We start from the raw sequence: 72,089 nt of genomic DNA on the forward strand, positions 1-72,089 counted from the left end.
TAATTTAGATTTTTCGCTCGTGTTTTTGCAAACGACTGTAGAGGGGGCAGTGATCGGAGCGGCGCCGAAAACTAATACTTTTAAAAATTAATTAAAAATTGTTAAGTTATTAAAACTATCAATATCTATATATTTTTGAAAACGTAATTTTAGGTTCTATCTGATTTAAAAAAATTAAAGCTTTTCATTAGTAGTCAAAAGATTGATTCTATCCCTTTAATGAATAAGGAAGGTGTTTTGTTTGGATGTAACTTTTTGGTATTGTATTAACTGTTTTTAAAAAAATCCACAGAACTGCAATTTGGGTCCTCAATATGTGGTTAAAATATCAAAGTTATCCACATAATAGTTTAATTTTTTTTAAAATTAAGTTGCTAAGGGTGGTTTTCATTTGCTTAAAATTAACCAGACCTTTTTACGAAAAACTCGATATTTCCAATAAAAATAACATGGTATTTTTTTCCAAAACATCTTTTTTGTCCAGTACCTTATAGACTTAAATATACGTTTGTTAGTTTTGAAAAGGGATTTAAATGAAAGGTAAAACATTTTACTAGAAGCTACGTGATTTTCATTGACTATAATTAAGTCTAAGTATGTTTAAGTTAAAATTTTTATAACTATTCCAGTCTGCGTAATTTAAGCATTGTAAAGAGTCAGTGTATGATGACAGCAGGTATAAAGCTTTTTTTTTTTTGAATTTTCGTGGTGGTTGAAAAACAAGGGTAACTTACATTGTGCGAGCTAACAAGTTAAATTGGAAAAGGACCCGCACCCTAATATTTTAAGTTACCCACGGCCTTTGGGACAGTAAAAATAAGCGTGATTTAAAATGATTACCGACTACTGGTAATTAAGCTAGATTACCGCTGCTGGTAATTAAGCTAGATTACCAATGACTGGTAATTAAGCTAGATTACCGAATCTTGGTAATTAAGCTGGATGACCGACTGCTGGTAATTAAGATGGATGACAGACTGCTGGAAAATAATCTAGATTACCGGTAGCTGGTAATTAGGCTAGATTACCTGTGGCTGGTAATTAGGCTAGATTATCGGTGGCTGGTAATTAAGCTAGATTACCGGTGGCTGGTAATGAGGCTAGATTACAGGTGGCTGGTAATTAATCTAAATTTCTGGTGGCTAGTAATTCAGCTAGATTACCGCTGCTGGTAATTACCTAGATTACCGCTGGTTGGTAATTAAGCTACACTAACTCTGGCTAGTGATTAAACTAGATTACCGGTTCCTGGAAATTATGCTAGACTACCGATTTCAGGTAATTAAGTAAGATTACCAGTGGCTTTTAATTAAGATAGATTCCCGATGACTGGTAATAAAGCTAGATTAACGGTGGCTGGTAATTGAGCTAGATTACCGGCGCCTGGCAATTGAGCTAGATAAGAGGTGGCTGGTAATTAAGCTTTATTACTCTCCCACGGTTTCTGAACAATTTTAATTAATATTAAGACTGAAGTTACAGATATTAATAAAAACTGTCTGTGTAGTCAAAGACGGAAAAGTGTGAAAGATAAGTGTAGAAAATTAATTGCCTGATGTGCCAGATATTCAAATGTTTACTTTTGAAGACACGATCATAAAACCTCAATTATTTTAAAAAATTCTTGTTTACGTTTTTTCACCAAATTTTCTTAGTCCTAAGTATTTTTCAACATTATTATTTATTACACTTAAGTAATTTGCTCTTAATAGTAGTTCTTGAAAAAATGGCATCTTCAAGTATTATTAAGGGTTACTGGTATGATACTTGGTTTTATTTTTTGACAAACATTTGCTCTTAGGTGGTTCAAATACTTCGATTTTTTTATACATATATTTTAAAATTGGAAATATTGCGAAGCGTAAAATTACAAAGGCCGTTTGAACCGGACGTAGTTATTAGTGTCGAAAAGGTGTTTAGATAGATAGTGATCTTTTGGGAGCTATACATCACGTTAATTTTGATACTTCTAAAATTTTAAAATTAACGAACACGATTTGTTAAGCTATCAACGATTTTCTGTCCTTTTTATCCTCCTTATAGGGCCTAATGCGCAAAATTAGTTGTAAGTTCTTGATAGAAAATAAAATGCATACGCGTACAATTTTTAAAATGACGCACATGTTTCGTGATAAAATAAAAGTAAATTTGGTAAAAAAACTAAGACAAGAATTTTTTTAATAATTAATGTTTTAGGATCGTGTCTTCAAAAGTAAAAATTTGAATACCTGTTACTTCAGGCAATTAATTTTCTACGTTGATCTTTCACTCTTTCCCGGCTTTGACTACAAAGACAGTTTTTATTAATATATTACCGACAGGACGGTATTTGTTTTTTCAAAATATGAACCGGTAACTTCACATATCTCCAGGGCAACAAAATTCTTTTCTAGTCGTTTTTACGTATCATAAAATTAACATAATTATTTCTTCCTAGCAATTTTTAAGAAATTGAAATGGATAACATTTTTCTTTACTCAACCCGATCTGTAAGTTTTCTACCAATCCAGGATCACTTATTATAGCTTTGATAAATATAAAAATGTTGAAAATAGTTCTGTCATAGCTAGGGGTGTGCGGGTAGCGATTCATCGGACATCGAATCCGGTTCAATTTTAAAATCTTTGCTTCTGGGGTATCGAGGTAATTGGGCTTAGCCGAAAAATGGTTTTCGAGTAGCTGTTGGATATTAGAAGTTTTAAGGAATACTTATCGGGTAAAATGATTATAATTGACATCTGCCAATTTAAGAAACAATACCATTAATAAACGAAATATTCAACGAAACTACTGAAAATTTCAAACTTATAGTAGGTTATTTCTCTGTTAGTTTAGCTTTCTTTTAGTTTGGTTTCTTTTACAAAAATCAGTTGGTCATCAAAAATAAAATAGCTTTATGGCAGATACTATCGTCGAATCATATTGGCTTAAAATCTCAACATAGGATTTTCGTACAGTAATTAAATGGGTGCGCAAATGGTACCCGTGGTCCAGGGCTTAAAAAACCGCGTTTTATTAAAAAAAACCAGTCCGCCGGGTTTTATTGGGTTTTTGGTTTTTTATCTGTAGCAATACCTGCACAACCCTAGTCCTAGCATTTTATATGAAGTAAAAGCGTTGTTGTACCCAAACAAGTTTTTTTTTCCTTTTTTTACAACTTTAGCATCACGATAATAATAGGAAAACCAAAACATTTTGGAATGATAGACAAAACTTTTACATTCAAGACTACATTATGGATAAACTGTCCAACAACCATAACATCAGGTACTGTAAATCTCTTCTATAAAAATCAAAGTTTTTGTGAGTTGAACCTAGTAGCACAGTCGACTTCAAAACGACGTTGTTGTTTCGAGGTCCAACCGACAATGACGAAAAAGCGTCTTTGGGCTTTCCTTTATTCCGTTGTAATGTCCTAGCTATAAAAGCTTCAACCCAACTGTTCCGGAAATAAAGTTTGCTGACTGTGATACCGACCCTTAAAAATAACTGAGCAAACACTTTTTTAATCTTCATCTAAAGTCGGATTTTTAAATTTTTAAAGGTGGTTTCATCGGCTTACATAGGTCGGATTCATCGTCTTTTAAAGATCGGTTACACCAACATTTAAAGCAATTGTCGATTCCTGTTGTACTTTTAACATTCTAGGTGATCTTAACACGCAAATTTCGATTCCTGTTTCACCCTTAACATTCTGGGTGATCTTAACGATTTACTCCCATTTAACCCAAACCGTTTCTCCCAATTCCCATATCTCCCAATCCCATTTGACCCAACACTATGTCTTTTCCCCCAATTTCTTTTGTCCCAATTCAGCATAAAACATATGTTAATAAGTTCAAAGAGAATTTTTTTGTTTTATTAACAATGATATGTTTTACATATTCAGTAGGAGAATTTTAGGAAAAAGTGGCAGCTAACTATTAGGAGAATATTTTGGAAAAGGTGGCAGCTAATTAGTAGGAGAGTGTTTTGGAAAAGGTGGCAGCTAATTAGTAGGAGAATGTTTTTGAAAAGGTGGCACCTAATTAGTAGGAGAATGTTTTGGAAAAGGTGGCACCTAATTAGTAGGAGAATGTTTTGGAAAAGGTGGCACCTAATTAGTAGGAGAATGTTTTGGAAATGGTGGCACCTAATTATTAGGAGAATGTTTTGGAAAAGGTGGCACCTAATTAGTAGGAGAATGTTTTGGAAAAGATGGCACCTAATTAGTAGGAGAATGTTTTGGAAAAGGTGGTACCTAATTAGTAGGAGAATGTTTTGGAAAAGGTGGCAGCTTATTAGTAGGAGAATGTTTTGGAAAAGGTGGCAGCTAATTAGTAGGAGAATGTTTTGGAAAAGGTGGCAGCTAATTAGGAGAATGTTTTGGAATAGGTGGCACCTAATTAATAGGAGAATATTTAGAAAAAGGTGGCAGCTAATAGGAGAATATTTAGAAAAAGGTGGCAGCTAATAGGAGAATATTTAGAAAAAGGTGGCAGCTAATAGGAGAATATTTAGAAAAAGGTGGCAACTAATTAATAGGAGAATATATTGGAAAAGGTGGCAACGAATTAAAGGAACCATTGTTTTGGAAAAGGTGGCAGCTAACTATTAGGAAAATATTTTGGAAAAGGTGGCAGCTAATTAGTAGGAGAATGTTTTGGAAAAGGTGGCAGCTAATTAATAGGAGAATATTTAGGAAAAGGTGGCAGCTAATTAATAGGAGAATATTTAGGAAAAGGTGGCAAATAATTAATAGGAGAATATTTTGGAAAGGGTGGCAAAGAATTATTGGAACCCTTGTTTTGGAAAGGTGGCAGTTAACTATTAGGAGAATATTTTGGTAAATTTAGCAGCTAATTAGTAGGAGAATGTTTTGGAAAAGGTAGGAGCTAATTTTTAGGAGAATGTTTTGGAAAAGGTGGCAGCTAACTATTAGGAGAATATTTTGGAAAAGGTAGCAGCTAATTAGTAGAAGAATGTTTTGGAATAGGTGGCAGCTAACTATTAGGAGAATATTTTGGAAAAGGTAGCAGCTAATTAGTAGGAGAATGTTTTGGAAAAGGTGGCAGCTAATTAATAGGATAATAACCTAACATTACCTAACCTAAACACATAGGCTTAGAGCCGGCAACCTGAGCACCTTTCACAAATAGATTTTCCAAACTTACTTGGTTTATCGATTCCAAAGGATTGGCCCTAACTTCCTCTTTAATTTTTTCCATGGCCTGCTTTTTAATGGTTTGCAAATGGTCGATGGCATGATTGTGATTATTTTTTATATAAATTCCAGATTTTTCTTCCGTTGCCATTGTAACTTGGCATTCCGTAAATTAATAACGCCAGTAATTTCTATTTCTGACAGAATTTAATGGACATTATTTGTCCGGGGACTAAGGGGACCGTTTTTCCTTTAGTGGTTTGTATCCAATCGACTTCCATTTCAATAAACGAATGAACCTTTAACTCAACTAAAGCTTATATATAAGGTAATATTAAAAAAGTCTCGAAAAAATACTCTAATAATTTGCCTATTGGCATTAAAAATAATCAAAGTTGTTTTGAAAGCAACCCTTTGCAGCATAAAATATTAGACGAAACCATTCGATTGGGAGAAATGAGAATTGAATAGTTTGGGATAAAAATTCAGATTGGGAAATATAAGATTGGGAGAACTGGGAATCGGAAAGTTTGGGATAAAAATGTATTTTGGGAAACACAGAATTGGGAGAAATGGGACCATACCATCTTGACACACAAATTGCGATTCCTGTTGCACCCTTAACATTCAGGGTTATCTTTACACACAAATTTCTCTTTGCCAAAGGCAGAAGGCAATCAAAACTCGACCATAAGGGCTGAGCTAAAACTAGCCTTTGCTAAGCTTAGAGGGCCAGTGAACTCCACCCTTAAATTAAGGGTGAATCTAGTGGCATTTGTTTAAACGAATCCCAAGCGAAGCCTTTCTTTAAACGTTGGTTTTATCGACTTTCAAAGATCGGTTTCGTCGACATTTAGAGATCGGTTTCGTCGATATTTAAAGGTTTTTTCGTCGGCATTTGAAAATCGGCTTCGTTGAGTTACAAATGACTGTTTCGTCGAGTTACAAAATGACGGTCTCGTCGAGTTACAAAATGACGGTCTCGTCGAGTTACAAAATGACGGTCTCGTCGAGTTACAAAATGACGGTTTCGTCGGCAGTTACAGGAAGGATTCGTCAACTATCGAAACTGGGTTTCCTCGTTTGTTTAGATATGTTATTAATTTTCTTACATTTTGGGCTGACTTACACGCAGTTTAATAAGTCGCTTGCCTGTCTTGTGGCCGGCTAGCTTTTTTAATACGGTTTTACCAATCACTGAATAGTTATATTTTGATAGTAGGCTTACCAATGACATTTTTTATCGTGAACCAGAGTTGATAGTTTTGAACTTACTAGCTTATAACATTCTTAAAACCATCGCCAATTTATTTTATAAATCTAGCCATAGAAAAGTAAATTTATTAGAAGGATTAAACTTCGTGTACTATTATAAAAAGTACAATGCATCTTAAACATTGAAAAGTCTCTCCGGCTATTTTAATCGATCAATGCCATTACAACATTTAGTTCACGTAGCTAACCTTAAAAAGGAATTGTAAAAACTATAGAGTAGGAATGAAGTCATAAATGCCGAGATGATCGTAAATCGAGATCTTAGCTATTACAATTGGTCGGTAGGTAGTTGGAATGGGCTTTGGAGCAAACTGTGTCCCAGATGGTAAGGAGTCTAAAAGCCGACAGGATCCCTGATATGGTAAGCCGAGTTCTAAATGTACAGTCGTGTCCAAAAAAAACTTTCTCTCGCGCGAAGGCTTGTTTAACAATTAGCTACACCAAAATTCACTCTCACTGAGTACCCATTAAAAATGAATACGCATTAGGTTTAATAAAAACATAGGTCGTGAAAATAACAGAATTAATCTACTAAACGTAGGGTTATTCATACTGGAGGGGATTTGAACACCGCATAAAGGGTTAGTGTCACTAAGAATGTTTAATATCAAATAAGACGTTAATGCCATGGAATCTCTAAACCGCTGTCACTGTATTACTTTGAAGATTTATCGAACCGGAGGTGCCAGACAATTTTACCCTTTGGTGGCTCCAAAAAGCCAATCTATTTATGGCATCAAGACCAAAGTCACATTGAAGGTTACAGAATGAAAGCTCACTCAACCACGTTTATTTTGTCATTATGGGCCCCATGACAGGCTTCAATTGTTTACTATTCAGGCAACTATACTTCAACGCGAACCTTGTAGGGTATCAGGCCATAGAATGGGGGAACCATGGAATTTGTGGTTGATTTCATGGCACCTTCTTCCCCGAAATGCTCTTCTGTTTCGTTCGTGCATTGTGGCACTTAATGGGAGGGTGAAGAGGAAAAACCAAGTCATTCGTTTCATCCATTCTTTTACTAATTATAAGACCTATATGCATAGTTAATCATTCAGGAAATATCTACGAGCTATTATAAAGATCAAAATAGTTTCACATTTCACTGTTAAACGCAGCGCCTCCAACCAAGCGAACAAAATACTCCTAGCATACTCTTTGTCGCGCGTTACGTTTTTGACATCCCGCGCATTGTTTATCACTTCTCGCGTTATAATTGCTCTCGAAAATAGCGCGTGCCACATGTGTTTGGTTCGCAGTAAGGCAGGGCGTGACAAGATATTATTGATGCGCAGCTATTTATCCATGAAATCTGAATCTACAACTTAGAATTTTGTAATAAGTCGGAGATATTTTCTGAACGGTTGACTATTTAGATTGGTCTTATAATTAATGGAAGATTCGATAAAAATGCACTTGATCTTCCTCTTTACCCTCCTGTTAACACCCTTGATCTGAAAGTTGGTGCGCTGGAAAGTTCAGAAGTATAACGAATTTGATTAGAATTGTCTTCACGATAACTAAGAAATTGGTGGCTCTATAATAATAGAGAGAGAGAGCACACCATATCTTGCAACGTCACGGGTCTCTATCTCTTACGTCGGTGTCATCCCCTCTACCGAGGGAGCACAGTACTCGCTCATGAAAACGCTCCACCAGTAGAGGGGTTGCACGACGGCGCTTGTTCTTTCCCTCCCTGGCCATTGCTGTCTCCCTATATGTCGTGTTAACAATACATTCTAGGTGTTCAGTTATGGCCTATAATTCAATCGCCTAAGAGATTTGTAACGGATTAGTTACCCTTCTTCAGTAATTCATATTATTGTCACGCACACCAGTTTATTTTATGTTTTTGCATATCAATTCAATTTAATTGAAAACCTTTTTTGTTTACCCCTTTAAAATATCATTTGAAATCTTGTTTACATCCATGGCTGGATTACCCCAAAAGAGCTGGTTACCCTTTGCGCGAGCCGGAACGAATGCCCTGTGTCAACCAGAACGACCCGCCACTCTTTTAACGGCAAATTAAACCAGAACCTCCTGCGACCCCTGTAAACCGAATCGAATCACGAGCTCTCTGAGTGCCAGGTGAATACGAGCTCAGACGAATACTAAGAACAACATCACCTGACCCGGCTCAAACGATGAGAGGTTTTAAGAGGAAGAAAGGTTACCAGATAGGAGATTCTAGTATTTTTACCCTCTGAGGGACCAGGCTGGTCAACGACGGATGCGCGCCTAAAACTTCGTGCCCGCTAGATCTATCTATGATAGACGTTGAACAAACTTAAGTGCCGAGAATTCTAACTCCACCACCCGAAGACCGTGCCCAGGACATTACCGTCTCATATAAACTATACGGAAACGACTTCTAAGACCGCGCCGAGAAACACCTGTCTTCGTGGACCAAGATTTGCCACCCAAGATAAACTATATGTGCGCAAATGGTTCGAGCAGTGCCGTCCGCGAGATTACGCTCTAAACAATTTAATCTAAAACAATGTGCGCGTAGGACCACCTACCACAAGTTCCGTAAAAGCCGGCGTCATTAACGTAACTCCCGTAAAACAAGGGTATCCAGCCATTCCCCCTTCTATGTAATGTGTATTATAGTCATTTAACATATGATGCATAATTATCTTATCATTAATTGCGTTTTATTATTAGTATCGCGTTGCCATTAATTCTTGTTCTAAAGGGATTGTCTTAATAAATACAGTATAAAGTCATATCGGCCCGTTGTCCATATTCTTTACCAATGATGACACTCTTTAATTATTCCCCTAGACAACTTATCCAACATTAAACTAAATTCATAAACCCTCTAAAGAAAAGTCTCTCAGATCACACATGCAAGTTCCCTAAGAGAATTTACACTGGTATTGTGTTCTACAATCCTCAAGTCACAAGTCATCCCATTAAGGTTCTCCTGGACTTGGAAACATCAGAACAAACAATAAGAATAAATGGTCCGGTCTTTGAAGTGTATTGTTGCCATCAAACCTTTCTCAAGCCTTAACTTGAGCGTCAACGTCTTCATTTTGACCAAATCAGGTAGACATAAGTAAGGAGTCTAACTTTTTCTCGAGTCTTCTTCACCAGTGTTGGATTTGGAGGGAGATGTTGCAGATATTAACCGCAACACGATAATTCGCAGAAAATGCTCTGCCGCTTTTCGGGTCCCGTTTGGGGATACATCACTTCCAAAGGACTTGGGAGTTTGACTCACTTTGATGGACATCTGAACTGTGAATAATATATAGATATTTTAGAGCATAGTTTGTCCCTCATGTCGTAGACAATTATTTTTCGGATTGTCTCTTCACGTTCCAGCAAGTTCCAGCAAGATACTTCCAGGATACATACGTCACGCGCAACGGTGGCATACTTTTCTGTCAGGCATCCTGAATTGGAGATTTTACCATGGCCAACGAGTTCCCCAGATATGTCACCTATTGAAAACTTATTGGCGAATATGAAAATAGGTTTGGCCGCTATGGATATTACTCCAAAAGATCCAGAATATCTATGGGCCATGGTGTTGGTTCCGTGGGACGAAACAGGAGAAAGGTCAAATTGTTACGAAGACCTGTTCTCGTCCATGCCAAGGAGATTGCAAAAGGTGATAGACGTCAATGGTAAAATGGCTTCGCTAATTGAAGTTAAACGCGACTTGACACAAAGGCATTGATGTATAATTTCATTTAACATAAAAGAAACCAAAGAAATACCAGTGACATATCTCGAAGCTATTTTAATTTCTCACATTTGCCTTGACATTTATTTAATACAGATAAATGTATCGAAGACTTTTTATCCGTCGTTGACCAGCCTGGTCCCTCAGAGGGTAAAAATACTAGAATCTCCTATCTGGTAACCTTTCTTCCTCTTAAAACCTCTCATCGTTTGAGCCGGGTCAGGTGATGTTGTTCTTAGTATTCGTCTGAGCTCGTATTCACCTGGCACTCAGAGAGCTCGTGATTCGATTCGGTTTACAGGGGTCGCAGGAGGTTCTGGTTTAATTTGCCGTTAAAAGAGTGGCGGGTCGTTCTGGTTGACACAGGGCATTCGTTCCGGCTCGCGCAAAGGGTAACCAGCTCTTTTGGGGTAATCCAGCCATGGATGTAAACAAGATTTCAAATGATATTTTAAAGGGGTAAACAAAAAAGGTTTTCAATTAAATTGAATTGATATGCAAAAACATAAAATAAACTGGTGTGCGTGACAATAATATGAATTACTGAAGAAGGGTAACTAATCCGTTACAAATCTCTTAGGCGATTGAATTATAGGCCATAACTGAACACCTAGAATGTATTGTTAACACGACATATAGGGAGACAGCAATGGCCAGGGAGGGAAAGAACAAGCGCCGTCGTGCAACCCCTCTACTGGTGGAGCGTTTTCATGAGCGAGTACTGTGCTCCCTCGGTAGAGGGGATGACACCGACGTAAGAGATAGAGACCCGTGACGTTGCAAGATATGGTGTGCTCTCTCTCTATTATTATAGAGCCACCAATTTCTTAGTTATCGTGAAGACATAAATTCTAATCAAATTCGTTATACTTCTGAACTTTCCAGCGCACCAACTTTCAGATCAAGGGTGTTAACAGGAGGGTAAAGAGGAAGATCAAGTGCATTTTTATCGAATCTTCCATTAATTATAAGACCAATCTAAATAGTCAACCGTTCAGAAAATATCTCCGACTTATTACAAAATTCTAAGTTGTAGATTCAGATTTCATGGTTAAATAGCTGCGCATCAATAATATCTTGTCACGCCCTGCCTTACTGCGAACCAAACACATGTGGCACGCGCTATTTTCGAGAGCAATTATAACGCGAGAAGTGATAAACAATGCGCGGGATGTCAAAAACGTAACGCGCGACAAAGAGTATGCTAGGAGTATTTTGTTCGCTTGGTTGGAGGCGCTGCGTTTAACAGTGAAATGTGAAACTATTTTGATCTTTATAATAGCTCGTAGATATTTCCTGAATGATTAACTATTCTAGAGGGCCGGGAGGCCCTTCTAGATAAGAACCGAGACCCTCCAGTAATGTTAAATGAAAATTCACAGATTTTCGCTGATTTTCCCATAGGAATAACATGGGGTTTTTGGTGCTCCTGTACATCGAATCATTTAAAAACTACATTGAAGTTAGCTTTCGGAATACTTTCAAATTAACAAGTAACTATTAAAGGTGTGCCTTTTAAAAGTTTTATCAAAAACAATTAAGTCTAAATATGTTAATTAAATCAAAAATGGAAGTACCTCAAAAAGTTACTCTACAGCAGACGACGCTAATTTGCCATTACTCTACAGCAGACGACGCTAATTTGCCATTTCACCGCCTTAAAACTTTTGCTTAGTGTTTTTCAATTAATATAACATTTTTTCTATTAAAAACTTACTGGCGGGCCTAATTTTTGTTTAATTAAGTGTCCAAGGTGAAATACTTTACTTAAGATACCTTGTTAAATTTTTTATCAGTTGTTAGTTTCGACCAAGGCTTACGTTGCCATTTGCGACTGTCAAAGATATATGTGTTTATCACCTTTCCCGTGAGAAGTCGCTAGGAACAGGACAAAGTTGTTATACCGCCACTTTTAAAACCATTTTATGGTTCTTTCTAGATTGTAATTCAAGAAAAGCAATAAAAATATATCGGTTCCTTACTTTTGTGTCCTTGTATGTTAGTTTGAACATCGAAGGGAAATTTTTTATTAGCGAATATACAATATCTGCTGCATCTCACCGTTTATCGCGCTTTTATGGACTACGTTCAGCGAGACCTATCGAATACAAACGTGGTTAAATTGCAGGTCAGCGGTACCATAGTGAGAAAATAATGTGGTAGTTAACCGATTGGTGATCGTAGCTCGTTGCTGAACGGGTGGTGGGAAAATTCGTGAACTTTTCGATCACTCCCCCCCCCGCTTGGTAGTACAACGTCTCTCGCGTCGCGGTCATTTTAATATCAGGACTAGCAAGAAGAAGTAAGTAAGCTTCTAATTTTCTTTCCCTGCGATTTTAAATTCAAAATTTTGTAACAAATTATATAATTTTTTGTCGAGAATATCCTATTTTACTGTTTTTATCCCACTCATAGTTTATATGTCGACTTTCAAATCGATTAAAACGTTTTTTTGATCATATAGATCTTAAGCCTTGGTTAATGAGCCTTACGATTTTAAATTCAAAATTTAATAACAAATTACACATTTTTATGTAGACAATATCCTGTTTTGCTGTTCTTATCCCACTCAGTGTTTATATATCGACTTTCAAATCTATTAAAACGTTTTCTTGACCATATAGATCTTAAGCCTTGGTTAATGAGCCCTACGATTTTAAATTCAAAATTTAATAACAAATTATACATTTTTATGTAGACAATATCCTATTTTGCTGTTCTTATCCCACTTAGTGTTTATATATTGACTTTCAAATCTATTAAAACGTTTTCTTGACCATATAGATCTTAAGCCTTGGTTAATGAGCCCTACGATTTTAAATTCAAAATTTAATAACAAATTATACAATTTTATGTAGACAATATCCTATTTTACTGTTATTCTCCCACTCATAGTTTATATATCACACCAGGTTTAGCATACCAGCTTTTTAACCTCGTCTGAAGAGGGTAAATTAGCAAAAATATTTTTTAACAAACTAAAGTTTGTTTCAGTTCAAAATGGACAGATATTTCACCGTCACTGGTGCAAATTGCACCATAAATTTGAACGTAAATGAAAGGGGACGCGAGCCGAGAAGGGGGCATGGGCCCAGTAGGGGCCGAGGATCCGGAAGGGGCGGTGAGGCCGGCCGTCTTGCCCGGGGCAACGGATACCGACAAAATCGTGGCCGTAGCGGCGGCATCGGCAAAAGACGCCGGTGCAACAACTGCAACCGCTACGGTCACTTTGAACGCCAGTGCTGGGCTCGACGTGGTATAGTACTTTATTAGTTGCTTAAGGCATAAGTTTATACGTTCCATAAGTATGACGCTACCTATACTTCGTAATGCTATAGACTTACTGAGAGTCCTATGAACTTATAAATTTTCAAATGCTAAACGTACTCTAAAGTTTCATTATTAATAACAGGCCCACGGAGCCAACTAGCAGTGGGGCCGCAGGCCGTGGCGGAGGCCGCGGGGCCGCAGGTCGTGGCGCAGGCCGCGGGGCCGCAGGTCGTGGCGCAGGCCGCGGGGCCGCAGGTCGTGGCGCAGGCCGCGGGGCCGCAGGTCGTGGCTGAGGCCGCAGGGCCGCAGGTCGTGGCGGAGGTCGTGGTAGAGGTTGCGGGCCCGCAGGTGCCGGAGGAGGCCGCCGAAGAGATGCTCCTCCATCAATTGGAGGAGGAAATGGATGCGTAAGTTACTTAAACTACAGGTTCTACCAGAGGGATTCTCTCAACTTTTTATGACTAGTATTAGCTGGGCATAAAATTTATTAAATTAATCCAAAATAGTTCTTAAAAGTATTGTTGGGCACAAAAAGATAAGGTCGGTATCGGTGACCAATAACTCTTATTTTTGAGAAAGAACGACTGTATTTTTATGGAAAACAATTGGCGATCAACACTTCACGTAAATTTTCCTGCACATGTTTTGAGTTTCCCTTTCCTTGGCAGTAGTGTGTGCTGTAATGACTGAAAAAAATCACGTGAGGTGCCGGTCGCAAATTGATTTTTCATAAAAATACTATCCTCCCTTTTCAAAAACAAGAGTTACGATTAGAGATACTAAAATTTGCATTGCACTTATACGTAAATTAACTAAGTAGTTATATTTTTATAGTCATTTGTTAAGCTTATAATTAGAAAATCAGCTTTTGAAACTTGGAAAAAATATATATAAAATTAATTAACAGAAGAATTTGGTTTAAGTTGCATAGATTATTTTGATTATATTTAAACAATATAAATAAAAAATTGATATGTAGCCATTTCATTCTCCCTTTAACAACCTTTTAAGAATTATTCACTGAATTTTCAAACAGAAGTGTGAATTAATTTTTGATAATTAAGCTTTAGACTATGGCAATCTTTAATAAAATCCTGATTTTCCTGCAGGGTGGATATCCAAGAATGATTTTTTTTCAATGATTATAATTTATTTTTCTTTTCATTATAATTTTTTTTCATTATAATTTCTAAAATCAATAAAATAACTATTGTCAAAACAAAGGAATAATTAATACACTTATTTGAAATTTACACCTTATCATATTCGAAATTAAAGAAATACAAGTTTAAATCCAGAGATAAGCATTCTTTGGCACCTATTATCCCTTGGTACAAAATCTAGAGGAAAAGGGTTTTAAAGTCAAGTAAATATAAAATTAATTACTTGAACGTTAAGTTGATGAAGGAAAATATGTTAACGAATGATGAAGCACTCTATGCTGGCTTCAATTTGAGTAAATAAATCAATGGTCGGCCCTATTTAATCTGATAAACAAATACCAACATGGTAACGTTGAAAAATGGCTCCGATAACTTAAACACAATCTGGAAAATATCTTAAAGTATGATGATGTCCCCTAGTTTGGCTTTAATTTCAAGAATTGAAGAATTAAATTAAATACCGACAGTATTCACAACAATTTAGGTGAATTAGCACACACCAACGTCAATATAGCAAAAATGCAACCCTGTGTACTCCAATTGCCAAAGTTGTTTAACATTGTCAATTCTGCGCACATGTAAACATGGTCGTAAAACTGTTTTAATGAACACTTTTGTTACTCATCTATAATGCTTTAGTATTATCGCCACTTTCCTTGATTTTCCAAGACTCAAATCGGGTAGAAATGGAAATTATGGCATTATTATTATTTTTTTTTTTTTTTTGCTTCAAACTATAAGCATAACACGGAGCAGCCGATTCACCAAAAAAGTAGTGACGTCACTGACGTCTTCTTGCCATAGAGTATAGAGACGAGCTTGGAGGAGTACGCTAGAATTTAGTCTGAAACACCAGTGACCATATAGCTGATTGACCAGTGACCTTTTCGATCGAATTATTATACAGGGGGGAAAATTCCTTAAATGGAATGCATCCAGTTCCAAAAATGCGTCTATGTTAACAGATTGCTTGCATCCCGTGGGAACCTACATTATATTAGCCACGGAAAAGTGATGCCTCAAAAAAACTGAACTGAACTACATACGAAGCTCGAACCTTAACGAGATTAACACGTGGAAGATTTAGCTGCGCCCAATTATTTCTTGAAGTGACGATTTCTGTTTCAGGATCCGTCAATTTTTCAAGACTTTTTGGGTACCTTTTCTTGATTTTCGCATTGTTTTTAAGCGGCATTTTCGGTTAGTTTGGGTTTGACGCTTTTTTAAAAGCGGACTAGGCTATACCTTGCTGTTTATTAGCAAATTTCATTAGGTAAACACGATTTTATGTTTCATTGTGTGCCTTCCTGGCACTTACTGATATCTTTTGGTTCAAAAGAGAGAGACCTTTCTGTGGCTCAAAGAGAGAGACCTTTCTGTGGCTCAAAGAGAGAGACCTTTCTGTGGCTCAAAGAGAGACCTGTTGTGGCTCAAAGAGAGACCTTTTGTGGCTCAAAGAGAGACCTTTTGTGGCTCAAAGAGAGACCTTTTGTGGCTCAAAGAGAGACCTGTTGTGGCTCAAAGAGACACCTTTTGTGGCTCAAAGAGAGACCTTTTGTGGCTCAAAGAGAGACCTTTGTTGCCTCTAAGAGAGAGTTTAGATATTTAGAATGGTTTCTAGAGAACGTAGAAAGAAGGAGCAAGAACGCTTAAGAATTAGAAACCAAAGGGCCCTAAAAGCCCAAGTTGTGAAAACATCAGAAGCAACCAAATTATCTTGTAAAAGGTATTATTCAAAAAAAAAGCATCACTCACAAGGTAAAAACTCGACGTACAGAGTCAAGCGTAAGGCAAAAAATCCCCTTAAAAAAGTTTACTTTAATAGAGGTATTTTTAAAACCAAAAACAAAAAAATGATTGCGGAAAGTTTTAAGCGCTTTTTAGTTACGCGACTTACTGAACGATTGATGTCGTCCAAAACTTTAGCTAATGCATGTGGCAAACAAAATTCCAAATTTACATCGCACAAACTCCAATGCCAATTACTGTGTGGAAAAATTTTTCATTTGAAAAGGCAGATATACTCAGCTTGCCATGCAAAGCGCGGTATCCTTATTGAAGAATTCAAAAGCTTTGCCGAGAAATTGCAAGAAATTGGATTGGTAAATAGTCACAATTTTGTCAAAATCATTGGCGGAAAAAGGCTTCACACCAGTCTTACCGAAGCGTTTTATCGAGAGACTTCGTACTTTCCTTTGGGGAATCATGGCAAAATAAGGAAAAACGATGACAGTGAAACGCGATATGGAAAAATATTACAATTTGACGAAAATGGAACTTTCAAAATGGTTTTAAGAGAAAAGTGCCATAGTGTGGAACAAAGTAATGAATTATGGGTTGATGAAAATGGCAACTTCCTCGACATAAATGGACCAGACAGTGCCTTTGTCATTGAACGTTGCTTACAAGTGAATCAATTGGGCGTTGTCACAAATATTTTCAACGAAGTAGAAGACGTTTCCAAAGAGAAACGTCCAAAGGCGAACATCGTCATTAACGAATCTGGATTAATTGAAACGAAGGGAAAATGTTCGTATTGGGAATGCAGCGACATTTGCAACGTTAGAGAACGTGCCATTTTTGCCGTCATAGCTTTCATCAACATGGCAGCAAATGCGAGCGAGAGCGCTTTAAGTAACCTATTTGGGTCTGATTTTGATGTTTGCTCCTTTAAAAATAAATTTTACAAAAAATCTAATGTAGTGTTGCCGTCGGATGATTCAGATTTGGAGGTTAAACTCTTCCCGTATCTTGGGCATTTCGCATATTGCTCCGAGAGCGAGGAATGTCACAGTTACTTGAGAGCCTTCAGAGAATTGGCTCCTCATTTCTCGGGGATTAGGAATATTATGAGCAAAATTTACTCTGTTAGAGCGTTGCAAAACGCTTTATCGACGTTGACCGACGAGATTGATCATGGAGATTATGAATCTCTCAGGAAAATTATACCAGAATTGAGAAAAATTGTTGCTACACGTGGCTTAAAAATTTCCAATAATGATAACGAGGCGACAAAAGGCACCGAAAACGATGTAAGGCCTAGTCTCGACGAGAGTGAAATCTTGGCTTACTACAGTAAACAATTTACTAGAGCTGAGAGAGATACAAATGAATTTCACGACACTCCTTGCGATTGTTGTGCTAGATTATTAAGAAAATCTGATTTAAGGTCCGTAGAAAAACTGGCAAACACCTCAGTTTTTGAAAACCCTGCCTATCTCATTTTAAGAGCTGGATTGCTGTTGAAAAATCCAAACTTTATAGAAATGGACATGGTCTTATGTCCTTACTGTTCTAAAGAATTGGGGAAAGGAAAAGTTCCAAATAGGTGTTTCCTTAATGGTTTGGGAGTTGACGTTCCTCCAGTGGAAATCGCTGGATTGAACATGTTTGAAAAAGCTCTAATCCAACTTGTGAAGTCCTTTCATACTGTCGTCCGGCTAGGAACCAAATCGAACTCAAACCTTCACTTTGGTGCGGTGAAAGCTTTGAAAGGTAAAATCATATACCTCCCAATTCCAGTTCAAAAAAATCTCGACATGATACCGACGTCATTGCCTAAAAATCACGAATTGCACATATTGGTTAATGGCCTCCCCACCTGCGACAGAAAAATTTGGCAAAAAATAGTGCGTCTAGAAGCCTTGAAAAAAGCCATCACTGTACTGAAAAATATTAATCCCTTGTACAAACTCATCGATGCCACTCAGATCAATGAGGATTATATTTGCGGCACCGAAGAGATTGTCGATGAGCGTGAGAATTCATCAACCCCAGATGAATTGCTTAGAAGAAATGATCCCCTCGCCTTAGTGAACGACAGTCATGATGCAGTGGTTTCAAGCGAGAACGCTTCGGCCATAGATAATCAGCAGGCGGAAACGGATCAAAACGCTTTTAATAATTGCGTTGGCGCTGTAGTTGATGGGTCTAATCTCTCACGAGATGACGCCTACAGAATTGTAACGCAACCAGAAGCATTGTTAAGAAAGCTTTCAAAACATGAAGTTGAAGATCTTTACGATCACTATACAATCCATCCGGTGAATGTTCAACCCCCGAAGGATTTGTTAGCTTCTTTCCAAATGAAGCGTGTTGAAGCCGAACCAGCTAGCTATTGGGACAAAAATCTAGAGTACATGACCTTTGTGCACTTGTTTTCAAAGGCTCGCTTCGGTAAAAGCGACGAAAGACCTTTTGGGAAAATAACAGAAACTGACTACCGCCTTTCTCGTCTCTTGAACGAAAATGCAATGTTTAGGCGAGATTATTCGTATCTGTTCCATTTGTACCAAGAATGCGCGATGAAAGCGATAAACAGTAGTATGAATTTTGTTTTGCGCGTCAAAAAACCCATCAATGTATCAGTCGAGAACTTGATGAATCAAGTCGAATCCCTCGATAAAGAGCTCGAAAGCAATTTGGCGACTTTCATGGGCCACATACGAGGAACAAAGGATTACTGGTATAAGGTTCAAAAACGTGTTCTAGCTATGGTTAGAGAGTATGGACCCCCAACATGGTTGCTAACGTTCAATCCCGCCGAATACGATGATATCAAACTTCACGAGCACCTAAGAAAAGTGAATGCCGATGTACCAGCAATAGAATTAATGACCGTAACTGAACTATTAAACATTGATCCTCTTACCGTCAGCCAGCATTTTCACAAAAAAGTGAGATCGCTTCTCAACAACTTTGTGCTGTGTAAGGAAAATCCGGTTCTGGGGCAGATAGCCCACCATTTTGTGCGCGTTGAATACCAGTCTCGAGGTTTAGCCCACTACCATTGCTTGCTTTGGGCCAAGGGCGCTCCCATAATTGGTTCTTCCTTGCCGAAAGATATTTTGGAGTATGTGCAAAAGCATGTCTCGTGTACAATTCCAAACGGAGCTGAAAGTCCGGAACTTCATCGCCTAGTCAAAAAATTTCAAGCACATAAATGCTGTACCAGTTGTTACCGAAAGGTAAAGAGTGGAAACAAGGAAGTGAAAGTGTGTCGTTACGGTTTCCCCCGGAACGTTACAAACGTTGCGACTTATAATTCCACTGAATCAGTAACTCGCCACCGAAAAATGAGAAAACGGCAAAAACGTCTGTATGATTTACCTAGAAAAGAAAACGAAGTTTTCATAAATGACTACAACCCGGCATTGCTTTTGGCTTCGAAAGCCAACATAGATGTGCAATTTGTCGCGGATGACAGTGAGATAGTGGCGAGATACGTCACGGGGTACGTGACAAAAGGTGACCGGGCTGAAATGGATGAATCCTTCGCCGAGTTGGGGCACGATAGTTTGTCTAAAAAACTATTTGCTTTTGGGTTAAAATCTCTAACAAATAAATCTGTCGGCATCTACGAAGCGCTCGACTTCATGATGGGTCAAAAATTGTACCAAATGTCCGACACCATACGATTTATTAACACGAATGTAAAAGAAAAACGATCCAAGGTGTTGAAAGGATTCGCGGAGCTTGCCCGCTTGAGAGAAAATGATCCCACGAGCAAGGAAACTTGCCAAAAGGGTTTCGTGGACGACAAATACCCCAATCGACCAGATAGTCTGGAAAACGTGAGCTTGTACGAGTTTGGACGATTTTATGATTCCATCAAGTACATAGAGTGTGCGAAAAGAAATGAAAATGTCATTGAGTTAAAAAAGGGACTGGGTTTGATGAGACGGAGAGGGAAACCGTACATCATAGAGCACTACATTCATGAACCGAAGGAAGAAGAAGAGCAGTATTGTCACGCTTTACTCATTCTGTTTAAACCGTGGAGAGATGAAGCCGAATTGTTAGGCGACTTTCAAACATACGCCGAGGCTTTCAAAACCTCTCTGCCTGAGATCCAACCTTTGAGAGAGTACCATGAAAAATTCTCGGTTTCGAAAGAAGTTCAAAAGAAACGTAAAGCTTCCGAAAAACCTAAAGACACTATATCGGAGCCGGAAAGTGATGACGACGAAAATGCCTTCCAAGGCAAAGAAATTGTCATAGAAACTGAAAATGCTATGTTTGATGTCGAGGCTGCCATGGAAATAAATTTCGATGATGTTGTCTCTGACAATGTGGCGTTACTGAACTCCGACCAAAAGAGGGTTTATGATAAAGTCATGAATCACTTCGCCCAAGGCGGAGAAAAAAATGGTAACTTCTGCCACTTTGTTTCTGGTCCAGGAGGCACTGGGAAGTCCTTTCTCATAGAAACTATTTCAAACGCCGTAAGACGTCACTTTAAAAATGCCGGTAGTGTCGCTGTCGCCGCTCCAACAGGTTTAGCGGCGATAAATATTAACGGCGTTACTTTGCATAGATTACTTATGTTGCCAGTAGATCATGGGCACATCGCGGAATACCACTGCCTCAGTTCCGAAAACATGTCCATCATGAAAAAAACCCTCGGTAATTTAAAACTATTAATACTGGATGAGGTTTCTATGGTGTCATCAGTGATGTTAGCCTACGTTCATTTAAGGCTTAACGAATTTTGGGAAATGAACAAACCATTCGGCGGCGTTGTCTCTCTTTTGGTTTTTGGTGACTTCTTACAGTTGCCGCCTGTACAAGGTAACCCCGCTTTTTCAAAAATCACTTCAGCGGAAGCTAAAAGTAGATTGAATAGCGTTGGCGGAACTGATCTCTGGAAATTTTTCGAATACGATGAACTAACGCTGAACGTTAGGCAGGCCGACGACCGAAATTACGCCGATCTACTGAACAGAATTAGAATCGGAAATGTTACGAAACCTGATATTTCTACATTAGAGAGTAGACTAGTTCCGAGAGGAAACAAAATCGAGGTGGCAAAAAATCTGTACCTTAAGCTGGTGAATGAAGGCTTTGGCCCAATATGTTTGATGCCGAGATTAGCAATGTGCGAAAAGTTCAACTTCGAAATGTTGCGGCATAGTGGACAAAAAGTTCAATGTATTGAATGCGTTGATAGCGTAGTTGATCACAACAAAAATAAAATCAAAAACGTTGTAAGGAGACTAAAAATGTTGGAAGACCATCCGTCTAAAACCGGGGGCCTAGAAAGCAAGCTCTATCTATGCGTTGGAGCCCGAGTAATGGTCAGAAGAAACATCAGTTTTGAAGAAGGTGTTATCAACGGAACCATGGCCGTTATAACAGGATTCAAGTTAGACGATCGTGGGACCATCGTTGGCATTTTAATCAGAATAGATCGGGCACCGAACTTCGATGATAACAAGTCTGATTTTTTGATCGAGAAAATTAGCGTCAAGTTTTTGTTGATGTCAAACATATACATCAAACGGACGCAATTTCCCGTTATCTTGGCTTACGCCATTACTATACATAAAAGCCAAGGTATGAGTTTGAAATGCGCAATTATGGATCTACGACCAAATTTATTTGGGACAGGGATGGCTTACGTTGCGTTATCGAGAGTCACTTCCTTAGCCGGTCTCCATCTCTTGCGATTAGACCCAAATAAAATTATAGCAGACGGACATGCCATTACGGAGTACAACAGGTTACGTCAAAAATTCAGACCAGATTTGCCTGTTTTAGAAATAATTGCGTCGGATGTAAAGGCAACTAGGAAGAGGCCGGCATCTACTATGCTTAAAAAAACTGTAGAGGTTGAAGAAGAAATATTTAGTAAAACGGTAAAAAGAAATCCGAAAAAAAAGTTAAAAGGCCTTCAGAGTATAGACACTTTTCCCTTGAAAGGATTTGAAAATAAAGATGGAGTAACGTGCTACGCAAATACAGTTTTGCAATTGCTGTTACTGATTCCAGAATTAAGAGACATTGTTAAAAGGCACAATGGACCACCCAGCGATAAGCCTATTTTAACGTGCCTTACCAACACTATTGAGCATGTTGAAAGCTCCGATAGAAATTCCTGGGACGATGGTTTGATTTTGCGAAAGGCTATTGGCCTGCATTTTAACCACAACCAACAACAAGATGCTAGTGAATTTTTGTTGTTTCTCTTGACAAAACTAAGCGAAGAAATGGAAACTTGCGACTCTGACGCTCTGAGGGAACTATTATGGACAAAGTCGCAAAACGTTACCAAATGCCCCATATGTCTTGTTGAAAAAAGTTCTCAAAACATAACGCAAAGTTTTATCTTCTCTCTTCCTTTGCCAAACCAAGAAAGAATTGAATGGAAAGTACTGCAAAAATGGATGAGACCAACAATGTCGCCGTGCGAAACATGTAATAACACAGAAATTCACGAACGCGATGTATTGATTTCGGCCGGTAAGTACGTATTTGTATGGTTTCCCAGAGCTACCATGGAACATGGTCAACCAATTAAGATTTTCACCAAAATATCTGGGTTCGAAAATCAGAATGTCATTTTCAACCAGAGCGTTTACAGAACTAGAGGCGTGATAATTCATAAAGGTCAATCAGTGAACGTCGGTCATTATATAAACTTGGTTCGAAAAGAGAACAGTTGGTATGAGGTAAGTGACAGAACAATCACGAAACGACACAGATTCGTCAGTAACTTGACTGATGTCTCTCTTATGCTCTTGGAAAAAGCATAAACATGGTTCAAAAAGCAATGAGCTTAATGACAAACAATGACGATGCGAGGCACATTCGTGAGTAAATCGACTCCCCAATATTACAGAAGATCCTTTTTTAAAAAAGAGAACTAAATGTAGCTTTATTTCGTGGATTAACACTGAAGTTTTTTTTAAAGGAAATGCGTGAAATTTGTCATTGAAATAGAGGAAGATAATTACGCAGAATATACAAACAGATGAAATTCATGACAAACGTACGAATAGATTTGAAAGATATTTTTTTTTTAAATAAAATTGTTATTTAATTATAAGAATTTTATGTAAGGGTTACAGTCTGAACCAGTAAAAAATCCTCCAATAATAGAATGTAGTAATGTAAAGCGATTCGAGTTCAACAGAGAAATTATTATGAAATTATACACTACTGTTACTAGCGACTTTGATAGCGTCGAAGTTGTACTTTGATTACGTAAAATACCGAAATTTGAAACAGAAAATAAGGAAAGTAATTACGTCAGAGAGTAAGTCTTTAACTTTTCTGGTCTAAGACAGAACTCGAAGAGTTGTTTCGCCCAGTGAAATATCAAATCTAACCTTAATAAATTTCTAATAATAAAATATACCGTTCAACTTCATCAGAAAACCCAGCAGCGCCCTTTAGTGAAATGCAACTCTCAAGGTAATAAATACATATATATATTCATATTCTATTTTCAGTCATATATTCTTTGGAATTCTTATTAATATGTACATATTGCATGAAATAAATAAACACTATTATTATAGATAATAAATTGTTTCTCACATTTATTTATTGTTTTCATAAAATATTACAACCTTAGAAAAAGAGAAACTCATTTTGAGATTCTTAGAAAAAAAATACCTATTTTATGTTTATGAGTATCAACGAAATGTTTTCTTCGCTCTAGAGCCATAACCCCCGTTGCTACAAGTTTAACATAAAAACATCAACAATCAAGCAAGCTAATTATAATATGTTTTAACGTGACAATTTTGTTACAATTTTCATGTGCGAAATTATTTAAACTTTCCCATAAAATAATGAGAGGCACTCGGTGCGAGCCAATATGCCCACGAACGTCTTACTGGAACCCCAAATGAATGACTTTTGACAAGCAGAAAATTATTTTCATAATAAATTGATGTAAATTAATACAAATTAAGACTGAAGGAACAGATATTATATAAAAAAGACTTGGTTTGCCCAAGCCTAAAAAACAAAACGATAAGAGTTTTTCCAGTTGACTGAAGCGTGGATATTTTTTTCCATATAATTTTAAAGACAATCCGTATTTTACTACACTTTAGAATTTAATTCAATCACCTGATTTTACTGGTAATGGATTTGTTTCCTATAAATTCATTGAAATAAAAAATTACTTATCTCCGATTTTTCAACAACAATCCCATTTTCCTAAAACATTTTATCATGAAATTTATTTTTTTCAAGGGATATCGTGTAAAATTAAATATAATTGTCACTTCCTTGTCCAATATCTGAGGATTTTTCTTTGAGAAGGTTTCGTAATGTTGTCAACTAAAGACGAACGTGTCTTTTCTGTATATCCTTGCACTTCTGTGGCAAAAATAGGATAAAGAAAGTTTTTCCTATGTTAAAGAACATAATAAATTTTATTTTATGGACCTCATAAATATTCAAATTGACTTAACCAAGTTCTTCGAAATTAAAAATCTTTGGCTACTAAAGTTTCATTTTAAGTCATCTTTCACCCTAAAATAACGCTTTCAAAGTAAGAATCATAACGGTACTATATTTATCCTTGTTTGCTTTACTCTCTTTGATTCAACATCATAATGAAATAACTTAGCTACTCTGAGTTGCTCTGGGACCAAAAAGCAGGGAGTCTTTTCTGTCTGTCTGTCTCACTTTTTACAGCTTCCAAATACCCCAAACACAACCTAGAGCAAATCAACCAAACCAGTTCAAAAACATACTCCTAGTGTTACCATAAGTTTATACGATTTGTTCCATAAGTATGTCACTACCAATAATTCGGGAAAATAAGATAACTAATCGTGACAAACACAAACAAAGGAATTACTTAAGCATACATAAGTTAAAATTCGATAAAACGATGTTTACTCTGGGATTAATCATAAAACTAAAATGTTGCGGATCTTAATAATAACGTGATTTACAGGGTTAATGGCTAGGGGTTCGCAGAACAGTTTTATGCAACTAGACCAACACTTCTAAAAATCTTCCGTCGAAGTACTGATATACACCATTCAACAATTGTGACCACGTTGTGACTAGGAATAAAGCCGAAACAAACCCCTTTATAATATATTTAAGGTGAAAAAAGTCGGTCTTTTGTATTCGAAAGCTTCAATACTATAGACGAGCTTGTAACATGCATTTAATTACAAAAATATTTGAAAATTAAGACACGTTCTCCCTTGAAAAAAATAAATTTCATGATAAAATGTTTTAGGAAAATGGGATTGTTGTTGAAAAATCGGAGATAAGTAATTTTTTATTTCAATGAATTTATAGGAAACAAATCCATTACCAGTAAAATCAGGTGATTGAATTAAATTCTAAAGTGTAGTAAAATACGGATTGTCTTTAAAATTATAGGGAAAAAAATATCCACGCTTCAGTCAACTGGAAAAACTCTTATCGTTTTGTTTTTTAGGCTTGGGCAAACCAAGTCTTTTATATATAATGCATATAGGTCTTATAATTAGTAAAAGAATGGATGAAACGAATGACTTGGTTTTTCCTCTTCACCCTCCCATTAAGTGCCACAATGCACGAACGAAACAGAAGAGCATTTCGGGGAAGAAGGTGCCATGAAATCAACCACAAATTCCATGGTTCCCCCATTCTATGGCCTGATACCCTACAAGGTTCGCGTTGAAGTATAGTTGCCTGAATAGTAAACAATTGAAGCCTGTCATGGGGCCCATAATGACAAAATAAACGTGGTTGAGTGAGCTTTCATTCTGTAACCTTCAATGTGACTTTGGTCTTGATGCCATAAATAGATTGGCTTTTTGGAGCCACCAAAGGGTAAAATTGTCTGGCACCTCCGGTTCGATAAATCTTCAAAGTAATACAGTGACAGCGATTTAGAGATTCCATGGCATTAACGTCTTATTTGATATTAAACATTCTTAGTGACACTAACCCTTTATGCGGTGTTCAAATCCCCTCCAGTATGAATAACCCTACGTTTAGTAGATTAATTCTGTTATTTTCACGACCTATGTTTTTTATTAAACCTAATACGTATTCATTTTTAATGGGTACTCAGTGAGAACGAATTTTGGTGTAGCTAATTGTTAAACAAGCCGGCGCGCGAGAGAAAGTTTTTTTTGGGCACGACTGTACTATCATCCCCATTCCTATTGTTAGGTCATCACCGCCGATATTAAAACAGTGTAAGTAACTGTACTTTTATCAGAGTCGGAATTTAGACGAACGTCCAGCACGACTTGAACCAAAACCGACTAACCCACCTCGAAACGAATCAAAGCGGAAGACCGCTCTCTGTACATAAAAAAGTTAAAATGTCTTGCTAATAATCACACAAAATATGAACAAGTTGGAAAAACCAAAATATTACCTCTCCGAGTCAAGTGGAGGACTATTAGTACAAACTTATTAACCTAGATATAGAATTATTTCTCTTTCTTGAAGTAAAAATTTACGAATTATTAAAGCGGTATTCCAAGCATAGCGAATATACAGTAAAGCAGACGACATTTACATCCAATAAAGATATGTCTTGGACACATTTAAATCAGTAAATGGGAAAAAACAGTAAATGAAGTGTATAAATTTTGGAGCGATATAACCTTTATGTGTTTGAAAAGGCCCAATAGCCCCTTCCAAAAAGTTTGACTGCCTTGTGCATCTTGTTGTTTAAGTTCTTCGCGCATGCGCAGTCGGAGCTAAAAACCGTCATATCTAGGTTGTGAACTAGGCTATGCGGGGAAACTACCTCCTGTTTGTAGAAGAACTGAACTGACTCAGACTAAGAACATTTTTTCAAAACTTTTGGAAGGGGCTATTGTCTAGGCCTCAACTGTTAACCCTATATTCTTATAGCTACATTCACAACTGGTTAACAGTATAAACACTACTGTCTCGTTTCACCTCAAGGATTTTCTTAGTTTGCCAACATGTTAACGTTAAATATCAACAAAGCTGACTTATAACTAGACGCACTGAAAGTCAATGCGCACCATAATAAGAATGAAAACTTCTAAGCTATAACCCGATAACAATTAGCCCTCTCACTGATCTAGTTGCCACCAATATGCCTTCTTCTATTATAAAATCTAAACCTGATTATTTAAACGTGTAATTAACTTTCGGCTCACTCTGAACCGTTAATGTCTCTTCATTACAGACACGAAAATCCAAACCATAGGGCCTCAATTGTTTACTCTTTAGTTCACTAGGCCTTTTACGGATAATACTTGATTTAACTGACCGAGTCCAGGCCTTAGCTTTCTTCTCGAAATCATTAAAGCAAGGATTATTCTATATAAATATGTAGTATAGCTTAAGTAATATATAAACAGCCATTTCAAATAACAATATTAAAAATGTCCTTGGAATATCAAAATGAAACAGAGCTTTAAAGCTGTAAAAGTACTAAATGCATCGTAATTACGGAAAATATTTCAACATATTCACTTTATATTATGGAAAAAATTAATAATAAGGTTCTGTAGGATTTCTTTACACAACAAAACAAAAAGAACTGCTAACGCAGTGCACTAGAGTAACAACGGACGGACACACACAGATAAAAATGCACGGGCTTTGATAGATATAGCAGGCAATGAATTAAATATATCGCAATGCACGGGCCTTGATAGATAGAGGAGGCAATGTAGGAATTGTTTTCTTCAAATTTTGGGGTATATATAGGATTTGTTTCCATTATAATAACAGATAAAAACGCATTCGCGTGAACCTTTGGTGGAAGCACTGCCATTGGGAGGTTAGACGTTTCTCGTAACCCTAGCCGATCGCCGCGTATATCTTAAAATCAAACGATAACGATGGAGAAGAAGCCGGAATGAACAAAGACCTGAAGATGGTGGTGCATAGAAGCTGGTGTCAATGTGGAATTGACGAAGAACAGAAGATGGTGGTGCATAGAAGCTGGTGTCAAGGTGAAATTGACGAAGAACAGAAGATGGTGGTGCTTGGAAGCCAGCAAGTACATGTGGAGTGGACGAAAACCAAAACTGGTGGTGTGGGAACTCAAGGAGAATAGCCAGCGGAGACAAACACAATTTTCCAAATTTCCGTGAACTGTCAATGCAGTCCGGAAATTGGGAACACGTTTGCTCCGATACGCAGACTGCGAACACGGTCACGTGGGGAGTGACAGACACACACACAGACAGACAGACAGACAGACACACACACAGACACCCAGACAGACAGACACACACATCCACACGTCCAGTGTAATACCTCTCCGCGACTACGTCACTCGGAGAGGTAAAAATTGTTCTTTCTTACCTCTCCGAGTGACGATGATGTCACGGAGAGGTATTAAACTGAACATATCTGTGTGTGTCTGGCACCGCGTTCAAATATGGCTAATCGTAGTCTGTGTGTTTGTCCGTCCGTCGTTACACTAGTGCACTACGTTAGCAGTTAACCTAGTGTTGATGTGTAAAGAAATCCTACAGAACCTTAATTTCCCTTTTCCATAATATAAAGTGAATATGTGGAAACGTTGTTCGTCATTACAATGCCTTTAGTAGTTTTGTAGCTTTAAAGCTCTGTTTCATTTTGATATTCCAAAGATATTTTTTAATATTATTATTTGAAATGGCTGTTTCTATATAACTTAAGCTATACTACATCTGTAAATAAAGTAATCCTTGCTATAGTGATCATAAGAAGAAAGCAAAGGCCTAGACTCCCTAATACGCTTAGTGAACCAAAGAGTAAATAATTGAGACTTGAGATGAAGTAAACTATAGGTTTTGATTTTCGTGTCTGAAATGAAGAGACATTAACGGTTCAGAGTGAGCCGAAAGTTAAGTACACGTTTAAATAAAAAGGTCTAGATTTTATAATAGAAGAAAGTACCATCGTGGCAATTAGATCAGTGAAAGGACTTATCGTAATCCTTCTTAAAGAGGTATGTTTAAGATGAATTTAGGAGTAAAGTTTCATAAAACGATTTAACTTGAGTCAAGGTAAATCATAGGCGATTAAAATAATTAATATCAATTAGATTTAATTATTTAAGAAAAACCGAAGTTGTTGACTAACGTGAGGTGGCGTAGCGGTTAGCGCTTTCGCCTCGCAAGAGTATCACGGGCTCGATCCTGGACATTGGCACCCGCAGAAAATCTGCGAACAAATATTTCTGCGTAGAGTTCGCAAGTTCTCTCGACCTGGTTTCTTTTTTCCATCAAAACTTACAGAAGTTAACGGTAATAGTATAGGGCGTTGTCGGTTAGCTATGGCATAAGGGCTAGCCACCACCCCTCTGTGCATTGGAAAGGGACCCACCTCTAAATAAGTCACATGTTTAGTGTGGCAATCCCTTCGTAGACAAAACTTAAAATATTATTTTTGTTTTTAATTTCTTTGTAGTTCTAAGTATATAACTCGAGAACAAGTTAAAAGTGTTTTTTCACAATTGAAAGATCCAGTTGCAAATGGAAGTGAAGTGAACTACCTGGAAAAAGGAGTCATAATTGGGGTAAGTTTGTATTCTTGTTTGTTCTGGACAGAACAAGTTTGACTACGAATAGAACTGTTGAGACGTGTCAAACGAAAGAAAGCTTAGCTAACGTCATTCACTGTAAAAAAATACTATCAAGTACTAACGAAGATATTTTTATGCATCCCCAAAATATACCTTTGCTTAAAGGTATTGTAAACTACCTCTTAAAGAGCGGATTTTTAAGACAACAAGCTATGGTGTGGTATCGAAATAGGTATCATTCACAAACCAATCGGAATTATAATTCAAAATTTTGAAATGTACTTCTTATTTGAAAGTATAGTCGTCGGCAGATAGGGTTATGGCCTACCTTTGGATTCTTGCTGCCGTAGTCGTAAGAACTTGCTTGATGTTTGCCAACAGTATCGCTAACAAGCTGTGGTCGGTTAATTTAGTGAACTTCCTTGCCAGAATGTACTCGCGGAAACGTATCACTCCGAAGACCAGAGATAGGGCTTCGCTCTCTATCTTGCTATAGTTCCTTACAGCTGAAGATAAGTTTCTTGAAGAAAACATGTTGGGCCTTTCGGAAACGTCGGTATCAATGTGCATTTCCACTTGTGGAAGCGTCTGGATCGTAGTTTATTAGTTCTGTACATTAAGAGAAGCGAGGGTTTCTTTGGCTTCGAAAAATTACTTGTTAGCTTCGTCTCACAACCAAGGCTATTCCTTGCGACTAAGCGACAGTGGATTTAGTAGGTCGAACATATTGGGTGCAAATTTAAAAGAGTAAGTTACCAATCCTAGAATGGATTTTACTTACGCTACGTTTATACGTGCTGGTGCTTCTCGTATCGGGTGCAATTTCTTTTCCAAGGTTAAAAAACCTCTGGCATTCAGTTTGTTTCCCAAATACTCAGCTGAATTCGCCACAAAAATGCACTTCTCTTTGCGAAGTTTCAGCCCGGCTTGTTCTATCTGGCTGAGAATATCTACTGGGTTTTTGTAGTGTCCCTCTTCGTCCACGCCCGTTATCAGCAAGTCATCTTTCAATGTCGCTACGTGTGGAATGTTGGTTAGCAAGTGCTCTACTTCCCCGTGAAAAACAGCGCCTGACGATGATATTCCAAAGGGTAGTTTTTTGTAGAGATATAAACATTTTTGAGTGGTAATCACAACCATGTTTCCTGATTCTTCGTCCAGAACTGGTTGTAAGCGATTGGTAGGTCCAATTTGCATTTTTTCCACCGTCGAGAACAGCGAATAGCTTGTTTACTTTTCTTAAAGGATATTGCTCTATCTGTGTGGCCTTGTTGACGGTCGACTTGAAATCCTTGCCGATTCGCATCTTGGCTTTAAGTACTAGAACAGTTGGCGCTGCGGTTTGGCCGTCTTGACTGGTTCTACGATGCCTTCTTTCTGGAGCCTTTCTAGTTCCTCGTGAACCAACTATCGGACAGCGAACGGGACTGGTCTTGGTTTAACTAGTCTGAGTTCGTAATCCTGCCTTTGCTGTAGGTGCACTTAAACTCCCTTCAGTTGTCCAAAGCCGGGTGAGTGCTATGAGAATATTTCGTTGACTCGTGAGATACTGAAAACGTTTGAAATCGAGCCGCTGTTGCAATATTTGGGCGGAGTTATTTTAAGAGCGTCTATAACATTTCTGCCACAAATACTTGGTACTGTCTTAAGCCTACTACACATTAGCGCGTTTTTAAGCGTTGCGTAGCATATGCGTTTTGCCACGTTTGAAAGTTCGCGCCGAACCTTGCGTTACCGTCCGTTACGTTGATAGCGACGTCTGGCCGCTCTGGCGAATTTTTTTTTCAAACACAAAAATGGCGGATTTCAAGGACGAAGCTTTGATCGGAGCCTCCGAAATGAACTAGGCCCATGCGTGTCGCGAAGCGAGAATATTTTTTTAACCAATTTAGTTCGCCGTGGGCGCTTATATTACCGTAAAATAAACAAAGTTCAACCCCGTGACCCTGTCGACTGCTTAAGTATTTGGCCAAGGTCGCGTTTTTATTACTCTTACTGAATTATTTTAATTAAATAATTTATTTTGTTGTCATCAAAACCATCTAACCGAAAGATTCAATAAAAAGTGAATAGCCCCAAAAACATTTACGTTAATTTTAGGATGAAACTTTTCTCTATCATAAACATTTTATGACTGACCCCTAAAATATCAATGATAATTTAAGGAAGACCCCTGTCACAACGGTAATATAGGCGCCATCTCGTACACATATACGGTGAAAATATTTTCATTAACAAACTGGATATTTCCCCACATAAAATTTGACATGCATGGGCCTAGTTCATTTCGGAGGCTCCGATATAACTCGATTTTTCCTTTTACGGCGCCTGTGTAATATTAATAAAGCTACAAGAAGATCTGTATTCAAATCGGAATCGGTATCACTACTCGACATTGTCAACCTCCCGAAGTTTTTTCAGAAAAGTTGGAAAAATAGCAGACGACCTAAAACAAAAGTTTTTTGCTGCGGTTCGTCGCGCCACCCGTGGCGGACGACAACGTTCACGCGGGAAAACGCATACGCTACGCAACGCTTCAAAACGCGCTAATGTGTAGTACGCTTTAGAAAATCCGATGGGAGGAAGTGTCAAGACGACATCCTCAAAGGAAACTGCGACCGTGGTGGAGCCCTAATTTTCTACGGGCCTTGCAAAATCGGTGTTGCTGAATGATCCTGTCAAAAGTCGATGCGTCTTGGATAGTCTGACAGATTAAGAGCTCGCAAATTTTGAAAGTGATACTGGTGAAACTGATCTCCATGAGCATTCTCCAGACCGAAAAGTGATTAACTTTAAACGTAGCGGTTATTTATAACGTTTTTACCTCTCCGAGTGACGTATGTCACGGAGAGGTTCTAATTTCGACGTGTCTGTGTGTGTGTGTGTGTCTGTCTGTTGTTATTGACTTACACCCCAGGGGACCGTGTTCGCAGTTTCCGAATTGAAGCAAATGTGTTCGCTATTTCCGGACCGTATTCACAGTTCCCGGAAATTTCAAAACTTGAATCTATCCACAAATCAACTGGCCACTATTACTTCATCTGACTAGTCAATTGTCTATTCTACATGAATACCAATCTGTACTTATTGGCTTCAAACACCACCATTTTGTGGTCTTTGTCCATTCCACATAGACACCAGTCTGCACTTACTGGCTTCTATCACCGTCATTTTCCGGTCTTTGTTTTTGTCCATCCCACATGGACACTAGTTTGTACACCTGGCATCTAACACCACCATCTTCTGGTCTTTGTTTTTGTCCATCCCACATGGACACCAGTCTGTACACCTGGCTTCTAACACCACCATCTTCTGGTCTTTGTTTTTGTCCATCCCACAGGGACACCAGTCTGTACACCTGGCTTCTACTCCTTAAGGTTAAGACATACGCGGCGATCGGCCAGGGTTACGAGAAACGTCCGGCCTCCCAATGGTGGGGCTTCCACCAAAGGTTCACGCAATTGCGCTGTTCTTATCCATAGCTGCGATTCGACACCCTTATATACTACCTATTTGATGAAGGCGAAGCAACCGGCGTATGCTTCATTTCAAACGCCAATATTAGTCAAGTCTCTCAAGAATGTTTAATTGTTCTTTTTCAAAACGATGTAACGTTCAATAAGGCGAATAACTAACGAAGATAATATTAAATATTAATTATATTTATTTTAATATTTAAGATAATCTTGTTTCTCAATTCAAAATTACTACGGAAAGAGTTAAAAGCAGTCTAGGTTTTTGTCTGTATGTGTCCGTCCGTTGTTACAGTAGTGCGCTGCGTTAGAAGTTCGTTTTGTTTTGATGTGTAAAGAAATCCAACACAACCATAATATTCCCTTTATCCTTAATATAAAGTGAATATGTGGAAATATTTTTCGTAATTATGATGCATTTAGTACTTTTGTAGCTTTAAAGCTCTATTTCATTTTGATATTCCAAAGATTTTTTTTAATATTATTATTTAAAATGGATGTTTATATATTACTTAAGCTATACTACTCTTATTTGTCAATAGGCCTAGTGAACCAAAAAGTAAACGTTTGGGTTTGGTTTTCGTTTCTGTATGCAGAGACATTAACGGTTCAGAGTGAGCCGAAAGTTAAATACACTTTTAAATAATTAGGCTTAAATTTTGTTATCATGGTGGAAATCTGGGCCGCGTTCAGCAGAGCCCAGCGTTGCTGAACGCGGCCCAGGGATTTTGTTTTTGCTTAGCGCTGAGCTAGCGCGGTCTTCAAGAAAATAGTCGGCTTTTTGGATAACGTGACGTAAAACGCGTAGTTCTCAGCTTGGCGAAAAGACCATGGAGGAATTAATACAAATAGTTCTATGGGACTATAGCTATTTAATTGGCGTGAAACCAGTTGATCACGCGAGAATTTTAAGAGATATGTTAGTTTCTAATTTTAATTATAAAAGTTGTTATCTATCTCTATAAATATGTTATCCTACAATTTTTGTTAAGCCTTGGTACCTTGCACGCTTTATTAGGCTAGCGTCATTTATAAAACGCCGATGACCCGTTTTTCCCCCATCGGATGATTTTAATGTGTACAAGTATATCATTATTGGATGTAAAATGTCGTCTGATTTACAGTAAATTTGCTATGCTTTGTATACTGCTTTAATATTTCATAAATTTTAACTTAAGAAACATTTCCTTATCTGGGTAAATAAGTTTGTAAGTAGTCGTCTTGACTCGGAGAGGTAATATTTTGGTTTTCCCAACTTGTTATCATCGTGAAACGAATGTCAGTATTGTTTTTAATGCACTTAGGCAGTTAGGGAACATTTTAATGCTGCGTTCAATTTAAGGTGCATTGGGCGAGGAGGACAATTTGAGTTGATTTAGCTTTACTTTACCAGTGTCGGAATACTTCTACCCATTTCACAAGATTCTTCTGGGTAAAGATACAATAACGTTGTTTGATTGAATGCTATTGAAACTGTCTAATAATTCTAAAGAAGTTGATTTGGCTGAATACAATTTCCTCCAATTTTTTACTATTTCCTGGTTTTACGGGCCACTCTTTGGAGGGCCATATCTTCGCTACTAAATGTTGCATGTCCCATGTTCTTTGACACTTTCAAATCAGATTGACCCCAAAAAGACGCCCTTTAATTTATGGCTGACTACTCAGAAGAACCCTGTAGAAAAAGTGTCAAATGCGATTTCGTCAGTTATTTTAAATGATTAAATTAGTTTATTTTTTGCTTCCAGATTATTCACACTTTTTTCATGTTTACGATGCCACAACCATCAACTATGTTGAGCTATTATTTTATTCCACCGAGTCATCATGCTAAAGTGGGAATATTAACTTGCGACCCAATTAAAAAAGGAGTCGTGACTCGCGAATCTGAAGAATTATCCGTTCAAGGATTGGACGACACAGTTTGGCTTGTTTTAGTTATAACTATAATTTTGATGGCATTCCTTTCAAAATTTTTCAAGGAGTTTTCATCTCCAAATGTTAAATCCAAATTTCAAAAATTTGCCAACGTACTTTGGTATTTCGTAGCAACCCTTCTTAATGGTGATAAATATTTTTTAAACTTTTAAAGTATTACAGACAAAAACTCTACAGGGTGTTCCAAAAAGGGTGGTAGGACCGAAGTACAATGGGTTTTATGGGTGATTTTGAGTCGAAACTATTGTGTGACATTTTTTCGTCCATGCCACCAATTTACGAGTTATGATAAGGGTATATTATGGATGGTCCTTTAAATAAATTAACTTAGTCTTTCATTTTTTATGTTAAATTTAAGATGTCATCGCTAAAACACTCTGATCATTAATTTTAAAATATAATAGGCTTTCCCCTCAAAATCGCTCATTGAAAACTTCGGTCCCACCACTCATCTTTCAACCCTGTATAATCCGTGGTACTCTCAAGACGATATGTCTCTGCATTCTGTAATCCATTACCAAATATGTGATTGTTGCTGACGATAAATAATTTTTTAAGCCACCTCTTTTACTTACAGGAAGTGATTTACATACAATATATTTCACTACCCGAATATTTGTTGGCACTTGGATTCTTCTTTCGAGTATCATAATGAAAGCTTATAATGGAAACTTGAAAAGCGATCTCATTACAGACAGATCAAGATATGTTGACTCCATTGGAGATCTTTTATTAAATAAAAAACTAACACCTATAACAGCACAGGGATCAGTGGCTTTATTTAAAGCAAAAGTGAGTTTCGGTTCTTATAAATCTGAAAATAATCGTGCGCATCTCCTTTGACATCGCTTTCATATTATGACCATTGAAACTATAACCCCCCAAACTTGAAAATTGTGTCTTTCACGTAAGATTTTGCAATTTTTTTCCGTGGAGAGTAAAAACACTTGTACAAAACCGGTCTAGAAGTTTAAAAGCCTTATTACATTTTACTTTCCAAAAGGAAATGCAGAAATTAAACGACGCCATGTTTACTAAGTTGATGGAAAATTTTAAACCTATTCCTTCAAGAGAACTAACGAAAGTGTACGTCTGCGGTAAACACGCTATTATTCACGACGTTGAGTATTTGATGTACCTTGTTCCCTGGCCACGATTTTCCTCTTGTTCATGTCACCTGGGGACTGAGAAATACTTTCCTACTTTCTACGCTATGTATTTTTACAAACATACGCCACGAAACGTTTTGGAAAACGCCAATTACATGTAAGTGCATAAATTATATTTTGCGGGACTAACTCTTATGGACTTACTTTAACCTCGCTTTTATCTTATTTGTGTGGTTGCCCTCAAGGGTGCCCTGAACTTTCAAAGTATCTATAATTTCGAAAACAACCAAGTAGTAAACATTACCTTTTAAGGAAGCACAATAAAACCAGGGAAAATGGTAAAGGGTATAGAAATACTTCAATCCCTCAGAATAGTCGTAGAAAGCAAAGGGGGAAAAGTCGAAAATAAGACATATCTGAAAAGGCACAGTTTGACTATTTTAATAATAATAATAATAATAATAATAATAATAATAATCTAAGCTTGGTCTATGAAGGGATTTCCACACTAAGCCTGTGGCTTGTTTACAGGTGGGTCCCTTTATAATGCATAGAGGGGGTGGTGGCTAGCCCCTATGCCACAGCTAACCTACAGCGCCCTATACTAACTATTACCGTTAACCTCTGCAAGTTTTGATGGAAAGGAGAAACCGGGTTAGACCGCGGAGGAAAACTCCTTTAACAAGCGGGGAGAGAACTTGCAAACTCTACGCAGAAGGATTTGTTCCCAGATTTTCACCCGGTGCCACAGTCCGGGATCGAACCCGGGATCCTCTTGCTGCGAGGCGAAAGCGCTAACCGCTACGCCACCCCACCTAATCGTCGGATGAAAGTTTGGCAAGCAATAGCAAAAACAGAGAAACGTACTTCGCCTAAAATACTTATCACGGAAGTTCACAATCATTTCGAAAACCTTACATCAAGTTCCAATGGATGCTCTCGGTAACACCATGAGGACGCAAAAGAAATCAATGACCACGAGGTAGATATCCCTCTCGGTAACACCATAAGGACGCAAAAGAAATCAATGACCACGAGGTAGATATCCCGCTCGTGGCTACGGATATCACCACGGCAATGAAGTTTATAGCTATAGACACCGCTTCTCGTCCCGACCAACAATCAGAACTTAATCGCAATGATTTCCACCTTGATAGATAGATGATCATACGTTCCTGCGTCCCTTAAACGTACTGTCTAAACGGGGCAATGAAAAGGACCTGAAGAACTCGCGTTCTATTCAATAGCGAAACGGGAATAGAGGGCGCCGCAATCACTACCCCTGCAGCTTGGTTTTGCTGTGTATAGTGGAGATCAAACAATCCAAAACATATGGGCTATGGCAGCTTTAACGCTAGAGGTGGAAGAAATTGTGCTGTTCTTTTTTGTCATAATACTGCGCTCAACTCAAAATAACAATGAACAAAAGTCGGAGTTATCATTTCACACATTGATTAAAATTACGTAGTCTTTTTAGTTAGAGACCCTTTCTGGTTCTCTCTGAACACTCTTTCCCTTCTTCTAATGCTCCTGGCTTGTCTCCAATGCACTTTAGAATTTCCAACATGGTGAGATTCACAATTATGAACCAAAAAAATTTAATTAAAACTCTATTTAGTATCATTAATAATTCAAAAGGGGGGAAATGGAAAATCAAGTGATTTTTTATCGATTCTTCTAATAATTATAAGACGAATCTGCCTAGTGAAACATTCAAGATATAAAACAGAATAATGTTAAAATTCAAATTAGGTTAAAATTTTATGGATAATTTAGATAAGTACCTCCGAGGCTCCGACTAATTGCGCAAGGACGTGCCTTCTAATATGAGCGGCTTGTTATTATCAAGGTTCATCAACTGAATAAATTTCCCCCTTTTCCAAAATATTACTTAATTTTGCATGTTTTTACCTCAAAAATATTGGTACTTTTCCAAATTATTCCCTTTTCCACAATATTTTTATTTTACGTCATTTCTACCCTAATTTAAAGAGCGGCGCAAAAAAGTGCCACTCGTCTTTTAATTAACAAAATTCTCGTGGCACGCTCTGCGTCAAAAGAAATTTATCAAGAGATTTGATAAAATTTGTGACAATCGTGGCTCAAGACATGGAGCGTGCCACGAGAATTTTGTTAAAAGGAAGGCAGGGAGTTATGGGATTGGTCGGACGTAATTATTTAAAATTATCCATGAAATCTTTAATTAATTTGAAATTATAAACCATATAATTAGTAAAATTATCGATGAAAAATGACTTGACTTTCCTTTCCACCCTCCCTTTAATGACGGCAAAGCTATTTGAGATTCCATAGTTTTAGTGCATTAATAACGCGGAAAGCCGGCAATGGCAAATTCGAGGCAACTGATTTATTCTGAACAGTATATAGTTCCACGCAGTGTGAATAGGTGGCGTCTACGTAGTTTTCGCTAGCAAATAATGGTTTTTTTAAATCGTCAATTTTCTAATCAGCCGGATTAGAAAACAGTTTCAACCTTGGAAAATCCCTTTCCCAACCTCGTCCGCCACGCAGCCACAAAGACCGTTACGTTACTTCTCCAAAAGGGGCTATGTGGCGTTCAACGCCTCTCTCGAAGACTTTGGGGCCATCTCTCTTGATGAGTGCTATAAGACACTTTCTTTGCCGTGATCAAAAAGGGCGATGACTGTTTTGTCCCGTTTCGAGACATTCACCCTTTTTATCCGTCTAAGTCTGCTTTATCTCAAAAATCCTTTTATAGTAAAGCCGCTACGTATAAACGGTACTTCCGCCTCAAACGCCGCCTATATACCTGACTATATCGGAATGCCCGCTCTGCTCTCACCAAGGCACAACGAAAATGTAAACGAAAAAAGGAACGCCACTGGGAGTATATGATAAAGACCAATGAGAAAGCCTTCTTTTCCCACGTGAACAGCAAGAGAAAGACCAAATTCATTATCACGGAACTGGAGTGCGCTGCTGATGGCCTTACTGCCCACAAAGCAGAAATCGCTAACATTTTCAACAGTTATTTCACTAGTGTTGCCTGGTACTCGCTGCCTTCTGCCATGTCCGGTACCTCTTCCCATACCCTCTGTTCCTGTGACTACCACGCAGACCTGAGGTTTGAGCACTTTGATAGGAATTCCATGGAACCTGACCACTTCTCCTCTGTCTCGGCTAATCGGGAAACGATAAGACTGTGTGTAGGCTGCCGATGAACAAATACATCCTTTCTGGCGGTTGTGGCAAAATGATTCGGGGAGTGACGTATCGTTCTCTTGCTTTGCAGAAAAGCGCCTTAAGACCCTCAGTAGTATTAGTTTTACCAAATTAGTTTTAAAATTTGGTTTTGGGTTTAACTAAAGGGATTTTAGAAATGATAAATTATGCTTCAGGCATAAAAAATATATTATGTATAACCATTCCTTTAATGAGAGATTGTACGTTGAGAAAGTATAAGCTCAGCCTCATTTTACGAAGCATGATACTTCGTCTTTTACTTTTAAATTTGTATTATTTGATGTGTAAATCATGACGCTTTTATTGATTACAGAATTTTGAGATATGTTGAAACAAGTCAACGCACAAGGAAGACAATTAAATCTAGATATCATACGAATAAGGTATTGATGAAGAGAAAAAACCAAGCAGTGTTTTCTACAATGCTTTTGGAAACAATTAAACCTATTTTCAAAATATACCTTTATGGCCATTTATTGGCAATTGGTGCACTTGTCATTGAAATTTCTTTCGGATTTTACTGTTCTAGTAAGTTTTAAAGTATAAACCTCCATTAACGCCATCGTGATTAGTTTGAGGGCTGGCCTTTATCATGTTCTCATTATTTTCATGAACTTCGATTCCTTGGTAGAAAAATATAAAATGTTTATTGTCAAAAACGGATTAATGTCATAAGAACCATCTTTCCTTACGTCATTGAGAAACTTCATCTACTTATATTTTGGCTCCACCCACAAAATTTGTATATAGCGGTTTCTAGTGGTCCACAATTTTATTCCTATCCCTATTATCCAGGTTAAATAATTAGTTCAGAAATTGTGCCAATTGTAAAAGATCAAAGCGGACAACAATGCGATATAACCACTGATTTAATGGAATTAAGTGTTAAATTTAAGAATATATTTAATTGATGTTTCTTCAAAGAGCGGTTTACGATTGACATCACATTATCTTTAAATTAATATAAAAATGCCGCTTAGCTGAATGGGTTGTTTGCTATGTTAAAAATAACAATATAAGTAATTGAAGACAAATTATTTATTTTCGTTACTATTTTTGTGTAGTACTTTAGAAGGATTTTTAATAATGGTGGTTCTTTAAGTATGTGCTTTTTCTTGCTTTGTACTAAATAAAAAAAATAAGTAATAATTGTACTAATATTATTATTGCACGACCTAATAAATTTCCATTTCTCCTTTAGATGATTTTTTAATATAACTCGTCTAACGATTAAAAGGTTCAATGCAAAAAAAAATGGACCGCATGTCTAGTTTTCCGCGAAAAACATAATCAAAATAGTGGTCATATTCAAGTCTTGTAACCTAACATAAGAGACCTGACTATTTTTAAAGATGCTTTATGGTTATGGTGTATGGTCAATTATTCAAAGTCCAAAAATTGTACAAGCACTAAATTTTAGGAAGAACCATCATTGTTGCCATTTAATTAATCAAATAATTAAAGCCGTAGTTTATAAATAACATACCCTAGTAGAAAATTGTCATTTGGTAAAAAAATTCGACGGTCTCGATTTTTTAGGAAACGGCTGTTTTGTGCACATTGGACGGCATGGAGAGTACGTAAGTTTCACGGTAAAATGAAAACAGAGCGGGACGGGTTAGGACCATAGAAATAACATTGAGTGTATAATTTCATCTCCAGCGTTAGTAGGGTTCATAAGAGTCTCCCACCCCAAGCACTGTGGAAGGCAGGGGTGGTGCAGAGTGGTGCGAGGGGGATGGGAGTCGATGGTGCCAGTGACGCTGGAATTTTCGAGAAGTTTAATTTTTTCACAAACACTAAGATAAGATAAGGGATATCTAGAAGAAAAATAAAAACTGGGAATTCAAATCAGTTCAATTCTAGTGCGGTGAAAGTTTAAAAATTTATTTTATCTTGTGCGGGTAAAACCCGGAAAAGGGTGCCATGGAAAACCCGGGGAAAACCAGCGCCATGGGAAAATATTCCACCCCCAAATGAAACCCAATTGCAACATGTGGCGCCCCAGAAAACCCATTACTCACCCCAAAAATGCACAGTCAAAGCTACAATGACGTAGAATATAATGGCACTATATATAGCCAGACTAACCAAAGAAGAAAACCATTCCAACCTCAAAGTTCGAAGAAGGAGACCAACAAGTACCAGAAGACCAGCAAGTTCCAGGAGACCGACAAGTACAATGTAAGTAAAATATTTAAAGACCGAGAGTAATTGTAAATTTAGTTGCAATTGTAAATTAACAATTTTGAATTGGACAGAATGTCCGCCACAACGTTCTTCCCCATATCATCGGAAAAAGGCATCGAGGTTACGCCGGATCTCGACGTACGACTGGGGTGCCAAGATAGTTCTACGGGGATCACCCTAGAGGAGTCGGACTTCCACGAACTCTACCAAAGAAGGGCCGAAATATTAGCGTTTTTCGAGGCAAACGGCGCACCGGGGACATCGTGGTTTTTCACCGGTTCCGAGACGAAGCGTGTAGAGGTGAGAACGTACCAGGGTCGCAAGATAATGGACATCAGGGTGATGTACGGCACGATGCTACCAACCAAGAAGGGCTTCGCGGTTGGATACTTCGCCACCGAGACGTTGATGTCAACCTATAACGACGTGGTTACGCTCCTCAACGAGGGAAAACGCGTGCGCGAGTTAATTAAAAACTGCATTCTCGAACAATTGCGTATAAATATAAAAAAATGTTGTTACGGGTGTGGTGTCGTTCACCCATCCCAGACACAACACAATTGTTTAGATGGTTGGGAGATGCGTGTGGCCATGAACTATGAGACTGCGGTGGATAACTTGGATTACGCTGAAATTTATAAAGTATTTCAAAACAAAACCTTTTTGGAAGATGAATTTTGTAAACGCGTGATAACAAAAATTATTTTTAAGAGCAGAGAATATTTGTAAACAAAAGCTAAAGGTATATGAAAATGTGTGTCATTCGTTAAAATGGACTTCAGCTTACAACACCCTTTTAACGGTCTAATCGCCGGGGCGACACAGTCGGGGAAATCATTCTTTGTAGCTAATCTCATTAAGCATAAAGATATATGTATTACCCCGCCACCAGTGGTGTTATACAGAATATCAACCGAAACCTTTTAATTCGGTATTGAATCTTACCCCGTCAGTTGAATTTCACGAGGGTATATTAAACGTAAATCTATTAGACCCCAATGTCAAGAACTTTGTCATTCTCGATGATTTGCTTTGTGAAATTTCAAATAACAAGGATGTAACGAATTTTTTCATGCGTGGATCCCATCATAAAAATACGTCGGTCTTCATTCTCATGCAAAACTTATATTATTCCGGGAAGGAAATAAGAACATTAAATTTAAACGCCCACTATCTGATAATATTCAAATCTCCGCGAGACAAATCGGCTAAATTTCATTTGGCGAAACAGATATGCCCCACAAACAGTAAATACGTGATCGACGCATTCCATCAAGCCATATCTAGAGATTACGGGTATTTATGGGTTGATTTAAAACCAACCACGTCAGATGAACATCGGCTGCGAACAGGTGTTATAACGGGAGAAGAAGCTGCCGTCTTTGTACCAAAATGAAGAGAATACACACGCACCGAGATTTTTCAAAGTTATTAACAACATGCAATCCGAGTGAGAGAAAACACGCAATCAAATACGCCAGTAATGACTCCATCAAAGCCATCGCGGAGGGGTGTATAAATGTCCTACGTGGGAATGTGAAACTATCAGATGATCAGAAGAAGCGACTGAAGAAATACACGCAAAAGTTAAGGAAGATGTCTCAACAGAAAACAGTAGCGAAGCGAAAGAAGATTCTCTCTCAAAAAGGAGGTTTTCTCCCACTTTTGTTGGCACCACTCTTATCCCTTGCGAGCACGGCGGCGGGTGCTGCCATAAGTAGAGCTATTAATAGAAATGGCTAAGAAGATGATTCTAGTTCCGGAGGAAGTTTATCGTCGATTGAATTCGCAATCCAAAATCGAACTTGACGAACACCTAGATACCAATGCCGTTTTGAATAACAGAAAATTAAATAAATCGCAAAAGATAAATTTGTATAATCATCTATTATCGAGCGCCGTTAACAAAAGAAGGAGGAAGAAAACGGTTAAGGCGCCGAAAAAGAAGGACTGGTATCCGGAAATAGCTCTCTCGCTATTCCAGATACGTACCTAAAAAAGGCAATCGCTTTATACAAATGGATTCATAATAACACCAAGATTGACTGGACCGCTAATGGCGAACTGATATTCAAAGATCAACCCATCGTCGGATCTAATATCGTGGACATGCTACACGAATACGTCAGGGCTATAAGAAATAAACCAAAAGACACTGTCACCGGAATAGACCACTTTTACGAACTGCTTTCGAGTGAAAGTGTACCTAAAACCCTAATTAAAAATGAACAACATTATAACATAGATAGTTTAACAAATATTGACAGCGTAAATAGTTCACCAAGTGTTGTGCATAAACTTGAGTTTTTACCTCCATCTCCGGAGTCTATGTTCGGTAATGGAAATTGGATTACTTTGTAATAAAGAATGATATAAACGAATATATAGTGTGCACATTCTTTCACAATTCAGTAACACATCATCATGGAAGGGTGTAATGATGCAGCGCCCACCGGGCTTTTAAATTCACCCAAAGTTATTACGGCGTTGTTAATTTTAGTAATTATTATAATTATTGAACTATTTGACTTCGCGTATTAGTACGCCCAAAACAACACGAACAGTACGAGACATGGATAAACTTGAAGAGATTTACTACAACGAGAGACCCCGGGGAGTTACGGGGGCGTGCATGGACTATATCGCGCCGCTATCTCAAAGGGAATTAACGTCAACCTGAACGATGTTCGGGAATTTTTAATGCGTCAAGATACGTATACGCTACACAAACCGGCGAGATACAAATTCAAAAGAAACAAGACTATAGTGTATGGAATAGACGAACAGTGACAAATTGACTTGGCAGACATGCAAAACATCAAACGTCACAACGACGGTTACCGTTATTTATTATGCTGTATCGATATATTCAGCAAATTCGCGTTCGCAGTTGCGACCAAGGACAAAAAGGGTTCTACGATGGTAGCCGCATTTAGATTTATTTTAGAATCGGGTAGAAAACCCAAGATTGTGCAATCCGACCACGGCAAGGAATTTCTTTGCAAAGAACTACAACAAGAATTTAGACGTAAGCACATCAGGTTTTTCGCCACTCACTCGGAAGTTAAATCTAGCGTCGTCGAACGATTTAATCGAACTTTGAAAGCGCGCATGTACCGATATTTCACGCAAAACGATACGTATAGATACATCGACGTATTGCCGGATTTATTGGAATCGAGTAACAACAACTATCATAGATCTATTAAATGCAAACCGGTTGAAGTACCGAGTGAAAATTCCAAAAAGGTTTGGGATAACCTATACAGGCGTGTTGATTTTTCTCCCCCAGCTCCCTACTCCTTTGAGGTGGGCGACCTAGTTAGAATAAGCAAAAATAAAAGGACATTTGAAAAGGGGTATTTAGCTAATTACACGGAGGAATTGTTCAAAGTAACGGAACTAATAGCGAGGGATCCTCCAGTATATAAGCTCGCGGATCTAAACTCCGAACTCATTTCGGGTGTTTTCTACAAAGAGGAAATACAGAAAATTGGCAAGGATCTCGAAAACTGTGAATTTAAAATCGAAACGGTTTTACGAAAAAGAACTAAACCCGACGGTACCAAAGAACTGCTAGTTCGTTGGCGTGGATACAGTTCAGAATTTGATTCTTGGGTGCAAGAAATCGAAACAAGATGAGTTTCTACATCACACTACCCTCCGACTCATCGACGCAATATTTCAAGAACAACACCACAAGTAGGTTCCGAACATACCTACCGGAACCCATTAAACTCGACGGATCCTCGTACGAGGTTGGACTGGACGAAATCAGATACCCGAGAACTTGGAATAACGTGCAACAAGAATGCGCGTTCTTAATTCGAGATACAACTTACGATGGCGATGTCGGAACAAACCTCAGGAACCAAGCCGGGGAGTATAAGAGTGTCGTAATAGACGTCTATCGGGAGACGCGTGACATAACCATATTTATCCCTCCTGGGTATTACGGTTCGGCGGAGGAATTATTAGAAATAATGTCAACCGACGATGATGGTCAAAAAATAAACTCTAGGGTAGAATTTCATTACAACAAACCAAACCGTCGAGTGGTGGTCGATTTAAAGGGGACGAACCGAGTTCGTATCCCCCACGAAGTTGCCATTATATTAGGTTTCACTAGAAACCCCGGCGAAGACGTCACCGTGGATAAGTCTATGACCGCGCCATTCAGCTGCGACATGGATGCCGGGTTACACTCTATATTCGTATACTCCGATATAATTCAATGTCGATCGGTCGGAGACTCTGATGTTCCTCTTTTACGAATTATAAGTATAAATGGAAAGGATGGAGACACGGTCGAGAAGGAGTTTTCCAGACCGCATTATATGCCTATAGCGAACAACCAATTTCAAACCATCGAAATAAATATTATGAGCGAAATGGGCGTACCGGTACATTTCGAACGCGGAAAGGTTCACGTCACTCTTCACTTTAGACCCAGAAGACCCTGGACTCTGTTATAAAAGTGTCATGAAAATTATTAAGCCCCTCACTTTCCACACGTTTGTCGGGGTTACAACATGTCGCCGTATAACTCGGGACACCTCTCCGTAGGAGATTATCAAAACTATTATCTGAATCAAATTGGACATGGGTCACTTCCCGTATACCGCGGTGTGGCCGTTCAAAGAGGTTACGGTCTTGGAAATATATTAGCCTCGGCATTTCGATCCGCCATGCCCATTCTAAAAAGGGGTGCGAAATTTCTCGGACGAAAAGCTTTAAATACGGGTGCAAAAATTGCGACAGACCTCACGGAGGGTGTATCGTTTAAAGAGGCATTAAAAACAAGAGGAAGCGAAGCGGGCAAGGAAACGTTGAGAAAGGCGGCCGAAACAGTAACAGAATTAACCGGAAACGGTCGTAAAAGGAAGCGTGCGACTTCGTGTATCGTCAGTTCAGTTCGAACCAGGAAGAAGAGAAGGTCGTACCCGTTGCAACCCGATATATTTTCATAATGTCTCTGGCGCATCCAAGCTCTCAAAGCAGCATCAGCTCGGAATTGGATTTATTCCACGTACCGTACACCCAAACCGGAATATTAGGGAGTCAGTGGGTAGAGTATAACCCAACGTCTAACATAAATGAAAATCAGGCAATCATATTCTCCATTACTGGAAACTCGGAAACATACATCGATTTGAAGAACACTCTCATTCAAGTACAAGTCAAAGTGGAAAAACCCGACGGAACAACACCCAAGGCCGAAGTTCGCGATGCGACAAATACCGTGGTAACGGCCGCTGATAAAATTGGACCGGAAAATCTATTTCCAAGTAGCCTTTTTAGCGAAGTCCACGCGTCGTTGGGAGATAGATCGGTTACATCGTGCCCTCAACAATACCCATTCAAGAGTATGATTCAAACGCAGTTGACTTTCGGAGGACCCGCCAAAGAGAGTTTTTTGACGGGGGCGCTCTTCTACAAGGATTCATCAGGAAAATTCGACAATTATTTTGAAAATGAAGGGTTCGAGAAGCGTGCAAAGTTCGCCCAAGAGGGTGTTATCGATTTAATCGGCATAGTACACGTAGATATTTGTCAACAAAATCGCTTTATACCAAACTTGATCGACCTTAATTTCAAGTTTATCAAAAGTCCCAACGAATTCTGTTTACACACGGACGGAACAAAGTGTAAGGTTGTATTCACGCACGCGTCAATGTTCGTCAGAAGAGTCAGATTAACACCCGAGATTATGATATCTCACGCCAAAACCCTGGAAATGGCCACGATGAAATACCCCATTACTCGTACCGAGTGTAACTCATTTTCAATATCTCAAGGAAATAAAATAGCCGTGAAAGACAATTTATTTAGCGGGCAATTACCGAATAAAGTAGTGATTGGCTTTGTCGATCAAAACGCGTTTTTGGGTGATTACAAAATGTCGCCTTTCAATTTTAAAAACTATGTGCTATCTCACATCACTTTGTACGTTGACGGGGTTAGCGTGCCGCATAAACCGCTGAACCCAAACTTCAAGGATAACCTATACATAGGATCGTATACTAAACTATTCCTCCAAACTGGACAATGGAATATCAACGAGGGAAACTTTACCGGGCGAGATGAATTCGCCAATGGAAATGCTCTATTCGTCTTCGACCTAACTCCCGATCTCAACGGCAGTTCCGATGAAAGTTTCAACCTTAAAAAGAATGGGAGTGTGCGATTAGAATTAATTTTCGGGGAATCACTGCCGACTACGGTTAGCGTGATTTACTATTCAGAGTTTCAATCCCTGATTGAAATTGATAAAAACAGAGCCGTTTTATTCGACCAAAGTTCGTAAGAACCGCGCCGGGGACCAGTCCGCGCTCGCGAGTCGAGTACATATTTGAAATCATTTCGTGGAACGAAACAGCCTAACTGTGTCGTACAATTCGCGTCAATTACAAAGAGAATCTAGTAAAACCTGCGGTGGATATTGCGTATATTTCTCTCTTAAACGATGTCGCGGTATAAAAATGTTTAATATAATAGAAATCTTCTCTAGAAACAAAAATGATAACGATCGTATGATTGTAAAATATATGTATAAGAATTACTCAATAAATTTGTCATAATAATTTTTATTTTGTAATAATACGGTCATGTTTGTAGAGACCAATCATCGTACAGACTCCTGAACGTCTCTGGGCGGATCTTTTCCTGATTCATGTTAACTGTTTAATGTCTTACTAGTAGCTGAGGGTTGTCGGTAGAGGTGACGGCTTATTATTCCATCGACGGAATGTCCACGTGACCGTGCGCTAAGGTTGAAATTCCATCTCCGAGGATGTAACGTTTATCGTCGCACGGGTTCAGGCATAGTTTGTTCTGTTGAATGGTGTAAAGCTCGTGTTTTCTACTCACGATCCGCATCATTTCCGCTACGGTGACCCGGCGGTTTAAGAGACAATCTCGGTAATGTTCGTGAAAAACGGTTTTCTTCACAACCCGTTTGCAGATCCCCTTGGCTGTCTTTTTTTCACCCTCCGCGGACAGAATTGAGTACATCTTGGATCTTAGGCCACAAAATTCTTTAATCGGCACCCCGTTCAGCTCGTCCTTGAATTTTCCGAGGACTTTCTTATTTTGATTGCTGAATAGCGCGTGGTCAGTTGGATATCCGGAGAAATCATAGAGAACGGCTTGCTCGGCCATATCCGCGTACAATCGTTCGTTTCGATGGAATACGTCAAGCTGTCTGCAATACGATAGTCGAACAATTAAGATTATTGTAAATTAAAGGGAAAAGTACAAAATATACATAACAGTATCGGTGAAGAGAAGTTTAGCGTTATCACCGTACTGAGCTCGGATAACGTCGTAATGGAACTGGTACATTAACAGTTTCGAGAGGTCGAGGATGGTGAAACCCGTGTAGATGGGTCGATTCAAGGTGATGTTTTTCTTCAACAGATGAATCCCTACTAAGTTGTTACTAAAAATGATGAATTTTTCGAAGGCGGGTGAATTGGCCTTTTTTGTGGCGCGTTCGGGTGATTGAACCAGCTGGAAATTTATTCTATTCCGGAGATTTTCCATAGTTTTACCTTTAAAATAAAAATTATTCTTTTTCGAAAAGTATCCTTATCTTCTCAAGTACATACCGAAGACAGCGTTATTCATCAGCTTAAAAAAATCCTTCTCGAAGTCGTTGGTGGCCATCTTTCTCTTTTCGGTGTTGAAGTTGATGTACTCAGCAAGCCAAGTTCCCATTTGGAAGGATAAAACCCTGTGAAGCCTACCGATTTTTCATTCCTTTTTGAACGTAGTATTTCAAATTTCGGTAATGGGCGACGTATTTCGTTTTCGAGTGGAGATCGGGTACTAACTTGGGTAGGGAGTCTTTTATTGGAATGTTCAAGTGTTCCAGCTGTTCCTTAGTATAGTCTGACATCTCCCGCGTCAGGATGGAACGTTTTTGCGGAGCCAATGGAAGATCATTATGATCGTGGTGTAGTTCAACGGGGTATTCCAAGTCGACCTCGACAATGTACCCCACCTGGTCATCATCCGGGTGGTTAAGGATTTCATCGATCGGGATGGTATTATTCCATTTGAAATTCCTCATCGGCATTGGATCCATCATAACGGTACCGTAAAGGTTGTTACAGTCGAGATAGGTCAGGAAGTTGTTGGGTTTCTCCGACTGGTAAGTCTCGGGAAAAAGAGGGTTGTTCGCGGTCGCTAAACGGTGGCTAATCATTGAAACGCCACCGCGAATCCCTCTTTCGATCATCAGATGCATGTCCGGGTCTAACAGCAAATCCAACTCAGCGCCCGTCATATAAAGAGCGCTTTGCCAGGCGAAACCCGGACTGGTGTAGGAGTGAGCACTGTCTAGCTTGTAGTAGTTCATGGATATGGCTCGGAAGGATTCGAAAACGTCGGCCAGTTGTAAGGTGTCGGCGGTGACGTAGAGGTCGTGATACTCTCCTAGAAGGAAAAAATAATATCAACACTGAAAGCTATTAAGAGTATTCATTCTCTTACCCATATCACTAATCTGGAAAGTCTCCCAGACCTTTTTCGCTAGTTCGTAATCAGTGTCGCTGATATGTGAGTCGGTTAGAATGTTGTAGAAGGACTCTTTGCTGGGTAGATGTGTTTCTCGAAATTTTTCTTCGCTGTCCATGTAATCGTAAAAGTAAGTTGACCTCCTCAGGGTTATAGATGGAATTTAAGATGGGGAACTTCTCCGGACCTTCTATAGCTAAATTAGCTACTAGGGTTTCGAGAGAAGCCGGTAGAAATCTGAACGAGTCGACGAACCGCAAATGGCCCAACGTGAAGGAGATGTAAGTTTCACTGTCGCTCGGAATGCATTCGATGCTTCTATTTTTGATTCGTCCCATTTTTTGCATTAAGAGATGACCATCGTATCGACTTAAGTTGTGGAAAAAGACGGGGATATGTGATGGTGGTTTCAGCTTCAGATTGCAGCTGTTGTGTGCGACTCCACGGAAATCCCCGAGTAATGGTCGTGATCTCTAACCATCCAGTCCTCTGGTGTAAACGGTCGATGACATACGTGACATTGTTTAGACTTCCGGAAGGCGTCTTCTTCTTCCGCCGACAGACGCATGGGGATGTGTTCACCGAGTTTAACGCTGATTATGTCCGATTCCGATGTTAGCTTATCGAAAAAGACCCTCGTCGCATCCATCCCCCGATAAGTTACCGGTTGACTGGCTGAATCTGAAAGATTTAAAAGATATGAATGGGAATAAAACGTAAATGTACTTTAACTTACCGTCGGATCCGACAATAATGTAGGAGAAGCCGCACGACACGTGCAAAGCTAAATTGGTGGTAGAGGATAGTGACGAGTCTGGTAAACATGACTCCATTTTTGGCATAATCGACTCAAAGTCCGCGTAAATGACGTAAGGGACTCTCATACACCATCCGAATTTTCTGAATTTGCAGGTAGGTTCATTCTCAGGCATGGATATGCGTTGAGGACCGTGGATATTACACTCTTTGACGTGTTCGGTATGATTCCTTTCGGCGTTATCACCGGAGAAGCGGTGCAAGCAATAACGACAGTAGTAAGTGGTTCGGCGATCTTTCGTCATGTCGCTTAAAAGACGACTTAAATTTTGAATCAAGCAATAATGTTGATTCTTGCCACGGGTGATTAATATTAGATCGATCTGCTGCTCTTCCGGCACCTTCCTCTCGCTGATGTAGAGTGGAAAAACAAATTTCTCTAGGGCGAAGACGTTGACCAAGAGGTTATTAGAGCGTTCGAATTTCGAGAGTTAGTACGAATCGAATTGAAATGGGAAGGTTATATCATCAAGGTTTAGTTCATTGACGAATTCGAGATATTTATTAACTCGTTGAGGGTTTTTATTAGCTGGATGTAGCTTCGCGAGGATACTGTATAGAAACATCGATCATCAAAGTTCTGAATGTTAATGACGGCTTTCTTATCCGCTATCCACTCTGGCAATTCGATGTAACTTCCTCCCCGAAGTGGAGCATACGCGATGATGTTTAATTGTAGAAATAAAAGATAGTCCAGCACCCAACCGCTCCCCATATTCTCGAACTCGGATATAGATTTTTCGACTTTTTGAAGGCTGGTCTGGATCTGTTTCAGGATGACTTCAGGACTCAACGTCGCGTAGGTATATCCTCTAAAATATGGTAGAGCTTCGGCGACGGAGTCGGTGTTGGCTAGAGGTCGGATGTACCGCGCTCGAATGACTAGGTACCATTTCACACCTTTCTTCGATTGTAGTTTATTCCTAATGTAATTTGAAATGGTTTCCTGGTGGGTATTAATCAGCGTGGTAGAGTCTGTCACCGCCTCCGTTGGTGTTACACGAGCTGAGAAAACCGCGTCGTCTAGGGCTTCGACCTCTTCCCACCGATCTCCAAAGTTTAGTAGGAGTGACGGGGTACGTCTGACAGGTGCGGCTTCGTCGCCCGAAGATGAACGACGGCGTTTCCTGGGTGGTTGGAGATTAGCTTCCGAGGAGGTCGATCCTCGAGAGGATGAAGGTTGATCTAGATAATCGATTGGCGTTGAGGGGTCATCAGGGTGGTGAGTTTTAATGTGTTGCTTTAAATTATCCTGGCGGTTAAATGACTTAGAGCATCTGGAACATGAAAACTTTACCCCTTCGTGTTTCGAGCGGATGTGACGAAGTAAATTTCTCCGGACTGTAAAGGTTTTGGGACATTGATCGCAAGGGAACATGATAATTACGGAGGACTTATATCTCCAGGTCTTCTCGAGAGAAGGAGTCTAAGATGATACGAATTAGGGAGGTCGCGAGGGGGTTTATATACCCCGGTGGAGGTCCTTCAGAACATATATTTCTTAGCTTGGGAAACCCTCTTCAGAAATTTTCTGTGGTGAAACAATACTTTAAAATATTTCTTATCAAGTTGGGAAACATGGTGAAACCATACTTCAATTTTTTTATTTAGATATACAAGTACCTCTCCATAATATTTATTAGCTTGGGGAAACCCTCTACAGAAATTTTCCGCGGGGAAACAATACTTTAAAATATTTCTTATCAAGTTGGGAAACATTTAGATATAAATTTCGTGAACAAGCTGGTTTAGGGTGGGTTATAACTTTTACTTATATTAAAATGAAATGATATTGATAAGTGAAACTGATAAGATAAGAGATAAGATTATCAAATCATAGAATTCTTTTTATTTCAAACAACAATAAGTGAATTTTATTTTCAATCTATTTGTGAATATACATCGTCTTGGTTTTTATACACCCATTCAGAGTAAAGTATACATTTAGATAGGGCACATACATATTTCCCATTTTTAAAAATTGTCTTATGACCCACCAAACAAGTGATCATGGGTCCATCCTCGTCGATATCTGATGCTTTGGGACACCCCACACCATTTAAGTCGATAACGTCCCGGTGAATTATATTTAAGAGAAAAAACACTTTTCTTCGCCTTTACAAAACACCCGTTCGTATCCTTGGACGGCTTGAGATAAACATGCCTCCAGATTTTTATATGACGTAACTCCGTGACTCCAGGGGAGACCGTGTAAATTGTGGCAAATCCACCGGGTTTGTTGTTTGGCCTCCCGCGAGAGTTCCTGCTCTGAGTACGGTGGTTCGAAGGACCATGATGCTACCCTCGCTAGCCGCTTCCTTTACAATTTTCTCTCGTCCACGCACCGTTGATCGACCTTCCAAGAATTCAAATCAACGACGATTGAGTTTTTAAACCTAGGATGAGCATATGGGTTATTACAATTCCGGGGTGATGAAATGTAATTGTGTGGTGAAGTACTTACATGGTACTTGTTGGGTCCCTTGTTGGTCTCCTTCTTCGAACTTTGAGGCTGGAATGATTTTCTACTTTACCTGGTCTGGCTATTTATAGTGCCATTATATTCTACGTCATTGTAGCTTTAACTGTGCATTTTTGGGGGGGGGTGAGTAATGGGTTTTCTGGGGACCCTACATGTTGCAATCGGGATCCCTTATCTTATCTTAGTGTTTGCGATAAAATTAAACTTCTCGAAAGTTCCAGCGTCACTGTTGGGGACGGTAAACGGTGACGGTTTTGATAAGCGAAACTGATAAGAGATAAGATAAGATAAGATAAGTACTGATAAGATAAGATAAGATAAGCACGATGACGTCATAGGAGCCCGGGAGCAGCTCCTGTGATAGAAGGAAGACTTTCACCCTACTCACCTAATTCGGTAGCACAAAATACCTTTAAAAGTATATTTTCGAACCTTTTTGAGTGTTAACAGGTACCCCGTTCGGTAATAAGGAGTACCTTTCAAAATTTTAAAGCTTTATTCTGACCTTTGTTGAGGTTTAAATGATACCCATAACTGGATCACAAAATACCTTGTAGTCCTCAAAAGTACCTTCTTTAAGAGGTATTTCACAGTACCTTCACACAACGGTATTTTGTAGTACCTTTAAAGGTACGTCTGGGGATGCATCGAAAAATACCTTTAAAGGTACTGGACAGTACGGTTATTTTTTACAGTGAATTCAATTGACGGAGTTTGGTAAACCTTACTGGGAATTGTCTCCCTCGAACAATTTTGTGAAACTGGTCGTCTGCTGTTCAAACTTCCAAGTGTCTCGATTTTGATTGGCTATACCGCGATGACGTTAAAAGTTTATGTTATAGAAAGGTACCTCCCATGCCTGAATAACATGATAGATAGGCTAATGATACACATATATTTCATGTTAATGAATAAATTCATGCCGTATAATGGAGCAATATAAATAAATTATGAAGGTTGAAGCAATAATACAGATTTAAATAGAGTTTCATACCTATTCTTTAGCGGCGACTTAAACCCGAAGAATGTGATCAATAATTTTGCTAACTAACATTAGAAGGGTTGGACGCCCAAAAGTTCAAGGTTAAAAATCGGTTTTCTACGAGACTATTTACCCTTTCTGACGTTGAATTCTACTATAGTTAACCTCATTTTATAAAGACCATTACGTTTGGTTGGTTGTTCAGTAAATTTTTGTTTAGCTAAAGGCAGAAGTCAATTAAATTAGCCTAGGAAGTAAGCAATTACAATAGCTGGTATGGTGTACGTCTCTGCTGGGGTAAGAACCCCTTTTAACTCCACGGATGGGCGATAAGTTTTTCCCAATTTCCTTACCCTGTTAGAAATCTCGAGCTCCTCTCTTGGAGATATTTCTTCACGTGAGCGGGGCGTGACTTCTTCAGGCAATGAACGCTGGATCTCTAAAGGGACCGGAAATGGGTAGATATCTCTATACAGCACGTTTGCTTTATAAAAAAATAAAAAAAGGAACGGCCACGGACGTTAAATCTTTTTTTTATAATAGGTTTATGCATATTAATATAAAACCGAATGACCTTGACTGTTCCCAAATTCACAGCCCCCATCCCTTCCCCCGAATCTATGCTAGAGAGGGCTCGGTTTTACAGTATAAGGGGGGCGTTTTCCGGTCCCTTTAGAGATCCAGCGTTCATTTTCAGCCAATAGCTGTTTCTCTCCCAATAGGGCAAATTTCGGCGTTCGAGTCGCGCCTAAACCAGAGATCTGAGAAAATTTATCGCGAGGTGGCGAATGTGTCGCCCTTCTTCAGTATTGCTACACGAGAGAGGGGAGTCCCAAACCCCGCTTTTGGTTACTTCCTAGGCTATTTTAATGGACTTCTGCTTAAGGTAATGGTTTTCGAAATAATATATGAAACGGCATGCAAAGAAATAATAGAGTTGCGTTTATTTAATCATCTTTTCAGCATTTATTACAAAACTTTGCGGAGAAAATTCGATATCAGAAACCAAATCTCATTTTGTTCGCGTGCTTCAATTTAGGGTTCTAGGAAACATTCTGACCGTTTCTAATTTAAATCTATACTTTTTCTTTTAAAGGCCGACTTCCAACTCTTTTAACGAACTGAAGATAAACAAAAGAGGGTCTCTCAATATTATTTATCTTTAGTTCGCTAGAACCATCCTTGCAAGATTTTCAGTTAGTAAGAACGCTTCAAAATTTGGTCTCAGCACGAACTCGAAAATCGGCACGGTCGCCCCAGCGCATTGTTAGTCTCGATGCTCGGTTTTCTGTTCGTAAGTACCCTTTTCGTTGGAAGTCGGCCTTTAAATTAGTTTAAATTTACCGATGAAACTTTTTCGTCTGGGTCTCTCAGCCCAAAACCAAGCTACCAATTCTACTATGACAATAGTTAGCTTCGTATTATTTACCGTTTAAAAACCATTAGGTCGTCGGTGTTTCAGTAAAAGTTAACTTATTGCAATTATAGTTCATGGAAAATAATAGACTTGCTTTTATTTGATAAACTTTAAGTGTTTCTAACAAAACATTGTGAAGAAAATTCGATATCATGCAGGAAACAAAACTTGCTTCGTTCGTGCGCTTCAGTCCAAGGTTTTAGGAAATGTTCTAATTTAAATCTACTTTTAATTGTAAAATGTTATAATGCACCGATGCAATTCCGTTTGGTCCGTCCAAAACCACGAAGCCCATTTATAGCTTTCACCAGTTGGCATGGTTGGCGTCTACCGTTCAACCTTGCAATACAACTTCAATTATTTATAAAATTGTTCAAATGAACCAAGTTAATCTCAAAAATTAAACACATTTATTTTCTATGGGTGTTCGGGTAGAGATTTTTGGACTTCGAATCGGGTTCCAGTAACCAAATATCTGCTTGTAGGGTATCAGGGGGGAGGAGGGGGTACTCAATTGATTTTCGGGTATCCAGGTAGTTAAACTTAGCCAAAAAATTGTTGTCAGGTATCAGTAGAGCATTTTAAGTTATAAGAAAAATTTATCGGGTAAAGTGATTATAATGGGCTTTATTGAATATTGATTACATTGGTGGAGAAAATTGGAGATTGTGTTTTCAAAATTGAAAAGGTCACCTTTTATATGGAATTTGAGAGGTGCACGCTCGACATTTTTGTTAGTTTCGGCCAATCATCGATGAACTTTCTTGGGTATTTGTGAAAGGATGGCGCTAGTTTCAAGCCAGCCGCTCCCTCTTCTTCTCTAAGAACTTGATAGAAGCATATGTTTATACAGTATATATTTTCTTTACTTAACAATTGAAGGGTTAAAGTTTTATTGAAAGTTTTTATGAACTATATTTTTCTGAATTTGGTTCTGAATTTTTTTAGGCAAATTTCCTCGATTTTAGACTTTAGAATAGTCAAGGACTATTTTTAACTAGAATTTTAAGGTAAGGTTACTTTTAATTTTACTTGAAACATTAGAGTAATTCTAGTTAAATTTTCGATTTTTAAAAGTGGATTTACAATTTTGTTGTATTACATTATAAATATTTATGTTCATTAAAAGTTTAGTGTCAAAGTATTTATAATACAATATAAATATATATGTTCAATAAAGGGGTAGAGTCAAAATAGTTATATTACAATATAAATATATATGCTCAACAAAGGGGTAGTGTCAAAATAGTTATAGTACACAACATATTATTATGTTCAATAAAGGGGTAGTATCAAAAAAGTTATGATACACTATAAATATTTATGTTCAATAAAGACGTAGTGTCAAAATACTTATAGTTCACAAAAAAATACTTATAGTTCACAAAAAATATTCATGTTCAATAAAGGAGTAGTGTCAAAATAGTTATGGTACACCATATATATGTTTCTTTTTGTACAATAAAGGTTTAGTGTCAATAAAGTTGTAGTACACAATGAATATTATGTTCAATAAATCGACAATGTCTTGAACTTACGTTTTGTAACTGTTTTTACACTTAATCAAATTGAAAATACACATAGAACAATCTTCTTGAGCCGGGAAAATGCTACCTAAACTACAATTGTAACAATTTTATCCATAGTTCAATTTTTAGCCTACTTGAATATGCCAGAAATAACCAATAATTAAAGATAAGTAACATTTCGCAACAAAAAGTATGTAGGGTTCATAGTTTCATTGGTTCACGATGTGAATCTGTGTATTCTGGTCCTCGTTTGAGGTCGTGGGTTCGAATATCAATTCTGACACGATATGTTTTATGAAATTAACTGGAAGAGATGTAATTTTAAAACGTCATAATTACATAAAACCACGTCAGGATTACCGAGCGACAGACTCAAGGGTTCTTAGTTTCATTGGTTCACGATGTGAATCTGTGTATTCTGGTCCTCGTGTGAGGGCCTGGGTTAGAATTCCATTTCTGAAACGATACGTTTTATGAAAATAACTGGAAGAGATGTAATTTTAAAACGTCCAAATTCCAAAAAAAAATCACGTCAGGATGGCCGAGCGTTCTAATGCGCCAGACTCAAGGGTTTTAGCTTCCTTCTTTCACGATGTGAATCTGTGTATTCTGGTCCTCGTTGAGGTATTCCAAGAGTCAAATATCGACCACAATGATCATTTTCGCAATGCATTGCCAAAGGCTGGCTGTTTTTTAGGCGGTTATACTCCCCAACTTCCTGTTTAAATAAATAAAAAAATGGCTGCCTTCGAATCGTAGGAGCTCGTACAATTAATTTCAATGCAGTTTGAAGATTTTATATTTAGTTCTATGCGACTAATGTCTTTCAGAACTATATGTTTCAACCTTTTATAGCTTAATTTATTTGTTTTAACATCACCGAAGCGAGACAACGGTAAGTATTTTGAATACCAATTTTTTTTTCATGATAATCGACAAAGGCTTAGGATTGTTTTCCTTACTGTTTCGCGTTATTAAATACATATTTTTCACTTTTAATTAAGGGAAATCATTCTTAAATGCATAGTTCCATTGTTAATTAAATTAAAATTGAAAAAAACTACATAATTTCAGATTTTTCTTAACTACGGAGCACTGAAAGCCGTTGCTTATTGCAGTTTCAACGAAGATCAATAATATTACGAGTTAGTCATTACACCTTCCCTTTAAACAAGTCAAATTAACTCAAATAACGGTAAATAAACGTCATTGTAATTGAAACTAATATCATTTTACCTGAAACTCCTGTCAGAACATACTAACCTTGCATGTTTTTTTTAGGCTAAAAGATCTTCTTAACGTTCCGTTTCCACTGAAAATTTTAAAAATAATTGTTTTTAATTGAATTTACAAACACGTAAAGGTAACATCCCTCCAAAGTTTTATCTCTTCATTTCCCGTTTTTCCCCATCAGATGATTTTAATATGTACAAGTATATCCTTATTGGATGTAAAATGTCGTCTGATTTACAGTTTATTTGCTATGCTTTGTATACTGCTTTAATATTTCATAAATTTTAACTTCAGTATTTGTTCATAAAAAAAAAGAATTATTTCCATATCTGGATAAATAAGTTTTTACGTAGTCCTCCTCTTGACTCGGAGAGGTAATATTTTGGTTTTTCCAACTTGTAACTTTATCCATTAGAATTGCAAAACATCAAACAAAACCTTGATGTTTGAGTTAAATTTTACCTTTTATCGATTGAACAAGTGTAGAAAAGTATAACAGGAACGTTACTTTGGTGTCAACATGAAACTATTACTTGCATTATTATTTCAAAATATTATATTCAGAACATTTTGGTGTAGGGTAATGAGCACGTTGGTGTACCTAGTGAATTTATGTTTTCACGAGCTTAAACTTAAACAACGTTGAATCGTGACGACTTTCTACCTTGCTTGAACGCTTTACACGTTTTTGCGGCTTTTGCTATCTACACGGCAGCCGTGTCTTTTTACCTATCCGAGTGACGTATGTCACAGAGATGTTCTAATTTCGACGTATCTGTCTATCTGTGAGGTTGTGTCTGTCTGGTGTTAAACCCCAGGGGACCGCGTTCGCCGTTTGAAAATCGGAACAAATTTGTTCTCAATTTCCGTACCGCATTTACAGTTCCCGGAAATCAGGAAAATTGTATTCCGCTTACAATAGCTATTACTCCATTGTCTGTCTAACATTACTATTTTCTGGTCATTTGTCTATCCCACACGGACACCATCTGGTCTTTTGTCCATCCCACATGGACACCAGTCTGTTCAAACTGGCTTCTACACACCACCATCTTCTGGTCTTTGTCCATCCCACATGGACACCAGTCTGTACACACTGGCTTCTAATCACTACCATCATCTCCTCTTTGTCCATCCCACATGGACACCAGTCTGTACATACTGGCTTCTACTTCATTTTCATAAAGGTCACGACGTACGCGGTGATCGGCTAGGGTTACGAGAAACGTCTAGCCTTCCAATGGCGGGGTCTTCCTCCAAGGGTTCACGCAATTGCGATGTTATTATCTACAGCTGCGATTCGAATCCTTTATATACTACCTATTTGAGTAAGGCGAAGAAACAGGGTTATGCTTCATTTCACACGTCAATATTAGTCAAGTCTCTCAAGAACGATTAATTGTTCTTTTTAAAAACGATGTAACGCTCAATAACGGAGAAAATATTTAATATTAATTATAATTATTTTAATATTTAAGATAATCTTCCATATCTTTTCACTATTGTGCAAATTAAAATCCATCATTATGTTGAATGGCCATTATTTAAAAAAAAAACCTTTAAACGTTATTGGACAAATATATTGATTAAATTCCACATGATATTTCCAATTATATTGAATATATTTTTGCCACAATAAAACTGTTGATGTTGAATGCACAGACCAGGTACAATTTTATTGTCCAAACATTACATATAAGGTGTCAAAAACTCAGAGTTTAATGTTATTCGAATGCGAAACGTCGTGCAATTGTTTAAATAACATTGACCAATAAAATACTCGCACAATATTTATTTTCAGTTTTTTATGAAAATATTGTGCAAACTTTATTGCAAATGATGTTCCATTTCCTAAAAAAAATTTTTGGCTTTGAACTTTGCACAAATGTTAGTCTGGATAACCTTTATTTATACTTTGTAACTAAAACAACGGGTGTACTGGGTGCCAGGGCATAGCGGATATTATGACAATGAGCAAGCCGATAGTTTTGCGAAAAGGGGCGCGGAGGCCAAGCTCTTGGGGCCAGAGCCGGCCGTCCCCATCCCCTACGGGCACGTCAAACGGAGTCTGCATGAAAGGTTGACTGTCATACAAAACCAGCTCTGGCATAACATGGAGGTCCAGAGACAGACAAAACAGTTAGTCAATGGTCCCTGCAGGTCTCGTGCTAGAGACCTAAATTCGCTCAGCAGATGGGATATTAGGCTGGCCACCGGTCTTCTGACCGGACACTGCCGGCTAAATAGGCACCTCTATCTGATGGGTTTTGCCGACGACCCTCTCTGCAGGTCGTTTCGGGTGAAGGAAGAAACATCCGCTCACGTACTTTGCGAGTGCGACTGCTTCGCCTCGCTTAGACTAGAATATTTTTAATCACACACTTTGGAACCCTCGCGGGTCTCCTCTATTACGGTGGAGCGAATTCTTCGCTACGCTGTGGCTACGGGTCTATTCAAGGCCTGAATACGAGGGTGCACAATATGCCTATGGCATCGGTGCTAGGGCACAAGCCCCCTACTCTTTAATAATAATAATAATAACTTTAAACTTATAGTAAATCAAATTTCCACACATACAATTGTAATAGTATAATTTTTTGAAAGGCAAGCACAGGTGATATGTCTGTGTAAAATTAAATAAGTGATTATTTTATAGACTTCATCGTTGTTAAGACCGACCGTCATTCACAGCAAATTTTTGAAGCACACATTTTATTTCTCCAATAGGGCAATGACACCTACCATCTAGTACCGTTTTCTATTGACATTTTGCCTGGAGTAATATTTAAGGATTAAAAATTGATGTTGCCTTATAAGTGCTTTAAAATACAGCTACGTCTCCTTCAGTATATTGCTCCTAAAAAATAGGTAGGGTGTTCGGTCGTTCGCTTTTTTTTAAATCTTTCATTTTAAATCGGGGTCTAAAAAATATTAGACCCCCTAATCTATCGCATTAACCATTTGGTTTTCGGTCGGCTAGCTGGATTTTAGTTTCCAGCAGCCGTATTCAGCTGAAAACTCACTAATACGACCACGCCCCCTCGGCGTATTAGTGGGTCACGTGATATCCGGCAATGTTAATCCAACGGCAATGATTGGAGAGGTATGCTCTAGTCGCCGCCAGGTGCCGCAAGAGGTGGTGCGAAGTGCGCATGCGTAGTACTCAAGATTAGTTTTGACCATAAAGTAATTTTTCCTAAACCCGTCACGAGGATTTTGTAAACCTCTCTTCAGCAACGGCAGCGCCTACAGCGTAGAGGCTAAGAGCACCATACGACGGAATATGACGAATTTGGAGGTAAAATATATGAGAAATGGTGCCGTTGGCCTTTCCGTCGTGGCAACACCTCCACAAGCGTCTGCTGTTAATATTCTCATATTGGTGATTTGTGGGGGGGGGCGTTTCGTCCAAGCCCGTCCCTCTATTTACAATGCCTTCGAGCCTTAGCCCCTAATCACGTTGTTGTTCCCTCACTTCCCCCTACCGCTCCCCATTTCAACTTGGGCCTCACCAACGTCCGTAGTCTAAATACTCGGTTACAAGCTCTCCGAACTTGCCCTGTTAGTATCGCAACATGGCCTCTCCATGGTCGCTGTTACCGAAACTTGGTGGTCCCCAGACGTCCTAGATAGTGAGTACCCCCTTTCAGGTCTAACTCTTTACCCTCAAGATCGCGTTTCGAGTGCTTACGGTGGTGTCGCGCTTTATTTACTCTCGTTCCTTACGGCCTGTAAGATTATATTCCAAGACATTGGCTTAGATAACTTTACTCCTCATTTGGTGGGCATAGATAATTTGCTTGTCCTAGTGAGACAGCCCAACTTCTCGGTTTAAGTTAGTCTCGTGTACCGCTCTAATTAAGTGATGTATAATAACCACGAACTGCTGCTCAAGTTCCTTACTTTGATAGTCAAGTATTGTGATACGAAAAACTATTTGTTCCTACTACTTGGTGACTTTAACTACCCTAACATTGATTGGTCTACCTCTACGCCATCAGCTGAAGCCTTCCGTTTTACAAAGCAATTCTGTGATATCACAAAGACTACCTTATTGAATCAGATTGTTAACTTTGCCACTCGTGATGGCGGGGCATTCTGTACTGATAATGTACTTGATCTCACTTTTAGTTCCGATATGCATCTAGTTCATACGCCAACTTTGTTACCCCCCCGTAGGAAAGAGTGACCATGGTTCCGTGCTTTTTAATATTGATTTAGCGAATGCTAAACCCTTATTCGTTCCTAAACCCAATTTTTTAAAGGGGGATTATTCCGCGTTTGGCCACTATCTGTCCAAGATTGACTGGTCCCTCCTTTTGTGCCAGGCTGATATTGACGCCAATTGGTCCGCCTTTCACAATGTTCTAAACTACGGTATTCAGACCTTTGATCCACTCACTAAACCAAGTGTAACTGTCTCGGTAGTATAGCGCACCCAATTAAGTCGTTCTTACAAAGCCAAGGCCTGCCTTCGTTTACGTAATGCCAAGAAACGTGCAGCCTCCTCATCTACATTGGTAAAACTTCGTGGCGACTATTGTGCGGCTCGCAACGCCCACACTACACATTATCGCAATGAACGGCGTCGTTATGAGAACTCACTCGTACGGCTTTTTCACAATAACCCTAAGTCCTTCTACTCCCAGATAAATAGCTTCCGCAAATGTCACTTCAAACTCCTCCAACTAACATTCTGATGGTTCTCGCACAACCACATTTCCCGAAGCAGCTACCGTTCTTAACGACTATTTTGCCACTACAGTTCAGTCCTTAGCCTGCCCTAGCATACCGGTCCCCTCCTCAAACTCTCAACCCTTTCGTGTGCGACCCTTGCGACATTACGCAACTCCTCTCCAAATTGAATTCTTGCAAATCCCCGGGTTTCAACGGTATCCATCCAAAACTTTTGCGGTACCTTGTGTCCACAGTGTCCCTTCCCATTTATATTCTTGCCCTACCCGCCTGTCCCTTCTCGCAATTGACCCTGTCTCCACACGACACCGTATCAATAATCTCTGTTTAGTTCACGACTTCTTCCACCTGAAACTTGATTTGGATTTCTCGGTCTTTTTCACCCGCCATTCCGATTCGCGTACCCGAGGCCACTCCAAGAAGTTAGCTAAGCCTAGAGCCCGTACTTCCTTCCGCCAATCCCATTTCACATGTACCGTCATAAATGATTGGAATTCTTTGCCTGACGACTTGGTCACCCTAAACAATAAAGCCACTTTCCTACGCAAACTCTCGAACCATTTTCACTCTTTCCTCGACTAGTTCAATTTTTTATTTTTTTTCTGATTATTTCCCAATTCTAATGTTTATTCTACTCCCTTATGTTCCTATAATTTTATACTGTTAGTTTTATTCTCATTTATTATACTACACTGTTTCTTAGCCCTATATTCATTGCTTAATCTGTTTTACATCTCATTTTGTATCCGATGTTCGTACACAAGCCACTCTGCTGGCTTCACGAACAGTGTTCAGTAAATAAATAAATAAATAAATAAAGATATAACTATAGGTTTACACTACAGTATGGCGACTAAGTAAGGGCTTACAACTTAAAATGAAAATAACCATATCTAATTCGCAACATTATTCTCCGGCAAGTACAGATACGAAAAACTCGGGGAACTCAGAAAATAGTGTAACGCCACTGACCCCTTTCACATCTTCATGTGGCAACAAATGAGGAAGGGTCATAGATTTACATGGTTTGTGATGACCGCGGTTACGTTCGTAGGCCAGATACAAGCAGAAGCCTTGCATGGCCATACTTTGCAATTGCTACACTGTCGAGAAACACATCAGCCACACACACAAGGAAAATAAGAATGTACGTAAGATAAGTGTAGTTACCTTCTTTAAGTTCTTTTCGTTTGCTGACACCAGTTAAGGACATACGTTGAATATGTTGCTAATTGCGTTACTACAATGGAAAGCAAAAATGTATTATGTGAATGGGGCGTGAAATGTGTTTGTTTTTTGTAATAACAATGTCTAACCATAATGCGATCCTCATACCTGAGTATTTTAGACCAATTTGTCGCAGGCGTGGAGGGACACGCCTTGTGTGGCACTTTGCGTCACCCGAGAAACACCACTTGGAGGTGGCCACACGTTGTTTCCCATGGGGAGTTTTGTTGATGCAGGTCCCCTTGCCAACTGCAGTCACTGATTGAGTCAGGGAGTTTTGATGACGCTGGTCCGTTTGCCTACTGCAAACCTCAATGCCTACGAAATATGGGTGTCAGTATCATACAAACATATCCATGTAATTAGCTGTTGATAAGGCTCAACGGTGAAACACACCTTACAGTTATAATGAATTTACAACTGATTTTCACAGATGTTTATGAGGTGCTGATGGACACGATAACCAGCCGCCGCAGCCTGCCCACTCGCAGGGACAATATCGTCGCCCTGCATTTCGATACCTGCGTTATTTTCGACAACACTATCTTCTACGAAAGAGGTACATTTTGTTTTACTGATTGGAAGTATGCAAACAAAGTAACAAGCAATCTTACATATCATTATCCTCAAGCAAGGGCATCTTCTTATCCAAACACATGTTCTGAAGTACGCAACATGCTGTTATAATGCGGCACACTTTGTCTGGATGGTAGCATATTTTGCGTTCTGAGCCAGAAAGGCAACGAAACTGCGACTTAGGGACGCCGTTGAGACGCTCGATGACGTTTCGTCCTAACTAAACATACATACATTTCGCAGAACAAACTATTACCGGTCACACAAGGAAATTATGTACACCCTTTCATGAATATGCCGGTTGTTAAATTCAACCTCTACTGGCGTTTGTGGGCGGTATACTGGCACCATGAGCCACGGTTGTAATGGGTAGCCTCCATCACCAAGAAGGTAACCATGGGGCATGTCCCCTTCAACAAATGCCTCAAACAGCATGCTATTTCGCCAGATGAACGAGTCACGCACGCTACCAGACCACAGAGCCACCACATTCATGATGCGCAATTCGTTGTCTCTGACCTATTATAAACGATAAATTATAATTATAACAGATTTTGTTATGAATAAGGCAAAATGTCTCAGAAGTTGAACGTAGAGAATAACCCCTTTCTGTTCCTGTACGCATTACTGTTTAGTGAAGGGCCTTTGATTGGAACATGCGTACAATCAATTGCTCCAATAACGTTTGGTAAGCTGCAGGTGGCCATAAAAGACGCCTATGATCGTAACTATTACAATAAATAAACGTTCCTTTAGAAAGCTAATATCTGAGTAAATTCATACCTTCATAGACCTTACTGACGCCTCATCTGTTGGAAACGATATCAAATCACTTTTGACATTAATTATGGCATTTGTGACCCGTTCAATGCTACTACTGACTGACGCCTGATTCATGCCGTGTTCGTAATTGCTGGCCAGAGCCATAAAACAGCAGTGTTACGAGCACTTCATCCTCCACCCTAATAACATCCACACCACGGTCGTGGTCTTTTTCCAATTGCGGTCTAAGAAGTAGGCATAAGGCGCGCACACTTAAAATATCCAAACGATACTGTGAAAGAAATTCCTTCTCAGGTAACAAGAACGCATTACGCCTTTGTCAGAGATATTGCTCGTCATCGAAAACAACAGCAATAGCTATGTCGTTAGCTATCTGCGCCATAATTAAATACTCTTAACTGATATTTAAGGGTGTACTTTTAATATGCATATGCGACAATAAATACATCTAACTGTTCCCGCTGTAAACTCAATGTAATATGCTTCCCAGTGCTAAGATGAAACCTATAGCGCCACAAGCGTCTAGTTTTCACTGTTTTCAAACTTCCCGCCATTTCGGGTTCTGTTCTACTCTCCGTTTTGGCGCTAGTGAGCCTAACATGATAGCTGATATCACTTGACCCACTAATACGCCGAGGGGGCGTGGTCGTATTAGTGAGTTTTCAGCTGAAAACGGCTGCAAATTATTTCATTTGAAAATAGCCTACAAGAAAAAAATAGTTTTTAAACAATAAATATCTGAAATTTCCAAACATCGCAAAGATTTTTTGTCCTTACCGAGCTACAATACCACTCACTACTTTATTCATGGCGGGAAATTTAAATATGTTGGCAAAGTAGGCCAATAATAGGCTTTGACAAAAACGGAAAAAAGTGAAAGCAATAAGAGTGTAATGATAAAGAACGCTGGGTAGTCACATGATAGTTGATATTTAATTTTTATTTTGCTCTCATTTCTTGCGCAGCCGCGGTTGGTATATGTCTGCTCTCTCACTGGTTAGTCACCGCAACTAGTCATGTTATTCAGTTTAAATTATTATGTTTTAATTTAACCTTAATGTTAATAAAATGAGTCATTTACCAAACACGCTTGTTATAATTCGTCCGCCATGAAGTGTTTAGGCATGGGTAAAGAATGCGCGTGAGCTTGAAATTTGTTTTAACTCTATAGGATTGGCAACTACCTATCTCGAACGACAGCTTATTCTATACATGCTCAATTACAATTTCGGTTGTCAGCACAAGTAGTGATAGCTACCTAGATACGCATGGATCCAAGATGGCCGCCACCCCAAGATGGCCGCCACTACCCAACTCCAACCAAACTTCCAACCCTAGATTGGTTTCAAACCAAAGTTTTCAGACAAGTCCGGACTGGCCCGAGCTCTTACAGGCTATTTTAAAACCCCATGACGTCATCTTATTAACTCAAACCAAAACTTAAACTATATTCATCGCTGGCCTGCTAGTAATGGGCTCGATTTCGTAAAGAGTTAATGAAACGTTAACTATGAACCCGTAAACAAAAAAGAAAATGCGGCACAGCATATTGGGAGGGTTCCAATAGTAAATGATATTTAAATAGCTAGTACAATAAGCATATAATTATAAGTCTGAAAAGAAAATACAAATTTACAAATAAAAATTTTTAATAACATAAAGTATATACAATAACTAGCAAAAAGACATGTATAATAATAACAAAGATATTTACAAAATAACCCACCATTATTAAAAAATGACTAGACACCAGTCGAGCCAAACCCCCCACTCCCACGAAGCGTTGGGGTTAGATTCTAGAAACAATATATAAAACGTGTTACACGCTGAATCCTAAATTAAAACTAAAGTTATTTACCGCTGCTTCCAACGGCCTTAACAATAGCACCGGTGTAACTATTAATTGGGCAACTCTATCGCCTCGCCGGACAGTGTGGGGGGTTTCCCCTACGTTGGCTATGACCACTTTCAGGGGGCCCCGATAGTCGGCGTCTATTGTTATTCTTTAGAAATATTATACTGTTGGGCATTATAAAATAGGTAATAAACATACCTATAGTCCCTTCGGCGACAAACAGCCCTTGGACCGTTAAGCTACTACGGCCGACAATGCGACCGTAGCTGTTCGCCGGTAGCATAACGGCTAACCCGGTCGACAAGATTTTGACACCATGCGGTTCAATCATGGTATCTACTGGACAATATAAGTCCAGTCCGGCCGACTGGGGAGTGGCACGACGAGGAGTTAGCGCTGCCGGATGAATTTTGACAAACGACAGGGCGGGTAATCGAGGAGCGGTAGAGAAAGACATCTTAAAGTTGTTGGGATTGGTGTTTAAGTAACAGAAGTTAAACAACTGATAACTTTTACCTTGAAACACGGGGCTTATATAGTAAATTATGGAGGTTAAATCTAATAGTGTCTAGCTTTCAAGATTTTTAAGAAACTATTTTTTCGATAATAAGGAAAAAAGTTAATTAGGTTTATATTCATAGAATGAGAAATCTCTCCAAGGTCTAGGTTTATTTTTTCTATATGCAAAACTTGTCTAGTCACGATTTAAATAATTCAAATAAGATCGTGTGATATTAAAAATTTATGCGCGAAGGTTAAGAAGGAGTTACCTTGACAGAAGGCCGAGGGGTTAGGTTTTTTATTGGTATGCAAAGTTTGTTTGAGCCTGTCTGGGCGTGATTTGAATAATATATTTGGAATAATATGTATAAGATTTCCTTATAGGAAAATTTTTTGATGAAGGTTAAAAGTAATTATTTTGGGAGGAAGTGAAATTATTTTTAACATGATTTAAATATGAATAAACGTATATTAATATTAAACTATAGAGGTGTTTTTTATATGCGTATCTACGCTAATATCCTTCATAATCTCCAGTATCAACTCGTCAATAAAAAATGCATTTAAGGTTAAATTAACAAATCGCTTGTTGATACACTTAATAAAAGTAAAATTAGGTGGTTTTATAAAAAAAAACCATATCTGGGCCTGTATTCTAAAAAAAATGGCCCTGAGATTTTGGTATAAAAGCTGGAGCATCGGCAGTAGATTTTCACAATCGAACTACCAGCAATGAGTCAGTATCAAGAATCGCAATCGCTCTCTCAATCACTTCTCGAGTCTCCGCCGTCTTCTCCCGGGGATCGACCAGGCCCTAGTCGCGGTCGCCGCGCATTAACCCAATTTGTAAGACCACCGCCGCCGGAAGTTCTTATCGACTCCGACGACGAGAGCTTTGTGCAGGACGTCCTGCACAAAAATATCGTTGGGTCCAGCGGGATCGAGGGCTCCTTTCGCCTTCGAAAAGACGGTCAATACTACGAGACCAAAGTCCCCCCACGCCAAGGAGATTTCTACGTGGATCTTGCAATCTACAAATTCTCGGACATCAAAAACTCCCAGCCCGATAAGGTCTGGGAGTGTGACCATAAGAGGCTAAAGACAGTCCTCAAAAAAAACAATAGTGAAGGCGTTAAGTTACTTAACGCCTTCCACAAGCTGGTGGAGGCCGTCAAACAGGACGAGGAGGCTAAACAGCAGCCCCCCAGTAAAGTACGTATCTATTTAACAATAAATCTGCAAACCAAGTTTTTTCTAATTGTTTTATTTCTGATAGAAATTTAAAAAATGAGTTCGAGCAGTAGCAGCGGCAGCGACTCGGAGGGTAGTGAGAGGGAGGAACACGCGCATGTAGACCGGTACTACACAATTGAGCGGCAGATTGACAAAACGAGTCGCAAATGGCACTGTAAACAAATCGATTTGCGTATAGCTTTCAAAAATTTGAATGACATTCCAACGCGAGATTTTTTTCGAATTTTTCGGAAAATTCTCGACGACGTTATACGTAAATTAGTAACCGAGAATCCCGGGTATAATCGGGTTCGATTTGTTTTAAGCTCCCCCGGATTGACGACCCCCGTTAATATTAAATTTATAAAAATTGATAAATTCACCAGTAAGCGAATTATGCGCACCATCTATAGAGTGACGCAATTTAGTCGGGACTTTGTCTTTAATGGGGAAGATTTTCAGTTTGACATAATTTTTTTAAACCTCGACGCTAATATAGGGACTTATTATAAATCCATTAAAAATAGAACTTTGGTTAATTTGGATTATTTCGTAAAACAAAATTACCAGTTTATTTTTATGGAGAATAATGATAACCTCTGTTTTGCTCGGAGTTTAGTTTTGGGTAAAGAGTTGGCCGATCGCAATTTTTATCAACAAAATAAGCAAGGTCCTTCCTTTAATCGGAACAATTTTGACAAACTGAGACGCAATAGCGACCTTCAAGGTAATATTGCGAAAATCTTGCACCGAAAAGCCGGAGTCCCCGAAGGGTTCGTACCCTAGAAGATATTCAAAAATTTCAAAATTACTTAGCTCCCCATTATAGGATCGTAATAGTTGATGCTGCGAATAATTTTACCCTATTTTTCAAAGGACCCCAAGCTCCTAAATTTATTTATCTCTTAAAAATTGGGGACCATATCCACCCCGCGAAAACTTGGCACGGCATGATGGGCGGTTGTACCTCTTGCGATTTATGCTTGAAATCTTTTTACAAACGTGAACTGTTAAAAGAGCATAAATGTCCCGAGGGTACAAAACCCTATATTTGTTTTCGGTGTCAAAGAGAAGCTTTTCATTCAACCAGCGAGGAGGCGTTAAAACGCTGCGACGAATGCCACCGCTACTTGTTCCCTGGCCCCTGCTTCGACACTAATTTACTCAATGGCACCTGCGCGAGTCAGAAACGATGTTTAGAGTGCGGGCGGCTGATGGGCGAGGATCACGACCGCAATCCCGAATGCTCTCAATGTAAAATAGTCCATCCGCCTGGCGAGCATTTTGTTATGCCTTTGGAAACCAAAATGAAAGCCTCGCGGTTTATTTATTACGACATTGAGACTATTCTGAGAAATAATATCCACGTCCCCATTTTATTAGTTTGCGACGTAGAAACTGAAGCTGGCTTTGAAACCAAAATTTTTTACGGCGCCAATTGCGTCGAGCAATTTTTAAATTATTTATTCAGCGTAGAGCAGGTAGTTTTGACTGGACAAAAACGTAAAACGTACCGACCACGCTTTACTAACACGCAAGTCGTAGCTCATTACGCGAAAGCTTTTGATAACTTCTTAATTCTTAACGCTTTAATTCATAGACATGTCACCCCTGCCGTTATTTTTGACGGCAGTAAAATTCTTATGATTCATCTCGAGGGACCGCAAATTAGATTTCTCGATAGCTTTAATTATATTAGTCAGCCTCTGCGTAATTTCACCAGCATGTTTAGCCTCGGCGATGTGGCGAAAGGATTCTTTCCATTTGATTTTCATACCGAAGAAAATCTAAATTACATTGGCGTCATCCCTGAAGCTTCGTACTTTAACGTAGCTCAAATGAAAGCCAATGATTATCGAGATTTTCAAACTTGGTACGCGTCGATGGAAGGATCTATTTATAACATCAAAGAGGAGCTTATTAAATATTGCATTCAAGATGTCCGAGTCCTGAGACAAGGCGTCGAAGCTTTTAGAAAAATCTACTTAGATCTAACCAAATTAGACCCTTTCTGCTTAAAAAATATCACTTTGGCGGGTGCTTTAACCTCTATTTATCTTAACAATTACTATAAACCTTACAGCATGGCTATTGTTCCTTCTAACGGTTATAACGCAAAATTTAATCACAGTCAAATTAGCTTAAAATATCTCGCTTGGGTGGAGAAAACGGAAGATATAAAATTGCGCACGGCTTTAAGCTACGGGGGCGAGTATCGCGTGGGTCGCTATTTAGTCGACGGCTATAGCGAAACTCCACCCAAAATTTTTGATTTCCACGGTTGCTACTATCACGGTTGTCCATGCCAAAAACGTAATGCCTACAATACCCAACTCAAGGCCAGCAACAGATTTCTGTACGAGCGGACGCTAGATAGAGAGCTCTTTATTAAAGAGAATATGCCCGGCTACGAGTACACATCGATTTTTGAGTGTCAATTTGCTAAGCTTTTAAAAGAAAACGCCGAAGCAAAGGCTTTCTGCAAAAGTTTAACT

At 38.7% G+C, this 72,089-nt stretch overlaps 3 protein-coding genes and 1 long non-coding RNA gene across 4 annotated transcripts; 1 reads left to right on the forward strand and 3 right to left on the reverse strand.

Moving 5' to 3' along the window:
- Positions 1 to 13,652: 13,652 nt before the first annotated feature.
- LOC149659267 (uncharacterized) lies at positions 13,653 to 15,420 on the reverse strand. The gene is made up of 3 exons (XR_016369827.1): positions 14,898 to 15,420; positions 14,648 to 14,731; positions 13,653 to 14,580 (listed from the first exon to the last, which is right to left on the reverse strand). It is a non-coding gene; the product is annotated as an uncharacterized LOC149659267 (long non-coding RNA).
- Positions 15,421 to 46,714: 31,294 nt separating this feature from the next.
- On the forward strand, positions 46,715 to 48,444 carry LOC149659268 (uncharacterized protein F54H12.2-like). The gene is made up of 3 exons (XM_089844033.1): positions 46,715 to 48,048; positions 48,125 to 48,284; positions 48,364 to 48,444. Exons 1-3 carry the CDS (start codon positions 46,715 to 46,717, stop codon positions 48,442 to 48,444), a joined length of 1,575 nt encoding a protein of 524 aa, XP_089700159.1.
- LOC149659269 (uncharacterized) lies at positions 48,317 to 49,481 on the reverse strand. The gene is made up of 3 exons (XM_089844043.1): positions 49,356 to 49,481; positions 49,013 to 49,298; positions 48,317 to 48,949 (listed from the first exon to the last, which is right to left on the reverse strand). Exons 1-3 carry the CDS (start codon positions 49,462 to 49,464, stop codon positions 48,478 to 48,480), a joined length of 867 nt encoding a protein of 288 aa, XP_089700169.1. The 5' UTR covers positions 49,465 to 49,481; the 3' UTR covers positions 48,317 to 48,477.
- Positions 49,482 to 49,489: 8 nt separating this feature from the next.
- On the reverse strand, positions 49,490 to 50,939 carry LOC149659270 (uncharacterized). The gene is made up of 2 exons (XM_089844044.1): positions 50,242 to 50,939; positions 49,490 to 50,184 (listed from the first exon to the last, which is right to left on the reverse strand). Exons 1-2 carry the CDS (start codon positions 50,381 to 50,383, stop codon positions 49,490 to 49,492), a joined length of 837 nt encoding a protein of 278 aa, XP_089700170.1. The 5' UTR covers positions 50,384 to 50,939.
- Between the last annotated feature and the right edge of the window lie 21,150 nt (positions 50,940 to 72,089).

The sequence above is a fragment of the Phalangium opilio genome, unplaced genomic scaffold (assembly GCF_054372755.1).
Source record: "Phalangium opilio isolate 3A_F unplaced genomic scaffold, DU_Popi_V2 ptg000073l_1, whole genome shotgun sequence".
NCBI lineage: Eukaryota > Metazoa > Arthropoda > Arachnida > Opiliones > Phalangiidae > Phalangium > Phalangium opilio.

What these genes read in the sequence shown, in the direction of transcription:
- LOC149659269 (XM_089844043.1), bottom strand. Translation starts at nt 49,464, where the DNA reads ATGGGAACTTGGCTTGCTGAGTACATCAACTTCAACACCGAAAAGAGA. An exon ending in GATGAATAACGCTGTCTTCG is followed by an intron (nt 49,299 to 49,355) that starts GTATGTACTTGA and finishes TTTATTTTAAAG; the next exon opens with GTAAAACTATGGAAAATCTC. An exon ending in CTCTTCACCGATACTGTTAT is followed by an intron (nt 48,950 to 49,012) that starts GTATATTTTGTA and finishes ATCGTATTGCAG; the next exon opens with ACAGCTTGACGTATTCCATC.
- LOC149659268 (XM_089844033.1), top strand. Translation starts at nt 46,715, where the DNA reads ATGTCTCTGGCGCATCCAAGCTCTCAAAGCAGCATCAGCTCGGAATTG. An exon ending in GTTTTATTCGACCAAAGTTC is followed by an intron (nt 48,049 to 48,124) that starts GTAAGAACCGCG and finishes GGAACGAAACAG; the next exon opens with CCTAACTGTGTCGTACAATT. An exon ending in ATGATAACGATCGTATGATT is followed by an intron (nt 48,285 to 48,363) that starts GTAAAATATATG and finishes TCATGTTTGTAG; the next exon opens with AGACCAATCATCGTACAGAC.
- LOC149659270 (XM_089844044.1), bottom strand. Translation starts at nt 50,383, where the DNA reads ATGGACAGCGAAGAAAAATTTCGAGAAACACATCTACCCAGCAAAGAG. An exon ending in TTTCCAGATTAGTGATATGG is followed by an intron (nt 50,185 to 50,241) that starts GTAAGAGAATGA and finishes TTTTCCTTCTAG; the next exon opens with GAGAGTATCACGACCTCTAC.